Source organism: Lynx canadensis, chromosome A3, assembly GCF_007474595.2.
Source record: "Lynx canadensis isolate LIC74 chromosome A3, mLynCan4.pri.v2, whole genome shotgun sequence".
Lineage (NCBI taxonomy): Eukaryota > Metazoa > Chordata > Mammalia > Carnivora > Felidae > Lynx > Lynx canadensis.
The window spans coordinates 21,538,917-21,611,005 of NC_044305.1; the positions used below are offsets into that span (position 1 = coordinate 21,538,917).

The following is a 72,089-nucleotide window of genomic DNA, read 5'->3' on the forward strand; positions in this document are numbered from 1 at the left end:
GTTTTATTTAATATTTACCTATCCTTCTCCTCTGCTGTACAGATAAGATAACGCTTCGGAGGCTTAAAAGAACTTGTTCAAGGTCAGAGCCTGAGTCAGTGACAGTGGACCTCAATCTTCCCCACAGCATGGATCGGCAAGACTCCGGTGCACAGGCCAAGTCCAGCTCACCGCCTAGTTCTGTACAGCCCAGACTGTAAGAATGGTTGTTGACCAGCAGCAGTCACTGCTCTACAATCTTTACACTCACTGTTTCTGGTCCTTCCTTACGGGCTGCTGAGAAGGAAATCAGAGAGGCACTCGCAGGCCTGATACAGCATCAAGAATTTAATAACCTCACTCAGGGGAAGCATAAAAAACTAGTAGACCATACAGTTTTTCTTATTTCAAACACTCAAATAATACTACAAAGGTAAATAAAACGAATTTTTGAAAACGGAATCATTTTCCCCAAAAAACTCTGCAACAATTTCAGGAATGTTTTCTCCTCATTTCTTGTCGAGGTTAAAGTCACTGCTGCAGTGCACTCTGTCTCTCTGACACCCTCCTGACTGCTGGCTCCACAGCTCTGTGGGTCACTGACCACCATCTCACCCTAAAAGCAATAAAGGAACTGCTATTAAGAGGAGCCCGGTGGGGCACCGGGGGTGCTCAGCTGGTTAAGCGTCTACTCTTTGATTGCAGCTCAGGTCATCTCTCGGGTTTCGTGAGTTTTGAGCCCCCACGTAGGGTTGCTGCACTAGAAGGTGGAGCCTCCTTGGGATTCTTTCCTTCCTGTCTCTCTGCCCCTCCTCCACAATGTTCTCTCTCTCTCTCCTCTCTCTCTCTTCTCTTCCCCCTCTCTTCTTTCTCTCTCTCAAAAGTAATATACATTAACAAAAAATTGTTTTAAAGCGCTGGAAACTGACCCTTTTGGAAAGCACCTGAGTGTCACCCCATAATTGTGTAGATACTCTAAGATGTTAGATATTATTTATTAAATTTCTATTTTCATATATTGGGGTTTAACTGAGAGATACCTATAAATTTGTTTTGGCCATGACACATTTCTTTGATGTTATCAATGACTCCTGGCCTTGAGAGCCTCCACCGACTCCCACCCCATCCTGGTATCTACAGCTTAAAGAGATAGTATAACTGAAGTCCCTGCCCCGGCTCAGTCAGACTCAGAGTCTAGCTTTGCTACTTACTAGCCACATGGCGATGTCACTTTGCTGAATATAATCCTCAAACCCCTCACCAAGTCCAACTGACTCTACTTAAGTCTTTCTTGAATTCATCCATTGGTGTTCGGAATAAAATCCTAAATCCTTCACATGACCCATATAAGGAAGGTCTGGCAGGATCTGGCCCAGACAGTCTCTCCAACCCTAAACCAGGGCAAATACCCCTTTCGATGGCCCATGTCTAATTGTTCACTTCTGATTCTCCAGTGCCTGGCACAGAGCAAGCAGGCAGCAAAGATGTAAAGGAAGGAAGGAAGGAAGGAAGGAAGGAAGGAAGGAAGGAAGGAAGGACAGAAACATTACCTGTATCTTTCAAGGTCTAGAGATGACCTAAAAGATTGAGGTGGGTAAACTCTTTTACAAACTACATGAACATAAACTCTTAATGTTACTATAAGCAACAGGCACAACGTACCCAATGTATTACTAGGATTTAACTAACTGATCTAATTTCTAGGAATGGTTAATCACAGTCAAGCAACCTCAACCTCCATTTTCTTTCTTTCCAAGGGCTAACGACGTCTTGCCCGCTCTGGTAGGAAAAAAACCGGTATTAGTGTTAATACAGCTCTCAGAGGATTCCCAGAACCTTAGCCTCTCCGCGTCTGGCCTTCCCTCCTTTATTTCTCTTCAACACTGGGGGAAAACTGAATTATCAGTCTTAGTCATCGACCACAGCAGTATCTCCAATAGCTCAACGTCAGAAAGCAGAGGGAGATTCAGAAAGATGAATGCTGGTGAGGTAGCACAAAAAAGGACAATAATATTTACAAGCTCACGTGACTTCACAGGGCAAACATCACTTGCTTTTCATAAATGGGACTTTGGTGGCAGTGAGAAATAACTCCTGGACTTGGCAGTCCCTCCCTGTGTCATTTTTTACAAAGCATCTCTTTTTTCCCCGTCCCTTAACAGAAGGCTGGTCCCACATTACATTTCTGTCTCCCGGCTAGAAACCACTTACCCATGACAGCTACTATCCTAAATCCTCCAGTACCAGCCTTGCCCTACATGGGAATTATACCTGCCAATTAACTGCTGCTGCAGGGCTAACAGATTGAGCAGAACTAGTGAGGAGGGAGGAAGGAGGGAGGAAGGGAGGGAGGGAGGGAGGGAGGGAGGTGAGGGAGGGGGGAGGGGAGGATTGTTGCTACACACACTGTTTGTCTAAGCCTAGCAGGGCCGCTGCCCTCAGAGAGGAAATTCGGGCCTGTCTCCCACCACAGATTTCCAAAGTGGTCACCATCTTTTAGGGCAGACCCCCCAAATTGCACTGGTACAATAATCCCAATGAGGAGGAGAGGTTATTGGTCACAACACAAGTAAAGACCTTTCCGGAATATGAATCAATTTTTTTTTTTTTCCCTTCTCAGATTCACACTCCAGCTTCATTTTTTAAATCCAAACTTAGCATCAGGTCTTTCAGGGAACCAAAAAACAGCTGGCTCTTAAGAATCTATTTCCATAATTACATATTGAACAAAATGCCAGAGTGAAGTAAACACAAGTTAACACTTAAGATATAAAAAGACACTTAGGTAAGGTCATTTATTTTTAATCACTGATATTTTACCTCTACTCTTTTTAGCCTCATTCATTTATTCATCAATAAATACTTATTAAGGGCCTACCAAGAGCTAGGCATGGCACGAGTGCTAGAGATACAGCTGTGAAGCAAAACCAAGGCAGTCCCTGGTTTCACAGGAGGTGGGACGAGGACAACAAATGAATACAATAAACAAGCCAGGATTTCAATCAGAAGTGCTGTGAAGGCAGTGTACTGAACAAAGAAGTAGACAATGAGAGATGACTCACAGGGCTACCTCAGAGATAGGACAGGTTTCTCTGAGGAGGAAACATCTGAGCTGAGACCTGAATGAGAAGAAACCAGCCATGAAAACAAAGCATTAAGGGCAGAACATTCACAAAGGGCACAGAAGTAAAGGTCCTGAGGCAGGCATGAGTGGGCCTTTAAGGCATCCTTTGGAACAGCAAATAGAAAGGCCTTTAGGCCACCTCTTTTCTTAAACTGTATTTTTCAGTCACACCTAATCCATACCTCATCTCTTAGCTCCCCCTGGAACCTTCACCTTTGTTCTTTGTTACATGCCCTTCAACTGAAAAGCCTTTCTTCCACTTGTCTTATAAAATTCTATACCTCTTTCAAAGACTATGGACTATAGTAAAAAATCTAAGTGCCGTCAACGGGTCCCGGTCTAGGAGCCTCCCTGACCCTCCTCACTTCAAGACCAAGAGCCCCACAGTTCAGTGTTCGGGTCTCGATTGCAACACATAATCCAGATAATTTTAAAACTCTACAATGATCTTCACACTTTGAAAAATGCTTTCCCAACTCCACTATCCCACTTAACCTTCATGGCAATACTGTGCAAGAATAAGCTTAACTCCATTTTACAGGTTAAGCAGAAAAGCTCAGAGAAATTAAGTATTCAGCCCTAAAATTACACTCCGTGGATACTGTGTCAGGGCCAGCCACACCTGCCACCTTACCTCTCTTCCTCTTCCTCCTCACCTCTCTATCTATCATAATCTAAGCAGTCTTTTTTTGTCATCATCGGCTTCTTCTGCACCTCATTTCCTCTTCCCGACCGCGGCTGCGGTCTCGAGTGCCAGCTTGTCTCCGACGCATTTTCAGTTCTTCCTCTTCATCATCCCGGGACGTTTGGTGCCTCTGTTGGGCTGAAAAAGAGAAAAAGAAATACAGGATTCCAGAGCTGGAAAAGACACAGAAGGGCCTACATAGCAATATTCTGAAAGCTTTCAAGAATTCACCGATTGAGGGGCGCCTGGGTGGCTCAGTCGGTTAAGCGTCCGACTTCGGCTCAGGTCACGATCTCGTGGCTTGTGAGTTCGAGCCCCGCATCGGGCTCTGTGCTGACAGCTCGGAACCTAGCCTGCTTCAGATTCTGTCTCCCTCTCTCTCTACCCTTCCCCGCTTGCGCTCTGCCTCTCTCTCTCTCAAATATAATAACCATTAAAAAAAATTAAAAAAAAATTCACCATTTGAAAAGCACCATACAATACGATTTCTCCCACAACATGAAGTAAAGCTCTAAGCGTCATTTTTCAGACCTTTAATGTTCCATAAATACATGACTGAAATCACCTACAAGGTAGCTGGCTTTTTTCTTTTCTTTACAGAATTTTTTCTAACAGGCAAAGTTTTACCACTTTGCAAAAGTTCCTGTGTATACAGAAATCCCAGGGAACACAGCCACTTTGAGATAGGTTAGGCTCAGCTCACTAGTTATGATACAATCCCCAACACCAATCCCTTCGCACATGGTTTTAATCCATGTCTAAGAAAGACTACAGTCACTCACGAGCAGCTGAAACAGAGAATATTACACACGGAACATCCAAGGGCCTATCTACCGCACTCCGAAGTCCCCGCCTTAGCGAGTAAGGCCCAGACGCAGTATTACCCAAGGTCACAACACCAGCGGCAGCACTGAAAACAGAACTGGCACTTCCTGACTTCTGGTCCAGGGCTCTGTCCGCCGTACAGTTAGGTCCTCATTTTGCCTTTGATACTGCAGTCCCCGTTGGAGTTCTTAACAGGGACTTTATTACATTGGAATAAAATGGGGGCACTCCTGAAATGGGCTTCAGAGCCGAGGAGAAACAGCACTGCACCAGATATCAAATAGCCCACCGTCTCCCACCAGCTCAGCTTACCACTGATGCAACTCTGGGCATGTCATTTAACCTCTCTAAACCTCAGTTTTCTCTGCAAATGACAAACGGAAATGATAACCCTTTTCCCTGTGAACTTTAAAGGATGCTTTTGTGTGTGTGTTTTTAACCATTTTTCCCAGCTTCACTGAGATGTAATTGACATGTAACATTGTGTCACAGTGATTATCTGATTCGTGTGTGTGTGTGTGTGTGTATTGCAAACAATTACCACATAACATCTTCATCACCTCATATAATTACTTTTCAAAATGATTTTCTTTCTTTCTTTCTTTCATTCTTTTTCTTTCTTCTTCTTTCTTTCATTAAAATGATTTCTTTCTTTCTTTCTTCTTTCTTTCTTTTTTTCTTTCTTTTTTTCTTCTTTCTTTTCTTTGTCTCTTTCTTTCTTTCTTCTTCTTGTTCTTTCTTCTTTCTTTCTTTCTTCTTTCTTTCTTTCAGTGTGGTGAGACATTTAAGATCTACTCTCTTAGCAACTTTCAAGTATACAATACGGTATGGTTAACTGTAGTCACTCTGCTCTACACTGGATTCCCAGAACTTATCATAACCGGAAGGCTGTACCAAAAGGTGGCAAACTTTAGTGAAAGCATGCTAAACTCTAACAGTACTGAACAAATATAAGCATTATTACTATAAGGTAATCCACATGATTCTGTCGTCTGCAACACAAGACATCTGTGTTAGGCTCAATGAGCTTTTCTTTATTGTTAGGGTAACTAGCACACCAAAAGGGCGCTACGTGCGACATGGGTTATTACTACCAACAGAAGAAATGCCACATTTGCTGCCAAGCCACTAAGCTGTCTGGTGATAAGAGACAAATTTCTACTAAACACATTACACACTCACCTTGTGACTTATAATCCACACTGCTGCTGAACTCCACTATCCCAGCAGTGCAAAGTCATTCCCCTCTGTATTCACACACCCTGCTGGTTCCACATACCAGGTGTGCCAGTAAGTCTGAGCATATGACACTGCTTAGCAAACTCACGTTAGACATTTCGGTTTGTGGGTTACCACCCGCTATTTTTCACTCTGTTCCTAGCCTCCGTGAGAGAGATTATAATTTCACATGATAACATTCTATTTCCATAAATACAAAATTACAAAAATCTATTTTCATCATTACTGGTCTACACTAAGAAAATCAGCAAAGAAAGAAGAAAGAAATCAATATGCCAGTTACCAGGGAGCACAAGAAAAAGGAGGCGGTGGTTTTCAAGTGAGAAAGGAAGGAAGGTAGCTTGATCCTAAAGGAGGGCAGGCTTCAAACCAGAAATGTGTGGCTCCCCAGCAGGTAAGGAACTTCAGCCCCCTGGGAACACTAATTCTTTCAGGCTCATAACGCGAGCCCTGCTGCGATTCTGATTAGCGCGAGCCTGCCGCAGCAGTCAAATCAAAGCATGAGCTCCATAGTTCTCCACGGAAAGGAGGTTTCTGGATGGTGTATCTCTGAGGGCAGAGAGAAAAGGCAGTGGACCACAATTCAAAGGAGAAAGCTAAATACCTCCCCCACCCCGCCCCCCCAACCTCCCCGGTTAAGAAACGTAAAACTGAGAGAACACCAGCAATGTCTCTCTGGAACACACCTTCCGATCTACTTTTTTAAAACAAACATTTCAGACGTAGGGGAGGAGTTCCACTTTTACCTCTAATCATTTCCACTGAAATAGCATTCTCCTTCTGCAGAACTTAAAGCACCTATTTTAATCTCCACCACATCTCTGGGGAAGAGAAGTAGGTTAACAGTTCTATTTTATAAGCGGGGAGACGGGATGCCTGAGATCCTTCAATAAACTCTTGCAAAGACAACCTGGCCCCTTCTCAAAGTTGAACCTGATCTCTGCGAAGTTTGCTAATCTACCATGATTCCAAGACCCTAACTGAGACAGGTCTGAGGGACGTTCAGTCGAGAACATATACCCATAGATAAAGTCATGGCCACGTTAGAATAGTATTTGTTAAACCAGTCATTCAACAAATAATGTATTAAGGAACTGCAAGGTTGAAGGGCCCTCAAGTATAAGCTGGCCCAGTGGTAGTCCCAGGCTTCCATCTGGGTCATGTCTAAATGGGGACACAGGGACAGACAGGGCCAGTATGGATTCTTGAGGACAAGAACAGCTTTGTTCATCTTTAGGAATAGTTTAAGCAGAACACCCCTAAGGGGGCAAACTTCAGGTTCAATAACCGTTTCTACAATTCCCTTCCCCGTCACACAGGGCATTCAGCTCTGAGTTTCTCTTGTGACAGCTCTCCAGCAGAGCAGGGCAGAACCCATTAGGATGCTCTGACATGGCTCTTTCACCAACATTATCAGCTCCCACCTCCAAAAGATAGGCAAGCCATTCGGGGGCACCTGGGTGGCTCAGTCGGTTGGGCGTCCAACTCTAGGTTTCAGCTCAGGTCACGATCTTGCAGTTTGTGAGCTCAAGCCCCACACTGGGCTCTGCACTGGCAATACAGAACCTACTTGGGATGCTTCTCCCCCCTCTCTCTCTGCCCCTCCCCTGCTCACTCTGTCTCTCTCAAAATAAACTTAAAAAAAAAAAATTTGTTTTCTCAACTCTCAACTGTCTCTTTTTCAGACACGAACACTCCAAAGGGTGAAGTTTCTACTCATCTCTGAAATTTGACTACTCAGAAAAAAGGTTTAGATTCATTTCTTTAACAAATATTTATTAAATGCCTACTATGTATAAGGCCTGTGCTGGCAACTGGGGACTTGAGTGTGAATAAGATAAACCCTGCTTGTTGTCTAGGGGGCGTAACAGTCCAGGACGTAGCTGCCCAATCAAAATGTAATGCAAGCTATAAATGTAATTTTAAATTTTTAGGGGATGCATTTTAAAAGTAAAAAAGAAGCAGGTGGCTTTAAATTTAATGTTTTTCAACAGAATATATTAAACATATTATCATTTCAACATATAATCAATATTAAAAAATTACTAATTGATATTTACATTTTTTCATACTCAGCAAGTCTCTGGAGTTTGGGTAGACTACTTTACATTTATAGCGATGTCTCAGCACAGATCCAGCTCCATTTCATGTACCGATGAGCCAGATACAGCTAGCGGCTACCAGACTGGCTACCACAGATCTAGAGGATTTTCATCCGAGGGATTCCTATTTCCTGACAAAGCCAAAATGGAACTGTCCTTCCAGCAACACTGCATAAAATATGGACTCACAAAAAGCTGAAGTCTTGTTTGTGAAAGGTTGCCCCCCCCAAAATTATGAAGCTAACAACACGCTGACCTAGAAATAAAGATCTACATTACCAATATTCACTACCGAGAGGGGGATCAGTTACGCAAGGCAAAACAGGAATAAGTAAGTGGAGAAGAATCTCAGGGCTGTCAAACTGATTCCACTACAGAAGAGCCCAAAGGCCTCTGGATTCAGGAAGGGAATGTAACACTCCCAGCCTGTCATAGGGGTCAACAGCTCAGGTTGGAGCTCTCCTTGCAGCTTACAAAACCAATCCAAAAGGATTAAGCCATTCTTACCAGTCACCTTCGATATTAATTTGTTGTGGAATCTGAAAGGTGTTTGGGATCCTCAAGATGAAGGAATGACAAAAGAAACTATTCTTTATCAAGTCATTGCTTTGTTTCTGTTGCCCACAAGACTAGAGAAAAAAACGATTATGTGTATATATATATATATATATATATATACACACACACACACATATATATATACACACATATACATATATATAAAAGATGCTTTTACTTTCTGAAAAACCTTGAAGCCTATTATGTGTGTGCATGTGTGATGGATGACTTATATATCTATCCCCCTGGAAGCAGAAATCAAGACATCTCCATGAAGCTTTGAAAGAGTTAAAAAATTAAATAAGTAATCTGCCTAGGAATACTCCCTGCGTACCCAGACAATATCCAACCTAAGCTTTTGGTTTCATTTTTTCCCTCTCTCCCTCTCTCTCTCTCTTTTTTTTTTTTTAATTAAAAAGCAGTGAGAAGCTGTAGCTATAATGAGGAGCTGTGGGAAAATGCAGTTATATTGGCTCAAAGTAATGTACCATAGGAAGAGGCTACATCACCAGAACGAAGCCTAATTAAAACTCCACTATGAAACCAACTCCATTTCCTCTGAGCATGCAATCTATATTATCGCATTTATGGTCTTGTCTCGACCTCAATTAGACTTGGGGGTGGGGGGGGAAAGAAAGGGGACTTCTATAATAAGCAATAATGGCATCATTATGATAAATTATGAAAACACACAGTGCAATTATTAATGTGAAGAGCACATCTATACTAGGATATAACGGTGGAGATGTGTACTGTGGGGGGCGGAGGGGACGTCTAAGTGCGTTCAATATTGTAAGTTACCTCGCTTAGAAAAGGGGGGTGATTTTCATAAAAAATGTACTTTCGTGTTAATGGGAGAAAAAAATACGTTCAATTCTATTAAAAATGGAAAACGTCAAAGGAAATCTTCTATAACCTTATAATAAAGCAGGAATTTATAAACCAGGACTTTTCACCTAGCACCAAGAAACTCAGTACTTTGAAAAAGGGCCTTCTAAGTAGGGACATCAAGTACTATTTCCTAAGTAGCAAACAATGGTATAAAGACTCAGAAATTTGAGCTCAAAGGGATAATCTAGTTTATCCCTCTCTTTATAGAAATAGGGAAATCTGAGCCTAGTGACTTTAAGCAATTTGTCTGCGATGGGCAATAATACAAGGCTTCTAATTCCCAATTTAGTGCTTTTCCTATTTTGCAACACTAACTAGTCATTGTTAACCTGTTTGCATGGTGATATCCTATACAGAGAATGAGTTTTGGAGTCAAATTTTCCTAAACTCAAAGCCTAGTCCCTCTGCTTAGTTAGCAGCCCTGGAAAGTACGTGTACTCTCTCTAAGCCTGAGTCTTCTCGCTCTATAAGCTAGGAACAATGACCACTTGTCACACATTTAGGTATAAATGTATATATATGTATGTAAGTACATGAAGGCCAATGTTCTAGAGTGCCCAGCAGAGTCTGGCTCATAGAAGACACTACATGTAGCTTCCCACCGCTCTTTTACACAACTGATTTCAAAAATCAAAGAACCTCAAGGTTGGAAAGGGAGGTTACCACTAACAGCTTCTAACAGGAGGATCCTTTTTTTAATGCCAATATATGACAGGCCCCACCCCCTGCCATACCTTTTAATACCCAATGATTGAGAAAGGACACAATGACAACAAATACGTTACTATCTATTTGGTAATACTTTTCACTGAATTTGTGTTTTTTAACTCCTACATTTATGAGACAGAGAGAGAGTGAGAGATGGATTAATTTGGAGAGATTTGAGATTCACTCTACAGAAAATGCCTGTTTATACCTGTCTGGATTCACAGCCTCCTGCAGTAATTCTGAGGAGCTAGAGACACCCAGGCTTTAGGAAGCCCTGATCTAACCCAATCATCTATCTGAGATTTGAACCCCCTTTAAAACATGTCTGCTGGGCATCGGCTGGGGCTTTCCTAACACTTCCGGTGACCAGAAACTTACCTCCTCCCCAAGTCGTGCCCCTTCCATCTTTGGATCACTCAGAGAGTTTGTTAAATTGAGGAGAAACCTTTCAATTTACAATTTTCTTCCTTGGTCCCGAATCTTCCCCTCTCTTTTTTCTCCTAATCTTTCTAAAGGCAATATAAACATGATTAGTCTCACTCTCACATTAAAAAAACAATCTTCAGATTATTTCAAGACAGTAATCCTGTCTCTTTCTTTCTCTATCATTGCCTTTTCTTTTTCAGAATAAACACTTTTAATATGGGGCGGGGGGGGGGGGGGGAGTGTGCAACACAGGGGAGAAAGGTAGGTATATATACACAATTAAATTCCTTCTTGCCGTTATTCTGAGGTTTCATAATTTTAAAGCTTTCTGATACCTCTTAAGGTAATTGGACATATGGAATGTCACAAACCCAAGCTTGTGGACGGATTGGTATAACCGATTTGAAATGCTCAGAAATCATCTGTTGTTGACCTCGCCTGATTACATTTTGTCAGAATAAAAGGGAGTTTTCAAACATTCTTTTTACCAGATGGTAGTGAGTGGCCTGACCCAGAAGTTACAGATGAGCTGCAGTAATGAGTTTTCCCTTCCTTTTGCTGGCTGCACATTCACTGGTGACATTTTTACAACTAGGACTTCTGCTCAATCATATTTGCAGGCATGAAACCCTGCCAAAGTTAACATCAGGGCTCCCTTACAAATTTGCTTAAGGCAACCAGAACTGTAAAAGCTCACAATCTCTAATTCTGCAACTACCATCAGCCAAAATTCATAATCAGGGATCAAAGCCATCAGGGACAGAAAATTCTACCTACCTCAAAGGGGTCGCTGTGATGACTAAAACAGCTTATGAAAAGGTTGTATGTAAACTACAAAGTGGTATACCAACAAGGGGTTATCATATTTTTAAGAAATGTCTGAGAAATATTCCAATTATTCATATATATTAATATTATGGCTTTAAAAGATTTGAAGCTTTAAAAAAATGTAATGAGTCATGGCAATTTACTACCTTTTTTCTGGGAGAAAAAACAAGTACCAAACACTAAAATCTCAAAGCAAGTTATTGCAAATATAAAATAGAACTCTCATTACTTAATTCACACACACACACACACACACACAAATTACAGGTACTGAGAACACAATAATTATGGAGAACATGGGTTTTAACAATGCCCACAAGGAGTGGGGAAAAAACCAATGTATCAAAAATTAAAATCACCGGGGCGCCTGGGTGGCTCAGTCGGTTGAGCGGCCGACTTCAGCTCAGGTCACGATCTCGCGGTCCGAGAGTTCGAGCCCCGCGTCGGGCTCTGGGCTGATGGCTCAGAGCCTGGAGCCTGCTTCCGATTCTGTGTCTCCCTCTCTCTCTGCCCCTCCCCCGTTCATGCTCTGTCTCTCTCTGTCTCAAAAATAAATAAAACGTTAAAAAAAAAATTCAAAAAAAAAAATTAAAATCACCAACACTCTCACTTAAAATCTGTAATCTGATTGGCCGACAAGTAATATGGTTGTGATTTATGATTTAAATCACTAGTCATTTAAGACTCTACTTAATCAATTCTTCCTACCAAAAAAAGTCTTACTTCTTGTTAAAGCCTGAATGTGTATATATATATATATATATATATATATATATCCATCTCACCTCCAAAGGGTGTGTAGATTTCTTTTTTAAAAGTACAAACCATACTTTAGCATCCATGATTTACTTTGACATCTTCTCTGATTAATTCTGCAGCTGCATCAGAAAGCTGAATGTTGATTCAGTTTCTTTATTTATCAAGGCTAACAAAGGCAGATACTTGTAAAACCATTGGAAGGTAAACCACCTCCATTTTAGCAGACTTATTATGAATGTTTTTTCAGTTACACCAGAACCATCATCATTCATTCATTCACTCAGGAAGTGTTTACTAAGCCAACAGAACCTGAACATCACTCTATTAGGTGCTAGAGGGAATATTAGACATTACTCCAACAACAATAACAACATAACTGCACTGATCTAAAAGAAGTAGCATAGTACAATGCAAAGAGCAGCAAACCAATAAGCAGAAAAATCTAGGTTCTTGTGAATCACTCAAGAGTCATATGACCTTAGATAAAAATGCTCTGCCCTTACTCTGCTACCTCACAGGATTGTCTTTAGTAAGGGAGAGTAAGATTAAATAAGACAAAGATACAGCACTTTGAAAAGAAAACAGAACCTAAGATTCAATTTCTCTTAATGATTGCTAATGCAAAGTCCTACATCTACAACAGACTTTTATAATTACTTAACATCAGCTTCTGACAAAGAATAGCGTTGCAATTATGATCACAAAAGAAAAAATACTGAGGAGACCACAGGCATGTAAAAAGGGACCCAATGTCACTAGAAATCAGAAAAATCGTAAAATAGCATCAGATTGGCCAAAAATGAAAAAATTAAAATATAGCAATGTGTTGGTGAAGAGGTGAAGAACCAGGATCTGTTAAAACTTACTGACAGGAGTGTAAAAATGAGTATAGAACTACCTGATGATACTTAATAACACCGAAAATACGTATGTTCTGACTACCCCAGCAATTCTACTCCTAGGTATGTATACATTACAGGAATTTTCAGACATATGCACAAGGAGATAAAGAATGTTCACTGGAACTATTTGTAATAAGAAAAAGGAGAAGAAAATTCAGCAATTACTGGTTGTACACATAAGTAGTAATAATTTTAAAAATGTGTGGGAATAGTAATCACCAAATTGAGGATAGTGACTGCTTCTAAAAAGGGTAATAAAGAAATTGGATTAGGGAGAGGCCACAATGAAATGGAATTACATAGAGAAGGGTAAACATACAGGAGACTTCAATTGTATTTATAAAATTTTATTTCTTAAAAAAAAAAAGATCTTAAGTAAATTTGGCAAAATGGTATGGTTATGCACATGCTTAGAGGAAAAAAACGGGGACCCCTAGAAGCTAGCCGGGAATCATTCAGAACAAGTCACACCCAACTGGTTACAGTTCTCAGAGTTTACTAAGGTTAAGGGTTTACAACACATACTGGGTATTTTTATCTCAACAAGATCCTTCGCAAAGTTACTCAAGCGGGCAGATAGAGAAATGCGGGCAATTGGCAGTACAGACAGGTAGAACCATAACTGTTTGAACCAAAAGAGTATAAGCACCATGGAGTCCTTTGCTTAAATTCAAAATGGCAAATATGTAAAGTCCCTGCCAGGGGAAATGTGACTTAAAAGCAATTCATTCAGAAAAGAGCTGATGACTTCAGTAAATCTCAGGATTCAGTGAATCCACAAGATGACCAACTTTAAATTTTTTTAAGTTAATGCATATTAAGGTCACCTAATTAGAAGCATAACATCCCATGTGGCTACAGTCCCACAGCACTGAATTAGCCACCGCACTTTAAAAAGAGGCATTAAATCTAGACAATGCCTGAGCAGGATAGTACATGCTCTGGAAACCCTGCTATAGGAAAAACTAATATGGGAATCAGAGAAGATTCAGGGAGGGACCCCGGAGTCACCTCAGGCTATTCAAACCACGCCCTAGAAAGGGGTAAATACATACAGCTACGTCATGAATGGCAGATCCCGTTCCTTTCCTCCTTCATTCTAACTAGAGAAATCCTACTCAGCCTTAAGCTCCAGCTCAAAGGTCACCTTCTCTAAGAGTCTTCCAAAAACTCCAGTAAGACCTCTGGGCTTCCTCAGCAGTGTATCAAATCATACCTCTATCAGCACACAACCGTGCATTAATAAATCTCCATCTCCTCTACAATGCATATGCTAGGTCCTCAAGAGCAGGAATGCTGGGATCTGACCCTTGCCTCTCAGTGCAAACACCTCTCAGCACCCAACGTGCCCAACACCAGAGTAGGCACTTAACCCACGTACTAAATCAGCAGGAGATGAGGGGGAAAGAACAGCTAAACCAATAAACTACCCACGAATCATAACTTACTATTAGCAAATGTATATAACGTATACATATTCTCAGAGTTCCTTGGATCGTTACGGTGACTGCAGCCAGCCAGAATTCATACACACCTATATATTTGATCATTTTATGCCATTCTGGGTTATATTTATGTATCCTTTAGTAAATTCTCTAACAGTGGCACCAGGTGATATAAAGGGTAATAGTAAAATTTAGATTCAAAGAATATCAGTACAACCTCCTAATTTACAGATGAATAAACTAAGACTCAAGGACGTGACAGGACTTGAGCCTGGAGCCAAGGACAGAGGAGGATCTGAAATCTCTCACTTTTGCAGGAGCTGTACACACAACCCCCAGACCCCTTTCCTTAGTCACAACCTCAGAAACTATCATCTTAAATGTATAATTTGTATCGTCTGTCCCTGCCGTCATCTTTCAACTGACATTAAAATCCCTTCCGCGACTTTTCTGCCCATGCCTTTCACCAGGAAAGCTCTCTTCTGTAGCTGCTCCTTGCCCATTTGTAAAAGCTTAGTGCCATCTGCCTATATGGAGATTTCAGGAAGAACTTCCTCCCCCAGACCATTTGGATAACCCGCCCAGTCCTAAATAACAAATTAATATGGCAATGCTGTTTTAAATTATTTATAGTTTTAAACCAAAGCTCAGATACAATAAATTCACTTTATTATTTGGGGTGGCACAAAGGTTAGCTACTTTGTAAGTGCTTGTCGCAGAGGTTGGGGAGAGGTGGAGTATTCATTCAGCAGCCAGCAGACCCACAGAGTGGTTTTGCAAGTAATATGGCACACCTGTTATGTGTAATTATGCTGACAGAGACGATTCCAGCCAGTGGAATATTGCCTCTAGCAATGGACAATTTCATTAAGACTAAAGTGGGGCAAGGAAATCTTTAATTACTTTTTCTCTAAGCTGCCTCTGAGGTCATTGCCAAGACTCCAAACTTCATTCCTCTTCCAAACAGAAGAGTGGTTCGGGAGAAAGGATGTATACCACAGGAAGACAGATAGGAAGGAAAAGAGGAAAGTGAAGATGTTTTGAGAAAATGGGACGGGGAAGGGAGATGAATAACCTGGGACTGAATTAGTGAGAACCAGATCGTAAGTGAGAAATGAATAATTTTACTCATTTACGTAACCTAGGTCTTTCACAGTTGCTCATTAATTCCTTAACGGTTCTGACATGGTTTTGATCTTAGAAGCCTAGGACATTAACTATCATCACTTTTCTTTAAAGGTTAAAACTTATCCACATAAGTCTGTTACAGAACAGCTGACACATTTACTTCAAGGAAGACACAACTCACATGAAACTCTACCCTGAGTATCCTGTTAAAGAGAATATCTTTCAACATTATGGGTAATACTTTAAAGTCTGAAAACATAGCATCATTATAGAATATACTTTCTTTCTAGGGCCGATTTACCCCTTTCAGCTTGAATGAAGTATCTGGTGTTATGGCCTCAATACATGCCTGTTGATGAGCCCATCAAAAACAATGAAAAGAGATGGTTTCATGTCTACTCTTGTCTAAGATGCACTTTATTTTCCTCAACTCAAAGGTTTTACTATTTCTACAGGCTTTAGAAACCACTAAAGTTTGCAAAACACCTCTGTTGCCCATAAAGACAAGTACGATGAATGAGTTATTCTCAGAGTCAGAAACAGTTTCTCCACCCAGAAAACAGAACACTGACCACGTGGCCACATGGAATATGATCGAAAGGAATTCTGTGAGAGCCTGGGTAAATGCCTCTTGCCCCCTACAAATTCCTCCTACAGGCTCTATCCCCAGCTCCACAACTCTCTCTCAGGGAGGCTATAAAATGGCTTTAAAGTGATCTTAAGCTAAAAACTGTTCACTTCAAGAACATTTTAGGACACTCAATTTCCTAGCAGTAGCATCTAGTAGACAGAGCAGATAAGGCGAAACGCCTATTTTGCTGGGCAGGAAGGGACTCTACCAAAGATTAAGATAATTAATTGTCTTATACAGAAACATAAATAAAGAATAAAATAATGTGAACCATCCCTCCCCTTTTTAAAGTTTTCTTTGAAGCTTGGCAGGCTTATGGTATCAAAAATAAAAAACCCTAAGAATTGGCTGTCTTAGAAAAAGGTACCTTAAAACAGTGCAAAGGCCACTGTTTTTTGCATAGTGCAAAGACATTATTACATGTTACAGGAGCTTTACTCTCTGAGAAAGGAAAGGAAAGTGAATTTTCATAAGCAAGGTTCCTCTGTGGGTGAATCTCTAGTCAGTTCCGACCAGCTCAGAGAGAGCCATCAAGGCTAGCCATTAGCTGTCAATTTAGAACGACTCCAGAAAGCCAGTCCCCGAGCTCCACGGATACCTTCTCGACAACCTCTTAATCTTGTTTATAACACCTGTGTTAAAGCAGCCTGACATCAATCCAACTCGTCTCAGGCTGCAATTACTTAGAAACTTGAGAATCCTGGCAAACATACCAAAAAACACAGAGAAACACTGGCCGAAAAACCCTGCACATGAGGGAATTCGGCCACCTCCTTTAAACAAAGCCGTGTCAGTAAGCCGGGACGGGCCTGAATAGGCAAAGTCAGATATAAATCTCACAAATCGCTTCTTAGGAGGCACTGAGGTCAGAGAATCTTAGGGTTTAAAGAAACCATAAAGAATTCCTCTACAGCCTCCTCACCAAGTGATTATCCATGCTGTGCAATAGTCACTATGAACTGAGTGTTTATTATGTACCGGGACCTTCAACATTTCATCATCTTTTTACTCCTCATGCAGCCCTGCTAGGTAGGGAATACCCAGTCCCTGGTTTTTCAAGTGAGGAAGCCAAGGCTCAGGCGGCTTGCTTAGTGAACTGCCTAAGGTCAAACCGCTAGAAAATAGCAGTGGCGGGATTAAACAGTCTAAACCTGAAGCTCTTTCCAGTACGTCATACTTCCACCCTGTGATTGGGAAATCGTCCTGCCTTCACTGGTTTCTGTGCTTGCTACAGATGTGTTTCCCGAGGCTACTTAAACTTAAGTGAACTGTTAGCAGCTCTACTACTTTTTGTTTTAGAAACCTATGTGTGTCCCAGGCCTGTACAAAACAAAAAGCATGGAAGAAACTGATGCGAAACTAGAATCGTTAAAAGGGGAGCATAAGGAGCACCGGGGTGGCTCCGTCAGTTAAGCGTCCGACTTTGGTTCAGGTCATGATCTCGCAGTCCCTGAGTTCAAGCCCCGTGTCCAGCTCTGTGCTGACAGCTCAGAGCCCGGAGCCTGCTTTGGATTCTGTGTCTCCCTCTCTCTCTGCCCCTCCCTGGCTCACACTGTCTCTCTCTCCCTCAAAAATAAATAATAAAGCATTAAATAATTTTTTTTAAAAAAAGGGGGGAGAATAGTACAGTTAGAAGAAAATGGACTTTACTAGTAGACATCAAAGTCTGTTATTACACTGTGACCCTGAGCATATCACAGTCTCATCCCTAGAAAAAGCCCTCATACTGAGGATGTGCCTAACCCAGAAAAAGTAGTTAATAAATAAGAAAAAAAAAAAAGAAAGAAAATGGGTATACCAGGTACAATCAACATGAAATAAAAACTCATCTTGTTGTATTATCTCTTTTTGCCTAGAAGGTTGGGTAAAGAGAAAACAGCAATTATGGCCCACAGTAGACCAGCAGCAAATCTTTGGCAAATAAAGAGATCAATCCATTTCTTGCTTTGGAGTCAGAGGCAACTCCAGTCTTAAAAAAAAAAAAAAAAAAAAAAAAAGCCAGTCAACTCTCAGGCTACACTGTAAGAATCAGGCTTTTTTTTTTAAGTTCATTTATTTATTTGTTTTGAGAGGGTAGGGAAGTGGCAGAGAAAGAGGAGAGGGACAAAATCCCAAGCAAGCTGTGTTGTCAGTGCAGAGCTTGATGTGGGGCTCATACCCACAAACTGTGAAGTCATGACCTAAGCCGATATCAATAGCCAGACACTTAACTGACTGAGCCACCCAGGCGCCCCAAGAATCGGGCTTTTATGAAGATCATCTACTGTTTTTAAGGCAATGATAGGGCCACTGTCATCCACAGACAAAGCTTAATCCACTCTCCACCGATAAAGAAGAGACAAGAAAGAGAAGGCAACTGTGGAGGTGCTAAGTCTCAACATAAAAAGACACCTAGAAGAGAACCAAATTCAGCCACCAATCATTGATTCACTACTTCATTCATTCATTCATCTCTCATTCTTTCCTTTATTCAAAGTCGAGAGACATTTATTGGGCATTTACTACACAGCATGCCCTGATCTGGTCACTGTCCTTGAGGAGCCCAAAGTCCAATGGGAAGAAAGACATATAACCAAGTAATGTCAATACAGAATTGCTGGGAAAGGCAGTCTCCTGCACGCAGTATTTCCAGCCCCACTCAGCTGTGTAAGAATGGCCTCAGGCCTGGAACACTTCCTTACCTAGAGATAAGGAGCCCATACAGCTCGTGCCAGGCTCATCACCTTGTGTGGCAATATCATTCTCTGTTTCATGCTCGACGAGAGTTCCTACGCTCTGCTTAAGCATGTACGTCAGTGCCCCTCAGGCACACCACTAGCTTTCGGGTCGGGGTCCTTCTGTTGCAGGAGAGGGCTGCATGTAGGCCAAGTGCCCTGCACCAGCTTCAGAGGAAGGGGGAGGGCCCCACTAGCCACAAGGGACAGACATACATTCCAGGGGCTGATCTTGCTTTGTCTCTTCTCTGTGTGAGTAAAGCATCAGTCCATCCGGTAGTTAACTGTGTGCTGCTTTCACTGGCAACTCCAAAACCAAGATGCAATGGGCAGAAGTGTCTGGAGTCTTCCCCTGGATTGGTAACCCATACAGTGTTCCACTCTCCTGGGTTTGATAACCAGTGTATGGTGTTCTGTTGGGTGTAGACTCAAGGCAGGTACGAGATTGGGGGATGGATGGTAGCATTCTGCTACATTCTATTTTCTCGGGATTTCTTGGTTTTCAGCTACCTTCATCCCCCAGAGCCCTCTGTTAGGAAAAAGATTCTGCCATCTACTTCCTCGTGTCTTTGGGCAAGTTACTAAACTTCTGTGAACTTCCTTTCTTCATCAATAAAATGGGAATAAGAATACTGATTTCCCAGGGTTGCTTTTAGGATGAAATGGAATGACACATATAAATCAAATAGCACAATGCCGAGCTCTTAGTGGGCCGGCAGTTCCTTGCCCTTTGGTCTTTTTCTTTTGGTGTGGTGGCATAGGGAGGAGAAAACAAATATTCTTATATTTCACTAGAAGTATGACAATTTCTAAAAGCTCCTTTATGAGTCGCTTTTCATTTACTTCAAATCAGGACCATACCATCCCTGTAAGTAACCCTTTTCCCCCATAAACACAATCTTTCAAGTGACGGCAAATCTGCCATTAACGCAGAGGCAACACTTCAAGCCCAGCTGCGCCCTCCTCCCGATAGTATCCTGTTAGGCTCGGTGTCACGCTCCTGAGAAAAGCTCTACTCACCGGACTCAGCAATCGAAAAGTTCACATGGTCAGAAGTGCCTCTGCCTCACACAAGGTGAACCATGGTCAACACTGCTTTTCTTTTTTTTTTTTTTTTTTAATTTTTTTTTCAACGTTTTTTATTTATTTTTGGGACATGGAGAGACAGAGCATGAACAGGGGAGGAGCAGAGAGAGAGGGAGACACAGAATCGGAAACAGGCTCCAGGCTCTGAGCCATCAGCCCAGAGCCTGACGCGGGGCTCGAACTCACGGACCGCGAGATCGTGACCTGGCTGAAGTCGGACGCTTAACCGACTGTGCCACCCAGGCGCCCCTCAACACTGCTTTTCTAATTGAAGTAAGACTTCCTCAACCTCTTGCTGACGATCACAAACTAGCACGTGGGGCCCGGTATCAGACAACCAGACTCCATCTTGCTCTAATGATGATTTTAAGCACACACAGGAGGTAGGGGAAAATTACTAATTTAAACAAAATGTTTAATCTTCTAATTATGGGATAGGCTCCAAGAAGACGGAAAGTGATTTGCAATCTTCATTATGGAACCCGCACGCAACCACTGGCACAAGGCATGTCAGCCAGAAGGCAGATACCATTTCTTCTCCCACTGAGCCTTCTGTGTCCTTGTAGGTTCTGTGCGGATAAAAGAAGAAATCTTTGGCCAAAAGGGGGGGGGGGGGGGGGGGAGAGGGAGAGAGAGAGAGATCACAATTTGTCTCCCCAAGTTCATTATGCTAAATGAGGTATCAGGGTCCCCAGTAAGAAGCCAAGGAGATAATATTCAGTGACTTCACATTGGCAGATTGAGCAGCCTGAGGGCCTTTGAAACTCAAAAGTCTTATAAAAACTGCCCAGCTCAGGTGGTGCTTAAGCAATTCTTTTTATTTGCTGAAAAGTCCTGTCATCGGTGGTAAGAGATGCAGTGCGAATTAGGGTGGTGCCCACCAACGGCACCTTTGGTCAGAAGGAAATCTGTTCCTCTGCAGATATGCTTGTACCATTGCTAATTTGTGTTATCTCTGCCCATTCAGATCTCTGTGCTAACTCAGGAGAAAAAGTCCCTGCCAACCAAGTCTGACAAGTCTGATGGCAGAACCCCCACTGGAGAATCAGCAGAGAAAGCAAAGGCAATTATTCCCTTTCATTAGAAAGAGTTCTTTTTAAGTTTGGTTGGTTTGGGGGGGCTTGTTTTTGTTTTTGTTTTTTAATTCTGAAAACAAAAAGCAGCCATTCATAGCCACTGCTCACTGCAGTCACTTACACAACTGGCAGAAACTGAAATTTCCCCTTAAGCCAACCAGAAAGAGCTGTGCCCCTTTAATTACCCGCTGTAATGTAAAACCAGACATGGAGAGGACAGCCACAGTAGATCTGGGCAAAACAGCACTGATACTGCACCATCAGTCCAGACCATCTGCAACTGTTTTGCAGAAGCACATAAAGTTTATGGATTCCAAAGCTTCCTACAAGTTACCAGGTGCTGAAGGTCAGCTGCATTGTCCTCAGGTCCACGGGGGCTCCTTTCTTCATTCTCTCCAGGCCAGGGTGCTCAACAAAAGACACCATGCCCACATTTTCTGTGCCAAGCCTGGCACGAGGAAAGCGTTGCTTCTTGATTAAGCCACAACACAGATTAAATGTTTAGAACTGGGAGATTCTGAAAAACACCTAGGTGGGAAAGCAATTATCCTAGGAAGAGCACAGCTTCAGCTATGGCCCTCTGCAGCACAAAGGTGAGTTCTGCCCACTTTGCACATCTAAGCTGGCCAGACTGCTCCCCTCCAATGTAGTTTACATTCGGGGGACACAGTGATCTTTTCAAACGTAAACCAAATTGTGCCACACCACAGCTTAAAACCCCTAATGACTTCCCATTGTACTGACAATAAAATCTACACATTTTAGAGTTCCCCCACTTCCCCACAGCTGACCTCTGTCTACCCTTATCTCCGTGTCTCTTTCTCGTTCACCATGCTCTAGCCACCTTCCTCAAGCATGACAAGCTTGTTCCCACCTTAGGGCTTTCGTACTGGTTTTCCCTGGGCCTATGTCGCTATTCCAGCAGCTCCATGTAGCCAAATCGTTCCCATCAATCAGTTCTCAATTCAAATGTTATCTCCTCAGAGAGGCCTTCTAGAACCTCCTGATGCTCCCCCATCACTCTATCAGCCCATTTCCCCTCTCCATATCCATATCTGAAATTATCTTGGTTTTGTGTGTGTAGTATTTGTTTGCTTGTGTGAGTGTTCTTATTCATTTGCATTTGTTTTTCTCGTTTATTGTCGGCCTTGCCTCCCTGGATATAAGTTCCATAAAGCCAAGGGACTGCAAATGTCTTGTGCATCTCTATTCCCAGTATCTAGCATAGCAACTTCCATTTAGTAGGCAGTTAATAAGTATCTGTTGAGTAATTAAAGAAAGGTTCAAAGAAAAAAAAAAGAAAAGAAAGGTTCAATATGGATCACTAATCTAAATGAAATTTACTAAGCCTCAAAAATCTACACTGGCTCGCAGCCTGACTGTCAGCATGTGTCACAATGCCCTAGAAACACTGGTTTGTTCTTCATCAACTCCAGCTGAGTGATCAGGAGACAATGGCAAAGACAAGACTAAGATGAACTTGCAGACTCTCAAAGTTGCAGAACTTGAAAATCTGCAAGCCTCTCAGGTAGAGTCTTCCCCAAGTTGTCCTTTCCGAGGAGGATCAGATGGGCTAGCAACGGTGATTACCAATGGGCTGAGGCCAAAGGCTGGGTCTTAAAGGTCCAGTAAAGGCAGGGTGTAGCATATGAGGCAGCCCGAGTCCCAACCAGCCAGAGTCCTTCTGGATGAAGCAACAGTTGGGAGCCAGAGAGCAGATGTACACACCCAGGAGGGGTGGGGAAGGGGAACAGAAGAAATGAGAGATAAAGCCAGAGAGATAAAGAGAGATAGCCTTCAAGATGGTAGGCAAAGAGATCTAGAAGAAATGCTGGATGAAAAATGAAGACAAGTGACACTGATATGGTTAGTATTAGTTACAGACTTCAGTAACTAAGAGTCCTAAAATTTTACAGTTCATCCAAAGATGACCAAGAATACTAACACTTCATTCATCAAACCACCTCAACTTTTCAGGACACCATGAAAAGAAAGCAAAAAGGGCCTCAGAGGTTAGATTTTATCCTATTTTATCCCATCAAACAACACCACTAAGGAGTGAGAGCTGACACCAAAGAGAAGCAAGAAAAACTGTAAACAATAGGCACAAGAACTCAAAATCTCTCTGTAACACTCTGAAGTGTTTTAATACAGGAGTAAAAACTTCCCACACCTCAAAAGACCGTAAGAGAAATCTGGGCACAATTAACATGTGTTCATAATCATGACCCTAAGAAAACAGTCTGACCGATTGAGAATGGCAAGAATGTTTATGTTTCAGAAAGAACTCCACACAAAATGAAAATTCAAGTTTTAAATACAGAAAAAGCACCGTTCTGAACTCCATTTTATCAATCAAGTACGTGGGATCCTGAGGCAAGTCGCTTTCCCTCCCTATGCCATGCCTGCCCCACCTGGAAAAAGAGAAAGTTCTTATTCTAGCACTCCCGCTCCACTTAGAAGTTTCTGCTATCTGGAAAATCTATTTATGAGGAACACCACATTTTCCAAAGACACCAGACAAAAGAGGAGTTAGTGCAACTCAATATAACTCATACCACCTTTTAAATTTTTTTAAATGTTTATTTACAGAGAGAGAGAGAGAGAGAGAGAGAGAGAGAGAGAGAGAGAGAGAGAGAGAAGCTCAAGCAGGCTCCATGCTGTCAGTGCAGAGCCCCATGAGGGGCTTCATCTCACAACCTGTGAGATCATGACCTGAGCCGAAATCAAGAGCCAGATGCTTAACCGACTGAGCCACCCAGGCTGAGGTTCCTTTTTTAAAACGGTGATATGAAGGGCACCTGGTGGCTCAGTCGGATGAGTGTCCAATTCTTTTCTTTGGCCAAGGTCATGATCTCATGGGCCGTGAGATCAACCCTCACTGGGCATGGAGCTCGTTTAAGATTCTCTCTCTTCCTCTCCCTCGCCCTTCTGCACTCATTCTCGCTCTCTCTCTCTCAAAAATAAGAAAATAAATAAAATAAAAAGAAACCTCAACGTGGGTTTCTTCCCATGGCAACCCCCAATTCATCAATGGTGATGTTGTTTCTTATCCTCCTTTCTTGCTGAGTGTTAGCATTCTGTTGATTTTCTGGCATTTCTACCTTCCTCTGCCCAACAGCTACTCCTGGCCAGAGTTCCCATTCCATGTTTCAGCTTCTCTGTCAATAATTACATAGCCTTGAAATGCTCAGATTTCCCTTATCATTAATATGAGATGCTATTAGCTGTTCCCATGGAAGTATTAATGTTTGAAGAGGCCAGTAAAAGATAACAGGACAAACTCTAGCTACAATTCTTTTATTTTTATCCAAAGCTGCAAAGAAAATAGCATTCCAACATGATAGATACACTAGAAGACTGATGTACTGTTAATGTTTACGTTTATTAAAAATCCCAAAAATAATTTTAACTCCGATGCTTTTAACTGGAGAGAGGTGGGTCAAATAAAAAATGTAATCAATCCTCAAGTTTATGTGTTAACAAAACAAGCACATAAATAATGCCAAACAAACTGTTCAATAACCAAGCATATGTGCCTCTGGAATACAGTCAGACACATTCAGAGAGAAGCATCATAACACTCTCTGCTTGATTTCAAATCCTTCTCAGTTCAGTCAATGGCTTTGGACATTGCTGGGGAGCTGACAGGAAGGCTAAGGAGCCCAAGTAGATAATCTGCTCACAGGCAACTGATAATCTAAAACGAGTTAAGAGATGAAAATGCACTGTGGTAGTCTCACTAGATCTTTCACTGAACTCAGGATGAAGATAATCTAGTTTCTATTTACCAACCCACCATGGAGATGGGGTTTTAAAGTTTAGGCCAACATACTTTCAGATCAGTCACTCCTAGAACACTGCAGAAAAGAAAATGGCTTTGAATCATTCAGCTGAAATACTAAAACCAAATGGCTGACTCCGGAGAAAATTAAGAGAATCTCAGCTATACCTTCTCCTAACTCCAATTTCTCTATGCTATATAAGACTCAGACCAAAACAACCACTTCCTTCAGGAACCTTGCGGGGGTGGAGAGAGAAAGAAAGAAAGAAAAAGAAAGGAGTAATTTGTAAATGAGATTTCTGGCACTAGAAAAGGGGAACAGTGAGATATCTCAGCAATATTAAAGAGACCTGGGGAAAAGAATTACTGTGTTGATGACATAATTCTTGATATCAATGACTGCTAACTGTGGCAGAGTAGGGTTGTGCTTTAATCTATTGAGAACAGTTCTATACTGTGGCATGTGTGGGTGACAAACTGTTCTCATTTCCTTTTATAGCACTCTAAACCTTAATCTCCAAGGGACCAATGACCTTGGGAATACTGAGGCAGCTTTGCAGAATTCAAAAATACATTTTTTCTTTTGCTACAGCATGTGTGTTGTTTGTAATTATATCAATAATTAAAAATCAAAAGCTAACATTTACTGGGCACTTATGTGTCAGGCACTACACTACTTAGCACTACCCACTCTTATTTAATCCTGTATTTTAAAAAGGATGTAAAATGGAGTTTTGTTCTGTTTTGTTTTTCTACTGGCGGGCAGAGATACACTATTATAAAATCTCCATTTTAAAGATGGAGACCTGAGGCTTGAAGAGGTTAATAACTGACCCAAGGTCACACAGCTGGCAAACAGCAGAGGTGGGATTCAAACATGGGCAGTCTGACCCCCAAGTGAGTGTTCATTCATTCACCACACTAACACCTAGTGAGCACACGCTTTGAATTATTTTCTCCAATAGAGCTGACAAGCTTCTCTGAGCCATCTACATTCTCCAATGTAGTCATTTTTACATTTGTAAACTTCTCCATTGGGGTAAGCTTTATAAATTGAATTTATCAATCCCCCAATTTATGTACTTATTTAAGTAAGCTCTCACCCAACACGGGGCTCAAACTCACAACCCTGAGATCAACAGTCGCATGCCCCGCTGACTGAGCTTGCCAGTGTCCTGCAATCCCCCAATTTAAACGACACCTAGTGAGAGACTGCAGAAAGTTATGGCTGTCTTCTTCAAGTCCACTGCCAAAATCAGGCATCTCAATAACACCCACCTCCAAGGAAGCTGAAATAGGTAGGACTGAAGTCTATGACCAGAGAAAACAGTTCTGTTGGCCTATAAAGAAAATAAACCCACATTCACCATGCCGCTACAAGATCCACAAAAACAAAAAAGTAAGACCAACTGGAAACTACTTATTTGACAAAGTCCCAATGGTCTAAACAACAATGGTGGCAGCTGAAATAGAAAGGAAGGAATAGAGAGAAGACTGAAGAAGCAACACTTTCTCTGCAAAGCTTTCCCGACAGCCGAGATGCTCCTGCCCGTGCCATCCGATTTTGTTCATTCTTCTATAACGCCAACGACGCTGTGGACTGGATCATCTGTTTTCAAATCCGTCGGATGCCCCCCGCCCCTTAGACTGCAAGCTATGTGAGCAAGAGCTATGTGTGGCTTAAACATTTTCAGAGCTCAATACCCTCCTGACTCCTGAGAAAGGAGCTAGACCTCTTTGTTCACAAGATCTTATGATCCATGGGGAAAAGAACCTCGTCTTTCATCTTTGAGAAGTATCTCCAAAGCTTCTTTAAAATCTGCTGAACAGAGACACCCCTGACTAAAATGCAAAATCAGGCGTAGGTGGTGGGGCAAGAGTAGAGATACAGAAAATCATGTGATACCAGAACATCTGGTCAGAATGTTCAAAAGACACATGAAACTAGACTAGGGCTAGTGAGCTAACAGTTGTCTACACCTAGGTGATGAAAGATTGAAGAATGGATGAGTTCATCTAGGATGAGGAAAAGGATTATAGAATCAAATTCCAATGAAAAATCAAGAGTAATGAGGCTCAAGAAAATCTTTGGCAGAGGGTATTGTCAACCTTCAAGAATGTAGGTTTTGGACATTCTAGAAAACAACTGACCAGTACTCTTCAAAAATGTCAAGATCATACAAGACAACAAAAATGACAATTAAATGCAATGCGGGATCCTGGATAGGATCCTGGAACAGGAAAAGGGCATTAGTGGAAAAAACTAATGACATCTGAATTAAGTCTGTAATTCAGTTACTGGCATATGAATGTCAATTTCCTGATTTTGATCATTGTACTGTGCTTACAGAAGATGTTAACTTTAGGAGACGCTGGGTGAGGAGTAAATGGAAACTCAAACTCTCTTTACTATTTTTGTAATTTCCTGTAAATTCAACATTACTTCAAAATAAAACTTTTAGGGGCACCTGGGTGGCTCAGTTGGTAGAGCATCTGACTCTTGGTTTCAGCTCAGTTCATAATCTCACAGTTTTGTGAGTTTGAGCCCCACACTGGGCTCTGCACGGGCAGGGTGGAGCCCGCTTGAGATTCTCTCTCTTTCCCTTTCCCTCTGCCCCTCTCCTGCTTGCACGCTGTGTCTGTCTCCCTCAAAATAAGTGAATAAACTTTGAAAATTAAAAATAAATAAAAATAAAACTTTTAAAAATGTAGGTTTTGCGGCAAGAGTAGCAAGAGATGATATGCAAGAGGACAATTCAGAAGCTGAAGTAACATATTTGAGTCAAATATTCTTGAAGTCTAACACGAAAGCAAAGACATACGAGTCAGCAAGCAAACGAGATAAGAGGGAAACAACCAGAGCATATCTGAAGGTACGTCCTGGTTCACTCACCCAATCATTAAACAACCATTCTTTAAGCATCAGTTATAGGTGAGACAGCCTGCTAGGTGCTGGTCTAAGTTAACGGCCTAATGTGCAAGGAGGCACATAAGTAGGTGTTTTGTGAGTATGAAGAGAATGCACCAGGAAGAAAGAGGATGAGGAAGCTGCAAAGAGAGGAAACGAACTTAAGAAAAATACCACTCAGGAGATGAAACAGAAAACACTCTGAAATGGGAATATCAATGAAAATAGCTCTTTATCTGTTGTTTATAGTCCCGCTACGAACAAAAAACAACTGCGAAAGCCCTAAACTGTCATGCAAGAAAAGCCTATTTCACGATACTGTAAAACAACATCACGATTAGGATAATATTCTCAGGACTGTAGGTAAAATGGGGCGCCACAGAATGAGCACAGGTGTTCAGGCTTCCAAAATGCTTCTTACATCCACACCATCAACAAAAACGACAACAGGAAAACTCAATTACAAACTACAACACTACCTTGTGGAGAAAGAGGCAGATGATAAGAAACACAAATGATAAACACAGGGAAAAAAATGCCTATTACAGCAAACCTGAACTAACACTTTCTATACTTACTAGATTAATGAGAAAAAATCAAATTGTGACAACTAGTAGTATCGAGATTGTGGTAGGACCGGAACATGCACGCTGTTAGCACCGTAAACTGACAAAGGATTAATTCCATAGGAGCACTATGGGTTTCTTAATGTATTTGCAGTCGAGGGACACCATCATCTGCCACTCCCCTCCACTGACTCAATGCTCGGAACATCTCACTCCCATGCTTCTGCTCTCACTAATCCTAGTCAAGAATGACTCTCCTCAGCCCCCTTCATTGGCCACGGAACTCCTATTCATTCATCGCGGCTGAGATTCCAACATCTCCCTTTTCTTCAGTGACCACGTCAAATTCATCCCATGAATACACCCCTTCTCCGGGCATTATCCAATCATTCCTTCCATGATGCTCCCATAATCCTTTATTCACACCGTTTGTTGTTGAAATATCTGTCTCATTCCTTAGGTTATGAATTCTTTAAAGTCCAGGACCATGTCTTAATAAGTTTTGTACATGCAATACTTAGCACAGGAGATGGCATATGGTAATTTCTAACGGTAGGTGGGAGGGGGAGAATGCCACACAAATAAAGAAGTTCACTGCAAGAGTATCTCCAAGAACGAAAACCTGGAAACCAAATAATTATAAAATAATTACAGATAATTCTTCTAATTACAGAGGAACAATTTAAGGGAAAATAGTCTATCGCTTTAGCAAAAGGTACGAAAACATTAAAAATAACACGAAGACTATGCAGAAACACAGAAAATATTTCTGGCAGTGTTAAAAAGATAGAATACATGGGGCGCTTGGGTGGCTCAGTAGGTTAAGCGTCCGACTTCGGCTCAGGTCAGGATCTGGCTCAGGTCATGATCTTGCGGTTCATGAGTTCCAGCCCCGCATCGGGCTCCGTGCTGACAGCTCGGAGCCTGGAGCCTGCTTCAGATTCTGTGTCTCCCTCTCTCTCTGGCCCTTCCCCTCTCGAGCTCTGTCTTCTCTCTTACCCTCTCTCTCAAAAATAAATAAACATTTAAAAAAAAAAAAGATAGAATACAAAACAGTATATACACAATGATTATAGCTCTCCAGCATATAAGAACTGTGGGAATATAAAAACATTCGTTAGATTAGGGTACTTTTCCTTCTCTCAAACACTTTCTTTTTAATACTATTCCTGTCAGTTTACTGTCATTAAAATGTTTTCACTTCAAAGGGGAAAGGAGCAAGATTATAAATTCCTGTAAGCTCCTGCAATCCAAGGAGATGCTACGATATCACTGATAGCTAACAAGAGGAGTGGGCATCTGCAGTATTGCTAAAACCAAGGGTCCCTGACCCCAATCTGCCTCACAGAGCACACTTCTCATGTCACAAAGCAAGTCATTCCCACTGAGCCCAGCTGCACTAAATGTGAATTCTTTATTGCAAAACTTGGAAGGTAAGAACTTTTCCCAGACATCTGTGGAATTAGTATTAATGAGAATGCCCTGAAGTTCATATACACGCCTATGCAGCAGACACTTCTCAGCCAAGGAACTGCTGGGCACACTTCTTGATGAGATGTCTAAGCCTGAAGGCATCAAAAAAGTACATTTCCATATTGGGAACATAACTGGCTTCCTCTTTAAGACTTTTTCCACCACCTCCTGTCCACACTGTAATTCTCCTGTCTTCTTAAATGAATAGTTAACATATGTCAAGGATATAAGGCATATACTGAGGCACTCACTGCCTAACTCTATTACCAGCAGAACCAATCACAGCATTAAATTGGAATCTTCCCACCAAGCTGCCCCAAAAATGAAATTCAGGAAGCACCCCAAAAATATGAAAATACTTTTAATAAACATTTTTCTTGACATTACGTATTTTCCTTGCTTACCTTAATCTCTTAATTCCAGGAAAAGAAACAACCAGAATTCTTATGGCTCAAGTCCTTCATTTTACAGGTGATTAAAAAAAAAATGATATACAGAGAGGGGAAGTGACTTGTCCTGAGTCACCCAGATAAGTGATGATAAAGGGAGGATTAAAACTCAAATCTCTCAGATTTTCAGCCCCGATTCATTCTCCTACATCAAGCTTTTTTTATCCCTTGAAATCTCTAGAGCTCTTGGCCTAAATAATTAGTATCACAGAATTTAAAGTTAGAAGGGAGCTCAGAGAGACTTACTTAATCCCTTCATTAGGCATATGAGGAAACTGAGGCCCAGAAAGATTAAGTGATTTGCTCTCCATATCTTGGATGGCAGGGAATAAGTATAACTTAAGCTCAAAAAACTGCAAACTAATGGCTATGAGAAGGGAGGAGAATCTCAGCTGAGAAAAATTTTAAAAGGAATGTAGATCATTCTAGACCAGGGACCGGTTTCAAAATGTAATCCCCGGACCCTCTGCTTCAGCATCACCTGGGGTCTTGTTAGAAATGCAAATTCTGGGGTGCCTGGGTGGTTCAGTCAGTTGGGTGTCTGACTTAGGCTCAGGTCACGATCTCATGATTTATGGGTTCAAGCCCCACGTCAGGCTCTGCATTGACAGCTCAGAGTCTACAGCCTACTTCGGATTCTGCATCTTCCTCTTTCTCTCCGCTCATGTTCTCTCTCTCAAAAATAGATAAACATTAAAAAAAATTAAAAAAAAAAAAGAAATGCAAATTCTAAGGTCCCACAGGAGGCACTGAATCAAACTCTAGGGGTGGGGATGTTCAAATCAAACAACATGTCCTGAGAAACAAACTTCAGTGGTCACATTGAGTCCGCTTTGTAAATCGTAACTATCATCAACGGCATTTAAATTTTTCTATACTACATTCTTCTATGTGTATACCATACTTCAATTTTTAAAGTTTTTAAAACTCTGAAGACAAAATGGAAAACTAGATTTGGGTATTCATTTGGTTCTAGTTCTGGCTTTGCTTCTTACCGACTGTCTCTGAGCAGGTAACTGACCTCCCTCGCTTGAGTTTTCTTTTCTATAAAATAGGCATACCACCCCCCTCAAAAGGCATGTTGAGAATTAAATGTAAGAACTCATCGGGAAGCACTTTAGTTCAGCATCAGGCACAGAGTCGGCAGCAGTCCAGCACAGTCATTAAGAGCTTCAGCTATGAGGTAGGTGCTTTTTTGCGCCTCAGTTCCCTCGTCTGTACAACCAAGGTTAAAAACAATACCTTCTTCGTAGGGTTGTTATAAAGACTTTGAGAGATCACACAGGTAAGTAATGCATCTTGCATATCTATAAAATGTTACTGTTTTTGAAGAGCTTTTGCATCCATTAATTCAAATGATCCTCACGCATTGCCACAAGAGGATGGGTGCATTTGATTGATTATGGACTAGATTCCAGACTGTACCATCTTTTAGGAACAGGAGGAGTGCACATCAATCTTACAGAAAGGAAACGGCACGCATGAATAGTGCACGTGGGGAACGAACAGGGTTGAAAATAAGATCAGGATTCTGGTTTCAACTCTGCCACCCCCTTAGCCCACAACCTCAGGGAAGTGCTTTACCAGAATGGGGTTCGCTTTCTATATGTAAACAAGTGGGGTGCATTAGGTTATTTATAACATGTCTCCAAATAAAATTCCAACTCCTTGTCATGGCCTATAGGAAGGCCTACATAGTCTGTCGTCTGCCTACATCTCTTATCCATCACCTGCCATTCTCCTGTTCACCCATGTTCCAGCTACATCGGTCCTCTTCCTGGTCTTCTAACAGGCAACACCAGCTTCTACCTTATAGTCCCCATACCTGCCCTTCCTTCTGCCTTGATCATTCTGTCCTTTTCCATGATTGGCTCCCTCTCAACCTTCAGTCCTTTTAACATCCATTCCTCAAGGTCCTTCCCAGACCATATTACCAAAGGTAACAGGTCCTGTCTCTTACTGCCAGGGGCTATTTTCTTTAGCAGCACTGTCTAATAAAAATATACTGAAAGCCACAAATGAGCCACATATATAACTTTAAATTTTCTAGTAGTCACATTTAAAAAGTTTTCAAAAGGTAACATTAATTTTAATAATATATTTTCTTTAAGCCTATATATCTAAAGTATTATATCTCAATATGGAATCAATATAAAAAGTATTAATATATATTAATTTTTTCATACTAAATCTTGGAAATCCAATGTGTACTTTACATATACAGCAGATCTCAATTCCAACTTTACACGTACAGATCTCAATTCCAACACATTTCAAGTGTTCAGTAGTCACAGGTGCCCCATGACAGATGACCACACCAAACAGCACAGTTCTACCACATACCCTGCTTACCCTTCAAAGCACCTATCACAATCTGAATGTTTATTGACCCATTATCTTGCTACTTCCCTACCAGACTACAGGCTCCACAAAAGCAAGAACCTTGTCTGTTTCCTTTAATGCCTTATAGTCAGAGGATTTGGTGCATTATACAGTAGGCATTCAATACATGTTTCTTGAGCAAATGAATGAACCTCTTCTAGCTTTAATATTCTGAGTCAATGGACTAGCCATTCTACAACTCTCAAACAGACAACCCTCCCATTTCCTTTCTTCTTTCTGGTTCAATAACTGTCTTAAAGAGATAAATCTCTTGGCTATTTATCTCCCACTGCTTATGAGCTCTTTTCTACGACGTCTACGGTCTTCAAGGTCCATTCTTTGTATATTGGCTGAGGGAGTGGCGTGAATATGATGGCTAACATTTACTGAAACTTCACACTTTGACAAGCATTGGCCTAAGCACTTTGCAACAAGCTTATGTGGTAGGTACCATCTTTGCCCCCATTTACAAATAAGGAAAACAAGGCATAGGGAGATTAAGTATTTTGTTCAAGGTTACAGCAGCCAGTTAGTAGCAAAACAGACTCCAAGAGACATGCGGCTCCAGACTCATGGCTCTTAATCACCTGTTCTCTACTACAGAGCTGTCCGATGGGAATAAAGACCAGTTATATATGTAAATTTTAATTTTAAAAGGCTAGTAGCTACATTAAAAAAATCAACAGAAACAGGTAAAATTTATCTTAAATACAATTTTATGTCACCTATTAGGCATAATATGATTAATCAACATAATCAATAATCAAGGTAATTAATTTGATCAATAAGATCATAGAATCGGTTTAAAAATGTTATTTCTCATATGAATCTTCAAAATTCAGTGTGACTTTACACCTAGAGTACTTTTCAATTCATACTAGCTCCGTTTCAAGTGTTTAATAGCCATATGAACAACTACACGGGACCTCTTTAGAAAGTCAAAGAGGGGGAAACCTTTGAACCGGGAGCCAGGAGACCTTAGCTCTAATACCAGCTCTTACGTGTTGAGTGACTCTGGGTAAGTCCTTTCTGCCCTCTGGGCCACCGTCTCCCACTAAGTCGCCTGAGCAGGGAAAACAAGATCCCTAGAGTCCCATCCCATGCTAGAACTCCAAACATCTCCCAACAACAGCAGTTAACACAGGTACAGCTTTTACACTTTAAAACCAGCTTTCACACCCAATAGTTAATATAGTCCTCAAACAACCCTACTAGGAAGTTATTACTGTCTCCGTTTTATATATACAAAAACTAACGCTCCAAGAGGGCAAAGCGACTTGTCCAAAACCCACAGGGCCAGTCAGTGGAGAAGCCGGGGCTCAAATGCAGGAAAGACCAGGGCCCTCCCACCACCACCAACAACTCAAAGACGGGGGACAAGAGAGAGTTGAAGGAAGATGGTTGTGAAGATGGTCCGGGGCCTTCAGAAGAGTTGAAGGGAGCCAGGCCCCGGAGCAGGGGAGGGTGAGAAGAGGCCCAGACTGGAGTTGAGAGGGAGGGGCCTGGGCTCTAAGAAGGAATGAACTGAAAGCGCCCAGGAAAGTCTCGGGGGAGTAAAGTGAAAAGAGTAGCCGGTGGCATGAGAAGTGAGGGGACTCGGGCCGGGGACAGAGGTGAGAGGAGGTGAGATAAAGGGGCTCTGGTTCCCCGACCACGCGACCGCTTCCCGGGTGAGGGGACGGCCCGCCGGCCCTCCTCGTCCCACATACCTGGTAGCTCAGAAGTTCGCCCACGTCCATGGTTTCAGGCCCCGCCAACACCTGCTACTCGGGTTCCCTCCACTCACGCCCAAAACGCGGCCCCCTCCGCAGGGGCTCCAGCCACACTGCCGTAAAGCGCCGAGAGCGGGCCGCAGAGCCAATGAGCTGAAAGTTCTTGTGGCACGCAACCTGGCCACACTGCGGGAAAAGGCAACGCCACCGTAAAGCGCGCTGCGTTTGCGACGGTGCCGCTTCCGCCCGGAGCCTGGAGGGGGCGGGGAAAGGAGGCGGAGACTTGAAGGGGTGGGGCGGTGAGGGAAAAGACGGAAAGGAGCCAAGATTTATTGGGCGCCGCCTATGTGCAGGGCGGAGTGCTGAGTGTTTCACAGGTGCTCTCCTTCCAGTGACCTAGCCAATTTTATCCCCGTTTCACAGATAAGGAAACTGAGGCATAGAACTGCACTATCCAGTTCTATACCCGCTAACCACATGTGGCTACCGAGGGCTTGAAATACACTAGTCTGAATTGAAATGTGCCATAAATGTAAATAAAATACACACTGGATTTCTAAGACATATTGGTTACATGTTGAAATTATATTTTGAATATATTGGGTCAAATAAAATATAAAATTAATTTACCCGTTTCTTTTCACTTCTTAACCGTGGTTAGTAGAAAATGTAAATTACCTACGTGGCTCTTTTTTTGGCTCCCTTTGTATTTTTTAGGACAGTGCTGGCTCAAAGTGTATTGCCCAATGCCTCCAACTATTACTGACAAAGAAACTGTTGGTGATCACATCTCCCTCTCCGGGCTTCTTCTTCATCTATGCAAGGTTTTCTGGGAACTGGATGACCTTGTTTCTACCTGAGAGATGTAGAAAGGTTTTCTGTGGGAGGAACATGGCCATGATTGGAAGAGAATCTTCAAAGAGTGCATCTGAGCTCCTGGGATTTAAATAAGGCTCTATCTTCAAAGGGTGTTAAACTTCCCTCTTAGTCTTCTTAGCCATTTAGCCCCTGATCTTCACATCCGTGGTATTTGTCTTAGTCCATTCAGGCTGCTGTGAGAAAAATAGCATACACTGGGTGGCTTACAAACAACAGAAATTTATTTCTTCACAGTTCTGGGGCTGGGAAATCCAAGATCAATAAACCAACAGATTCGTTGTCTGGTGAGGCTACAATGTGGTTCATAGACGGTGCTTTCTCATTATGTCCTCACATGGAGGAAAGGGGTGAGGAAGCTTTCTCCCGCCTCTTTTATAAAAGCACTAATCTCGTGCATGAAGGCTCCACCCTTGTGATCTAATCACCTCCTGAAATCCTCACTTCCTAATACCGTCACCTCGAAGGTTAGGATTTCAATTTATGGATTTGGGTGGGATACAAACATTCAGACCACAGCAATACTCTTAACCATCCTCCCCATCCCATCTCCGCTTGTCTCCAATTATACAAAAGTTATTTTAATGTAACTTTTCAGAGCTCCAAATCGTCTCCTCTTCTGCCTGGCCACCAGCCCCATACCTCATCCAAATCTTCCTCATCCTTCAGGTCTCAAAGAGCACTTTCTTAGAGTAGCCTTCCTCAACTCACGTCCAGTCCAAGGAGGCAGTCCCTTCTCATTCCTCATTATTCTGTTTTCTAGCACCTCCTGTATGGCACATATATCTCCATCTGTAATTTTCTACTTAATGGTTGATTGCTTATTTATTGGCAGCCTTATTTGCTGGACACAGGCTCCATGAGAGCAGGAATTGTGTCTGTCGTGTTCACCATTATACCCTTGTACAAAAAGCCTCATACAGTGCCTGACACAGGAGGAGGTTTCGTGGGCCATGGTAAGGAGACTGAGTTTTACGCTAAGAGCATTAGAATCAATTGAAAAGCTTTAAGCAGGAAAGTTTTGTGATTGGGTTTTTGTGTGTGTGCTTTTGTTTTTTAAGAATCACCTATGCAACCTGCTTTGAACTGAATTATTTAGGTGTCTCTCCCCGCCTCCCTCCACTTAGCTGTATGGACTTGGCCTTATTCAAGGAGGGAAGGTGAGTAATGGTGGAATGTACCCTTTGGAACTGTGTACCCTTTGGAATTATGTCCCAGCATTTGGTGTGCTGGAGTCAGCTCATATAAACAGGACAACAAGAGCCTATAGTTAAATTGTCAGGAAATTTTCGAGTTGATTGATATCAGGTTGGTTGCTTGAGATTGGTCACAGTGGGAGTATTTACACCATGGAAATCAACAAATGCTACAAACAAATGCTACAGGGTTACTGATGTTTCAGAGAGCTGGTTGTTACACATTCACCGACACACCACTGATTGTGGTTCTCCTCAAAGTTCCACCACATCTACCTGTGTGCTCTGCCTGTGAGTTACTTTCTCTCTCTAAATTGTGCTCTCTTCCTCTGTAAGGTGACTCATTTGTTCATTCATCAAGTATTTGCTGAGTGCCTACTCAATGCCCGACACAATTCCAGGCTCTGAGGATATAGAAGTTTGTACGAAAAAAAGTTCCTGCCCTCTTGGAACCCACATGCTAATTGGAGAAAACCTAATGAGGAATGTAACATTATGATCCTCATTTCACAGCTGTGGAAACATCATCAGCCGGCTGACTTCACCTCTGTGTGCCTGATCCCCTTGCCTGCAAAGTGGAGATTCAGTCGAATTTACCTTGTAAGATTATGGGGAATTTACATAAGATGCTGCATGCAAAGAGCACTTAGCAGGTGCCTGGCACAGAAAAGTACTCCATCAATGTTTGGTGTTAATATTATGTGGAGTTAAATGGGAATTGGAGGGGCAGAGAGGCAGGAAAAATGAGATCATTCCTATACCCTTTCTTTTGCAGACATCCCATCTTGTCTGTGTGTTTTTGGAGACCCGGTCTTAAAACATAGAGTCATAAGGCAAAACCCTATGAGAACCAGATTTGGTGAGCACACTGCAATGGGTTTCCCAGAGAAGGTGCCATTTAGATTGGGGTTTAAAGGATGAGAGGAGTTAACCAAGAAGATATGATGGGAGACTGGTGACCCAGGCAGAGGAGGCAGCATGAGCAAAGACATAGAAGTTGAAACATTTCTTATAGACAAAGCATAGGATGTACGGAGGGAAAAAATGGGAAGTAAGTCAGGAGAGGGTGTCTGGGGAAGATCTTGGATAAGGTTGCCAAATTTAGTGTATACAAATATAAGACACTCAGTTAAATTTGCATTTCAGCCAAACAATGAAATTTTTTAGTATGAATATGTTCCATGCAATATTTAGCAACATACTAAAAAGTTTTTGTTGCTTCTCTGAAATTAAAATTTAACTGGGCATCCTTTATCTTGATGTGAAGGTCCATTAATAGTTTCTTGGGAATCTCCAGGGGATGGGGCTTGGGAGACTCACCCTTCAGGTCTCAGCTTAATGTCACTGCATCAGAGGAGTCTCCTCTGACTTACGAGATCTAAGACAGTCACTCAGATTCTCTATCAGCCTTCCTCGCCATTATCTTCAGGACACTTCTGATTGGTGTTTCTATATTTATTTGCTTTTCCTTCATTTGCAGTCTGTTTTCTCTTCCATATTCTAAGTTCCAGAAGGCCAGAGATTACTATATTATTCACCACAATAACGTCAGAACCTTACACAATTCCTAGCGTTTAATTGGCACTCGCTAACTAGTGGTTGGTTTAATAAATGAGCCAATCAACCCACAGATTGACTCATTCCCAGCAACAATACTAACAAATACCTTCAAATCTCTACCCCCCAATCCTAATGCTACGGTCTCCCAATTTTCAAGATGTAAAATGGAAGTTCAGAAGAACTATGTGAAATCAGTCAAACAGAAAAAGATAAATATGATGTCACTTATATGTGGAATCTAAAAAACAAAACAAAAGACAACAACAAAATAGGCTCATGGATATAGAGAACAGATTGGTAGTTGCCTGAAGTGGGGGAGTGGGGGGGGGGGTCAGAGAAATGGATAAAGAGTGACCTCTTCCAGGTTTATAATTTCTGGTTATAAAACGAATGTCGTGGGGATGTAACATATAGCATGGTGACTGTTGTTAATACTGTACTGCATATTTGCAAATAACCAGGAGAGTGGATCTTGAAAGTTTTCATCACAAGAAAAAAAAATGTTATCACTATGTGTGATGACGGCTGTCAACTATACTTAATGTGGTGATCATTTTGCAATATATACAAATATAAAATCATTACATAGTATCCTTGAAACTAATGTAATGTTATGTCAAGTATACCTTAGAAAAAAACCAAAGGGGCTACGGGCTATGCACCAAGCAGTCCAAAAGCATGTGGTGGTGATGATGATGATGATGGTGATTTCAGAGTGGCATCCACAGAGACGGGTGGGGGAAGGGCACCACCCAAGAGACCAGCTGCTGAGCTGTAATCTTTTTAAAAAATTTAACTTGGAAGAATGATCCCTTCCAGAAAGATTTTAAATAGCTGTGGGCTGCCTAGCTTCCTTAAACTTCAAGCTTTAGGTATTCCAAGAAGTAATCAGAGTCGCTTCCTCCATTTCATTGCCTCAGTAAATTATTTATTGGAACAGCCTTTAAGAAAATATCCTCAAAAAACACTCATAAAGTATATTTATCACCAATATGGAGCTCCTACCATGCAATTGTGGGCTGATTGGAAACATATAACAGTGCCTGACTCCTCTATTTAGGCACTGAATGAGTGGGAAAGAGTTACAGGGTAGGCGGTGGAAAGGGGGTTGTGCTTTCTGGGGAGCTGAATACACTTGCTGGGGTTCAGGAGAAATCCCTGTTCTCTCTGCCTCTCATTCCCCAAATCCAGGTCCCTGGATCCTTTCCACTCTACTATTGTTAAATAGTTTTAGAAACGGAAACGTAGAGAGTTTAGTTGCTTGCCCACAGTGATAGAGTTATTAACTGGCAATACTCCAAACCAAGCTTGTCTGACTATGCATTTCACAGGAGGGATTTGGGCTCAGTTAACCTTTCAAATGGTACTGACACTTATGATCCAGACACAGATGATTACTGAATGCTAAAGAGTAATTATCTCTCCCAGCAGATCTTGGTCTCGATTAGACACAAGAATTTATATCCTTCCATATACTGTAAGCCAAGTAAGAACTCAATAGTTATGGATATGCAATGAAAAGGAATTATTTCAGGGTTTTTTGAGGTGTGATGATAAAATTGGATTATGTTGTTGAAAGAGTCCTAGTCTTTTAAAGATCCAGGCTAAAATCTATACATGAAATAATATGATTAACTAGAATTTGCTTCAAAATAATCCAAGGTGGGGGCCAGCATGGGTGTGGATGGAGCAGAGATGAGAGGGTTACTGGTAAGCTGATAATTATAGAAGCTGGGTGGGTGATGGATACATTGGAGCTCATTTTATTATTCTCCTGCCAACAGGATGGCAGCAGCAGTCTTAGGCACAATAACATCATGAAGAATAAGAGAGATCATCTTTTTCTAAGGCTTTCTCTTAGGAATAAGCGAGAAGGAAGAAAGGATGCGGGTACAGACCAACTATGTCCATTGCACAAAGAAAGGATTCTGCAGCCAAATATGTACAATTGGAAAAGCTATGCAAACCAGCACTCACAATGGCTCATAAGAATGTGATGAGTTTCATAAACCCCTAATTCTGAGCCCCCCCCATCAGTGCCCCACACCAATGATCCTCATGAGTCAGACCATCCAGAGATGCTTTCATAATAAGAGATGGAGAGAATTATTGATGCAATCACTTTGGCGTCAGTGAAAGGGCACTGGTTAAGACCACGTCTGGCTTGGGAAATAAGCGATCCCCTTAACCAGTGGAGCTGAAGCAGCTGTTTATTACCCAGACCTAGCACTAAGGATGTGTATTAGTTATCAGTTGCAGCGTAACAAGTTATCCCAAAACACAGTGGCTTAAAATGACAACGAACATTTATTATTTCACACAGTTTCTGTGGATCAGGTATTTGGAAGCAGCTTAGCAGGGTATTTCTGGATAAAGATCTCTCCTGAGATTGTAGTCAAGATGCCAGTCACTTCCAAGATAGCTTGCACAAAGGTTGGTGCTGGTTCTTGGCCAGAGACCTCACTTCCCTGCCACATGGACTTCTCTATCTGGCCGCTCTCGTAACATGGTGGCTGGCTTCCCCAAGAGCAAGTGATCCAAGAAAGACCAAGACCAGGGGGAAGCCAGAGCGTCTTTTGTGACCTCAGAAGCCACAGTCCATCATTTCCGCAATATTCTATAGGGTACACAGGCCAGACTTTTCATTGTGGGAAGGGACTACACGGGGCATGAACACCAGGAAGAAAGATTCATTGGGTCTAACTTACAAGTGAAGTCTCCAATTCGGGTTAAGCTTTCAGATGACTGCATCCCCAGAGGACATCTTCACTGCCACCTCATGAGACATGGGAGACAGAAGCCCCTATCCAGAATGTTCCTAACCTCCTAATCCACAGAAACAGTGAGATAATAAAGGCTTTGGTATTTTAAACTCCTCAGCTTTTAGGTACTTTGGCAGGGAGCAATAGATACACGAGATCAAAGCAGTTTAGGTACCGAAGAGTGACATCCCCATCGTTGGCAGCCACTGTGACCTATTGATAAACTGAGCGTTTGATTAGTCTCCATTAGACTCCATGAACCTTTGCCAGCAGACATCAATAAGGCAGAGAATGGCCCTGCACCCCAGATCGGCTAGAGGGGCAGCTGCTAAATTTACACCTTCCCAGAGAGGATCGCAAGGCACCACAATACAGTGAAAGCTCCCAGCAGTCTCGCAGGGGGAAACCTGTTTAACCTTGTTCCACCCAATGGTTTCCAAGCCCATGTGAACACAGAAGGCATTTTTCACATAACACCTGTTAGTATCCTGCGGAAATAATGCCATGAGAAACACATGTTAAGAAAACCTGATCTGCGTCGGTCTCAGAAGTTTCAGAAAATCCTCTACTCAGATTGAAATCTCAAATTTCTGCTTAGAAAAAAATCTGTACAGGGCATTGCTTTCCGGCGCTCCAGGAGCTGCGGGCCCCTGGAGGTGTCATGGTCTCCTGATTGTGTCCTCACAGCAGGAGAGTCAGTGTCTTCCACGGGTATGGGTTCTAGGCGTTTCTCTTCAGCGCTGGGTGGCACTTGTCTGGGCCCCAAGGCAGTTCAGCTCATACCCCACATCTCACCTCTGTCTGCAGCGCCTCTCCCAAGGAGGGTCAGACTTCATCCCTGAGTCAGACTAGGCAATAGGCACTACCTTGGCATCCCAACTACATGTCCACTCCCGGAGATGCCCACGCACAAGATTCCTTCCGTTTCTGTTGCTCCCCCCTTCTTTCCCTCCTCTTCTTTTCTCTCCTCCTCCTCCTTCTCTTCCTCTCCCCCATCACCTGGCTGCGGAGGTAGGGGGAGCATTAGTCCATCAGACTGTAAGCCCTATTAGATCTGCTGGGACCCCCCCCCTCTGAATCTTTCACAAAGAAAACGCAAAGGTGGTGATGCTCTCCGAGGCGTGGGCTCTCAGTGGCTTTAATTTTCTTCCTTCCCTTTATTTGTGTTTTCTCAATTTATATCCTGAAGAACTATTACAGAAGTAGATAATAAATGTATAAAATACATATATATCTATATGTAATAAAATAAAACTAATTTTTTAATCTTCATGCGATTAATTAAAGTTATTTACAATGCCATACCTTAGGCTTCATATAATTACATAAATCTGCCCCCTTTGGATGCACAACGCCCCCCCGCCCCCCAGCATACCTCTAATCATCTTCTTTCCATGATAAACAACCACGGTTGGTATTTTAGAAATAGGTTTTTATAGAGCTTGTTACATTTTATACTTAGGTTACATGTTTTTATTTATACCACCACCTTCTTCCAGAAAAGATTTAAGGTGGCTTACAAAGATACATAAAACACAGCAAGGTAGCATAAATTAAAAGCAGGTGTAAGAAAAAGAAAAACATGGAGAAGAGCATAAAACAGATAGAAAGGAAGCTAATACAAAAATGCTTTTAGAGTCCCGTTGGTTTCCTCTGGGGAGGCCGCCAGTTGGTTTTAAGCGGGTAACTAGCAAACATGAAAACAGAAAATGTATCCATCAATAAATTGGTCCCTCCTACTCTAACCAACTCATCTAGTGGCTTTCAAATCATACTCCTGCAGGACACTTCTATGAACTGGACCCACCTGTTCTAAAATTCAGCTGCGGAGGTGTGGCCGTTGTAGGCCAATTCATGGAGGGAAGGGTTAAGGCGAAGAATTGCCTTTATTTGTAATTATTCTCCAGTGCATTTCCCCCAACTTTAGTACCTGCTTCTACTTTTCATGTCAGAACCTAGCACAAAATGGTACATGGTTTTAGCACAAAATTATATAAAATTTACGCCTTTTAAAATTAATCTGTCACTGCTTTATGGTATTCTGCAAGAAGGACAGTGATTTCAAGGTATTTCTCCACCGTCTGAAAAAGTTGGGGGAACAATCAGGTTATGCCACCTGTGAGAATTCAGTTGAGCAGGCAAGTTTGAGCACCCGCAAAGTACCAAGCACTGTGCCAGTGAGTACAATAACGAGTACAATAAAGCACATGCCTTCCAGAAACTTACATTACAGGGGAGGAGATCCACACATCTCAATTTTTCTTTCTTTCTTTCTTTCTTTCTTTCTTTCTTTCTTTCTTTCTTTCTTTCTTTCTTTCTTTCTTTCTTTCTTTCTTTCTTGGTCATTCTGCAATTTATCTTTGAGCTACTTTCCCCCTAGGTTCTTAACATTTAAGCTAGGGAATGAAGACTCTTTTTTTTTTTTTTTTTCATTTACAAAAGGTAGGCTATGTTTATTTAGAGTCACAAGCAGTTAACTGACTCAATGCGACTCAAACCACAAGGAAACCATTCTACAACACTCCATTCTGAGCCCTGGGGTAGCCCGGATTGGCAGGAGTGCTGCTTGGGGCCCATAGGGAATTAAGACTCTTAATTGCATCCATTCAACAAGTATTTATTGAAAGCCTACTAAGAGGAAAGCAGCCATCAGTTACATTTTAAACATGTTCTGGACTCGGAATCCCAGCCCTGCAGCGTCTGGCTGTACAACCCTGGGCAAGTCATTTGATCTTTCTGAGCCTCTTTTCCATCATCTTCAAAATGTGGGTAAAAATAGTGGAATAATCGAAGCAGTCTAATTTCTGCAATAAACAACAAAATGGATGTTTATTTCTTGTGGATAAAATAGTCCAAAGTGGGTATTTGCCACATGGCCTTTCACATCACCTAGATAATTCCTACATATCCTTCAGATCTCCGGGCATCCCAATACCATCTCCCAGGCTGGCCATGTTCCCTCTGTTCTCCACTGAGATAACTGGTTTCCTTCTCCTCTGAGTCTATAGTTGTGCGATTATGCAATTAATGCCTGTCCTTCCTACCAGACTCTGGATTCCAGAGTCCGGAAGACTGCCTGGTGAGTAGCAAGAACTTGATAAAGATTTTGTTGACCGAATGAATGGCTGCATGAGGATTTCATGGAGCCCTTTCTTGTGCCAGTCGGAATACCAAGAACAGAGATGAATTGACTCAGGCATCTAGTTGCTTTCCACTTTGTGGCTTTGCCAGCCCCTAGGGCCTGGAAGAACTTAGCCTCCAGTCAGCGGGGGAAAAAGAGAAGGTGGAGATTCATGAGAGATGTACGTAGGAGTCTACCTGGAAACGGTGTGTTTCACTTCTGCCCTAGTCCACTGTCCAGAAAGTAATCACATGGACACTACCAAGTACAAGAAAATTAGGAAATGTGGTCTCTCCGTGAGCTCAAGAAGAAGGAGTAAGATTCAGTGAACCCTTAGACGTCTTCCTCAAACACTTAGCCTCGCAGTGTTGCTACAGACTTGAGAAGAATGGGGGCGCCTGGGTGGCTCAGTCAGTTAAGCGTCCAACTTTGGCTCAGGTCATGATCTCACAGTTTGTAAGTTCAAGTCCCGTGTTGGGCTCTGTGCTGACAGCTCAGAGCCTGGAGCCTGCTTTGGATTCTGTGTCTCCCTCTCTGCTCCTCCCTTGTTCTCACTCTGTCTCTAAGTAAACATTTAAAAAAAAAAAAAAAAGGACTTGAGAAGAATGAATATGCCCGGCACAGAGTAGGTGCTCAGTTAATGTTGGTATATGAAGTCATGTGCTATGTTTGGGCCACAATAGCATTATTTATCAAACATCCAAACTGTGTATCAGGCACTGGGCTTCCGTTTGGTCCCTGAGCCTCCCAACAACCACACAAGGCCAGATGACCCTTTCTTTACCGATGAGAAAAACCAATACTCAGAGAGGCTAAGCGATCTGTCCAAGGCCACACAGCTAGAAAGAACCGAGCCAGGATCTAAGCCCAAGTTTAGTGTGTCTCAAAAGTGATCTTTTTACCAAATCATGATGTTGATAGAACACACAGAATACACAGGTGTGGACCACAGAGGAAGTGAACTGTCTTGGGCCAGTCTTTATAAAACGTGACATATACAAGAGAACCCATACATACAAAAAAAAAAAAAAAAAACAAGCAGACCTTGAAAAGTTCCTGGTGAAACAGCACAGGGCCATTATTGAATAGCAAGAATGGAAATGTCCTAACAATCCTCCTCACCCATGTCTAGCCCCACTGACTAGAGTGCACACCACCTGCCCAATCTTTCTTCTCTTATCCTTCCCTCTGGAATCTTAGTCTGCTTCTCTCTTGCCTCCTCTCCCTAGCTATGGCCTTCCTATATGAATCAGCTTAGACTCTTAATTTCTTTTGAATTCTTCTCTGTTCCCAGTATTCTGACTGGCACAGGAAAGGGCTCCATGAAATCCTCATGCAGCCATTCATTCGGTCAACAAAATCTTTATCAAGTTCTTGCTACACACCAGGCAGTCTTCCGGGCTCTGGAATCCAGAGTCTGGTAGGAAGGACAGGCATTAATTGCATAATCGCACAACTATAGACTCAGAGGAGAAGGAAACCAGTTATCTCAGTGGAGAACAGAGGGAACATGGCCAGCCTGGGAGATGGTATTGGGATGCCCGGAGATCTGAAGGATATGTAGGAATTATCTAGGTGATGCAAAAGGACCAGACAGTGGAATCAGCACATACAAAGGTCCTGTGGTGGAGAAAGCACATGTGAGGAACAGAGAACAGGCCAGGAAGGCTGGAGCCCAGAGAGAGAGGGAGAGCTGTGTTGAAGCAGCAGAGATGGGCAGGGGCCAGCCCACTGAAACCTTGTAGAACGTAGGAAAGCATTTGGGCCTTTACCCCCAGGAGCAAAGGGAAGCCATCAGGGAGCTTTAAGTTAAGGGACGTGCCTCTATGGAAGACATGTTGTCAGCATCTCCTACCCATAGGCCCTTGCCTTTCCTTACATTTCATTGGTCACTGGGCAGACTTCCAGTTCCAAACGCCAGCACTTGTGTTTTTGGTTGTTTATTTTTTTAACCTGAGGACTTTCTCTGACCACTGGAATCTGCTTTCCTGCCTGTGGCACAGGTCCGTGATGCCAGAGAATTAACATCCCTCCCCATCCTCCGGAACAGTGCTCAGCCTGATAAACTTCGTAGATAAATACCCAGCTCCCTCACTCCTGAAGTGGGACAACTCTGAATGTTGCTCACTGGCTCCCAGAAATGTGCAGTGGGGATGCAGCCCAGGTATCCGGGTAACCCTTGCTTTGCGCAGTGGGATCGAGCCCAGGTAACCCTTGCCTGGCTGCCTTCCTTTCCCTGTCCTCCTTTCCCACTTGCCTGCCAGGGCTTCCTGGGATCACTCTCCAAATAAACTCTGTACGTCTGCATCCCTATATTTCAGGAGATCCCAAATAAGATCATCTGTCATAGGGACACTGGTTTGAGGGCAACAGGGGAGGATGGGGTAGACCAGTTGTCGAGGCAGGAGACGCTCGGGGTTTGGACTGAGTGGCATTGGGCACAGGGCAAAGAGGAGGTAAACTCAGCAGGATTCTGATGTATGCTGGATGAGAAGCGAAATGTAGAGGAGGGCAAAGCTGCCTCCTGGGCTTTGTCCTCCCTAGAAGGGAGGGCAAGTGAAAAGGTCAAGAATACATATGTTAATATTTTTGTGCGTGTCACTGAACAGCTTGTAACCACCAGATTTTCTGGAACTCTCTGCTGTCTTCTCGCCCTGCCTTGACTCATCAGACTCTAGAACAACCTAGCTGCCATCGTTCGGGGAAGCCTGCGTTTTCTCCTGCAGGGCAGGATCCAATAACAGTGTTCTCATCCAATAAAGGAGTCTGGCGCACAGGGACAAAATATTGAATTAAAAACAATACCAGAGCCGCTGAGCTCGCACCACCCCTGAACTGCCTGTGCGCGGCTTTGCTCTGCAAATTGGTAATGGGAGCCCCAGGGAAATACTGTCCTGGAGAGCAGGGAGGAGAGAAGGTGGGGGGAGGGGGAGAAGCAATGTCAACTCTCAGCCACACTGGGCTGAGCCAGCACCCAGGAGCGAAGATGCAGCTGCCGGAACCCCAGCCCCGAGCCGTAGGCCCTAGTCTTGGTCTTGTCTCCGTGAAACTACGTTCAGGGAGGGATTCGGAGATCCTCTGAGATCACGCGTTCTCGGGTTTGCAGCCTGCCTCCCCCATCCTGGTTGACTCTGTGGCCTTGGGTGAGTCCTTAGATACTCTGAACTTCAATTTTTTTGTTGTCGATGTTGTGCCAAGGCCCGGCACATGCCAGCACTTACTTAACCCTAACACCTACTCTAGTCTATGGACGATGGAACCAAGTCTCAGAGGAGTTAGGTAACTAGCCCAGGGTCACACAGCCAGGTACAGCCAGATTTCAGACAAGGCAGTGTAAACCTTGCTCATGCTCTGCTAACTATTACCTGCTACTTTCCTTCTGATAAGAGATCCCCCCATTTTCAAAGTGTTGAGCGATCCCCATGCTACTGGAGCGGGGGGTGGCTCTCTCTCTTGACCTTTCCTTAACATAACATCAAGTCTCACACCTCGCTATGTTGACTCCACCCCCCTCCACCCCACTAGTTCTTCACCCCTGCCCCTGAGCTCTTCACTTCTTTCCCCCCAAATTGCAAATCCCTCCTCCATACCCGAGGTGAGCAGCTTCCCACCTCACCACCTTTCAGCCACTTGATACCTTAGTGCTTGCTCACTTCCAGGCCCTAAGGGCTTTACCTGCTCCCCAGGAGGCTTATCAAGGTATCCCCTCCACCCAAATAGTTGTTTTCAGGAAGAACCCTGATACCCACTGTGAAGGTGACCAACATGTCTCCACCATGTTTGAAAAACCCGGAGCTCAGATGGGGTCCAGAATGGAGCTAGGGGTTTGGAAGTTTTAAGTTATAAGGAGGTTGTGGAGGCTGAGCCACAGAAGCGAATGAGGTCATCCAGGGAGAGCGAGTGGGGTAAGAAGGGCAGAAGGCATGCCAGGGCCTCAGGAGCCGGTTTGGACTCCTGGCCAAGGTTGGAAATGGAAAAGGGCTGAGACTCTGAAATGGGAAGGCCAAGCCAGGCTCTGGGGCAGTGCAGGGACTTGGGAGGGTGTCAGTCAGAGTGCTTGTCGCTGGGACAGAAGTTCCACTTGAACTAGTCAAGGAAAAAGGACAATGTATTGGTACGTAAGAAAGATCGACTACTCCTGGCTGAGGTCGGGCACTGGTCCCTTTTGGGACTCGGGAAACCAGATACCATGGGCTCAGAGGGTGCCGGGACCATATTCCCACCATTTGTTTCTGTTCTCCTCATCCTCTCGCGTTGCATTCTGACCCCTTCCATATAGTGGGAGGCATGACTTCCTGTAGCCCCCAGATTTAAATCCCACGGCTTCTACCTTAGGGATTGGCTCTGCCCTTAGGTTTGAAAATCCAATGGAAGTTTTCTGATCGGCTTAGCTCTGGTCAGGTGCCCACCTCTGGCCCAATTAACTATGACCAGAGGGGCGGAGCCAAAGAAAACCATGCCTGCTTCTTTGGGAGCCAAATGGATGAGGCGGGTATGGCAGGATGAAAGTAGGCCCAGTACAACAATGGACATCCTCCACACTTGGAAAGACCGACTTCAGAATTAAGTCCAAGGGTGTGCCTCTCAGAAATGAAAACCACCACCACCGATGGTGGGGAACGAAACAGAGAGTCAGACAGAATAAGTGGGGAGAGCGAAGGCTTGATCCAAGTTAAAGAGGCTCAGAGAGTGTGAGGTAGGCCTAGGGCTTAGCTTTATTGTCTGCTGGGCACAACGGGGTCTGTTGTTAAGGCCCCGGTTGGGGTGGACATGCTGCTCTATCTGCCCGGTAAACACTTCTTTACTGACACCTGCTTCTCACTACTATCAAGGACTTTGAGACGCAGACTAACTTAGCTGCTTGGGATGTGAAAGGTCCAAGCAGCGTTGGCCAAGGGGAAAGGCCCTTATGTAGGTCCATCTGGGGCCGACCTGTGGCCACAGAACCTTAACCCTACCTATGATAACCCTAGCCGTGACCTGACTCCAGCTCCTCCCTTCTCCTCCTCCAGCTTAGAATATAGTTCTAAGACCTCAAAACCTACACAATCACAGTACTAAGGGGAATTGAATTTGGGCGAGTGCGGATGAGCCAACTCTAGTGTTAGGGTGAGTATGAGTTAGGCAAGTGTATGAGGCGAGTATAAAGGTTTCCACGGGGGCCCAAAAAGTCAATAATGACAGTAAGGACAGCTGCCATCAGGATGATATAATGAGCACTTATTATGCACCCTGTCCTGTACTAAGCAGCCCTTTTTGTGCATTTCCTTATTTTATCATCAGAGCCCTATGATGTATTATTCTCATCCCCAGGAATTGAATCTCAAGGACATTAAGTGACATGCCTAAGGTCACACAAGTAGGAAGTGGCCAAGCTGGGACTTGAAGCCAACTCTAACTGCAAAGCCTATACCTTTAACCCTCACAGCTTTATCTCTTCTCCAAGCCTGAGCTGTGGAAGCAACAAGGTGTCTTGGCATCCTCTTTAGCTCTTGAATCAGTCAGAACCTTCAGCCTGCAAAAATTTGAAGCCACCAACTCAGCTGATCAACAGTGAGAAACGTGTATCCACTAAGGATTAAGTTCCAAGGTTTGATAGCTACAGGAACCATTAATTCAGCAGCCCAGTAATGTCCTTTCCATCTTCCCACTGAGCCAGCATCAGGGTGTCAGTTTCTCCGCCCGGTCACAAGATGGCTGCCACACCTCCAGGCGCCAAGTACAGACAGGAGTACATCCTGCAAAAGAAGAAGGCCTTTCCCTTTCTGAGAGCAAGAAAACCCTTCCCCAGACTTCCCAGGAGTCCTTGAGAGAACATTCCCTACATCTCATTGGCCAGAATTGTTCCCATTCCTGTTTCCAAACCAATCACTCACAAGGCAAATGGAAACTTCACAAAATGGCTTAATAATGCCTCTGGCCATTGTAGCAGGATGGTTCTGGAAGCAGGGGGAAAGAGGGCAGTGACTGCTTTGGGGCAAGTAAACGAAAGTGGATGCTACTCCTCTCTTTTCCCTTCCCAATCCCCAATATCCTCTTTCTGTACCCGTTAACATTTTATTCATCCTTTAAGAATCAAGCCAAATATCTTCTCTTCCAGGAAGACTTCCCCGACTTTTTTTCCCATCAGATTAATTGCTCTCTTCACTGTGCTTCCAAAGACTTTAGCACATGCTACATACATGGTCTTTATCACATCGTTATGCAGGGAGATCAGGGTTTGGAGGAATTCGACCCAGGTTCAAATCCTGCCACCTCCTTCCCAGGCAATTTAGGATATTATACTTTCTCTCCTCAAGCCTCAGCTTCCTCGTCTATAAAAGTACACATTCCTTTTTAGGCAGTTTTAAAGATTAAGGCAGGTGATGTGTCTGAGATTATTATCAATAGTCTCCTTGGAAGGAAGGGAGGGAGAAAGGAAGAAAAGACACTATCAGGCTGGACTAGGCAAAAGTCAATTCTCAGGGAGGAAAGCAAAAGTTGCTCCAAGGTGCCAACCACATGGCCCCCTTCCCTGAAGTTCCCCTCCCCCGATTCTCCCAAGAAAGTCATTTTTCATCCCCAAAGTCATTTGGCTTAGAGAGAAAGGGGAGGTGCAGTGGCAGGGTCTGTATTGTGCCTGCCCCTGCACCATCCATCACCCGGCCGACAGGAACTCACCTCCCACAAATAAAGTTATGACAAGCGTCCCCAACCCATTCTTTCAGCCATCGCCTCCCTGTTTCCATCATCTCTGACATTATAAGCCATCAGCCAAGCTGTTTGTCACGCCTCTGACAGGGCCTTGGCATCACGGGCAGGACAGCTGTGCTGAAGTATGGCTGAACTCGAGGCTGAGTGTCCTGCCCCCACCCACCACTGGTGATCTTGAGCTATTTCACCCGTGTTCCCAGCGAAGGGTTACTCCCCCAAGGGGCAGAGGTCCATATGGAGCAGAACTGGAGGGGAACCGAACATTCACTCATTTATTCACGCAGCAAACATTAGTGAATAGCCCCGCTGTGCCTGAACCTGTGTCAGGTTCACAGCCACAAAGAGGAATCGGGTGCAGTCCTTGCCTGTGAGCAGTGCCCAGTCCGGCGGGAGAGTGAAAAGCAAGCCATGTTAACAGACAGTGCCAGCACAACTGTGGCAGAGGCAGGTCAGGGGACTGTGGAATCACAGAGAAGGGTAGGAACATGGGGAAGTCTTCCTGGAGGAGGTGGTGTCTGAGCTGAAACCTCTAGGTCAAGGAGGAAAGACGGGAGGAGGCAGCGTGAGTGATTCCTCGAAAGGTCCCCTTTCTTCTGTGCAGGTTTATTTACTTCTAAACCTCAAAGGGCAGAGTGGAGTGCAGGTTTGGGGAAGGGAAGAGGGTTATATTACAGGCCAATGACATGGCATGTGCAAAGGTCCTGTCCAATTTCCTGGGGCTGTCATAATAAGTTACTGCAAACTCCGTAATCCAAAACAACAGAAATTTATTCTCTCACAGTTTAGGCCAGAAGTCTAAAATCAAGGGGACGGTGGGGCTGGTAGTTTCTGGAGCTCAGAAAGAAAATCTGTTTCATGTGTTTCCTAGCTTCTGGTGGTGGGAGGCAAGCCCTGGTATTCTTTGACTTATAGATGCGTCACTCTAATCTCCGCCACTGCATTCTGTCTTCACACGCCCTCCGCTCTCTCTGACTCACATCCCCTTCTCCTAAGAGCACCTGTCATTACAATTTAGAGCCCACCCCGAATGGGTGAGATGAGATCCGGGATGATCTCATCTCAAGATCCTCAACTTAATTACATTTTCAAAGATCCTATTTCCAAATAAGCTCACATTTGCAGGTACTTGGAGTTAGAACTTGGCTTTTTTTAGGCAAGGGGACACTCTTGAACCCAGGAAAGATCTGGAGGCAAGAGAGTAGGGCATATCCAGGAGACAGAGAGTGGCTAAATGTGGCTGGAGTATTGACACTGGACCGAGGTCAACTCCCATCTCTGTCACTAACGAGCCAGATGTCCTAGGCCAAATCCCTTAACCTCTCAGAGCCTCAGTTTGCTCACCTGCAATGTTATTGCCCTGTGGACCCCTTAGGACTCTGATGAGCGTGAAATGTAGTCATCCCATTAAAGGACCAGCTCCTCCTTGTGCGCCTGGGTGGCTCAGTCAGTTAAGCATCTGACTTCGACTCAGGTCACGATCTCACGGTTTCTGGGTTCGAATCCCACAATGGGTGGGTTCAAGCCCCGCTTCTCTCTCCCTATCTCTCTCTGCCCTTCACTCACTTGTACCCTCTCTCTCTCTAAAAAAAATTATAAATAAATAGATGGCCGACCCCTCGATGACAGCACATCCGTCAGGGATGCTGTGATCGCACTAGACCGAAACCAACCCATATGGGCCTAGGCACTAAAAAACAAAAACAAAAAAACATTGATGAGCTTTACGTAGGTAAAAAAGCCCAAGAATAGAGCTGCTTCAGGCTTCGCGGGATTCAGAAGCCCCGATGACATATCCAGTGTCTTTCCACTTCGCCTCTTGGGCTTGTGCTGGGCTACTACTGCTGTCCCAGAGGAACCATCCCTTGTTGAATTCCCCGGACAACTGTTGCCACCTTTGCAAATAGCCCCTTTATTAGAGTCTCCCGAATTAAAGGTTTGAGTGCATCTGTCTCTTTCAAGGACCCTGCCCGATACACCCCGCGGCTCAGGGCTCTCCTTGACCTTCCTTCCCGGGCAGGAGGCAAGCCCCACGTGGTAGACTGCTACATTGGTGGCCTATGACCAACCATGCTTCCCCATATTCATGCCCTTGAGGGTCCCCTCCTACATTTAATGCAGGGCTTGACCACGTGATGCGCTTTGGCTGATGTCACAGGAGCGAACGTGATGCAAGGAGAGGCCTTAGAAGCACTTGGGCGACTGTGCTTGACTTCTTGGAGCGCTCCCTCTGGGAGTCCCGTTGCCACACTGTGAGGCAGAGGCTGTCGTGCTGAAGAGAGAGACCATGTTCAGGAGTCGTGAAGATGGCACGCCACATGGGAATAAAGTCTTCACAGAGGAGATCTGAGGCGTCCCAGCTAGCAATCATCACAAAGATTCCAGACTCTGAGAGAGCCCTTTGTACTAAGGGGGGGGGGGGGGAGGGTGGAGGTCTGCCTTCGTGGGAGTATTCAGCACTGACATTGTTTGGGATCTCCAGCATGCTGATGATAAAAAGCAGATTGACTTTCAGGGTTATCATTTTCTTAATTTCCTTCCTTCTGCTAACTTTGGGCATAATTTGTTCCCTTTTCTTTCGTTTTAATGTTTTTTAGGGTTTTTTTTCTTTTTTTAATTTTCTTTTTTCTTTTTTCAAATCTACATCCAAGTTAGTTAGCCTATAGCGCAACAATGATTTCGGGAGTAGCTTCCTTAGTGCCCCTTCCCCATTTAGCCCATCCCCCCTCCCACAACCCCTTCCGTAACCCTGTTTGTTCTCCATATTTATGACTCTCTTCTGTTTTGTCCCCCTCCCTGTTTTTCTATTATTTTTGTTTCCGTTTTCTTATGTTCATCTGTCTTGTCTCTTAAAGTCCTCATATGAGTGAAGTCATATGATATTTGTCTTTCTCTAATTTCGCTTAGCATAATACCCTTTAGTTCCACCCACATAGTTGTAAATGGCAAGATTTCATTCTTTTTGATTGCCGAGTAATACTCCATTGTGTATATATATACACCACATCTTCTTTATCCATTCATCCATCAATGGACATTTGGGCTCTTTCCATCCTTTGGCAACTGTTGATAGTGCTGCTATAAACATGGGGGTGCATGTGTCCCTTTGAAACAGCACACCTGTATCCCGTGGATAAATGCCTAGTAGTGCAATTGCTGGGTCGTAGGGTAGTTCTATTTTGAGTTTTTTGAGGAACCTCCAAACTGTTTTCCAGAGTGGCTGCACCAGCTTGCATTCCCAGTGTTATTATCATTTTTAGGCTCAGCAAAAAAAATGCTCCTTTTTACTAGCAGCACCTGGGGCTAATCACTCCTACCTCCCTATCCATTACCCCCCACCCCAACCCCCACTCCATTGCTTCTTGGCCCTTCCAGTCCAGCCACAGCTGAATGCGGCCACACGGGTGACCCCAGCCAACACGTCTGGATGGGACAAAAGCACCACTGTCACGCTCCAGAATCATAAGAAATAAGTTGTTGTTGCTGTAAACCACTAACTTTTGGGGTGGCTTGTGATACAGGGATTAAAAACCGAAACAGACCAACAGCAACCATTCTACACTGTGGGAGGTTCAAGTACACCTAGAAGGGGCAAGACTTTTCTGGCAGTTACTGCAAAAGTCCTGGAATTCACTCTGATTGGGTCCCCCCCTGTCATGTGACAGGTGTGAACCAACTGCCCAGCTAAGGGAATGCTCTGCTCTGATTGGCGTAGCCTGGTCACATGCCTTGTCCTGGAGCAGGAGCTGGAGACCCACGTGGACCCTGCACATAGAGGACAGGGAGGAAGAGGGCGCTAAAGGTAGACGAGGGGAGAGGGAAAAGACAAGGGAAGAGGGATGCTAAGATTGCTTCGTGGGGGTGCAGCTGGGGGGCGGGGGGAATTATCCTTCGCGCTCCCCATCCCGCCAACCGTTTGCACCTGCAAGCAACGTATGAAAATGAATCCCCCGCGCAAAGCACAGCTATCCTAGGGCGAGGAGACCATAAAACCCTGGCCATGGACAGACCCGGCTTCCGACTCTCCCTTCCTTTCTGGAAGCTGGTTTGGGCAAGTTGCTGAACCTCTGTGAATCCTCTGTAAAATAAGTTTGTTAATTCCTGCACAGATGGGTTGTGGCGCGGGTTCGGTCGGATCACGGATGTTCGGTGGACAAAAAGAGGGACTCTGCCCAGACACCCCTTCCGGGAAGGGCCTGCTGCCCGGCGCGGGGACTGCGGCTGGCGACAGGCCGCCGCCTTCGGCTCTTTCGGGTCTGCCTCAGCTGCAGAGAGCCTGTGGCCTGAGGTCACACCCTTCCCAGGGCAGCCTGCATCTGGTGACCGAGCCTTGGGGTTTAAAGGGTTGGCCATTTCGGCTGATGCAGAACGGTCCTGCCAGGCGGCAGGGCTGGCTGAGGCTTTGCAGAGCCGGGATCAGTTGACTTCACTTGTCTCATCCTGTTTCCTCCCTTCCCTTTCATAGGTGTTAATCCCCAATAAATATCTTGCCCTTCATGCTCTGCTTACAGAGGTCCCAATCCGTGAGAGGTGTTTCAAACGCTTAACCTAGCACTTGGCCCTTAATAGGCAGTTGGTAAAGGTTTGCCGAGCGAAAACTGGCTCCTTGCTCGGGAGGAGAAAAGGAAACAGTAAGGATGGGCGAGGGAGGCCGGTGCGGGGATTGCAGGCGGGAGGTAAGCGGCTGTTGTCGGGGAAGGGGCCTGCGGGCTGACAGAGGCGGCTCCTTCCTTGGAGGGAACGTGAGGGTCTCTCCAGGGCACCCTCTCCGCGCCCGCGCGTCCGCAGGCCCCTGCTCGCCAAACACCTGGACCAGTTATGAATGAGGCCTCAACGTGTCACAGCAGGCCTGAAGACAGGGGCACTTCAGGCTGTCCTCCAGGCTGGTCCATGCCCCCAGTGGCCTATCTGGGGTCCCGGTGGCCCTTGGTAAGGTGGCCGAGACCACTCAAGTCCTACAGCCGAAACCCGCTCCCGCTGAAAAGTTCTAGAACCTTGGAAGGGGAGAGTCAGCATTCTGGGGCCATCGTCACAAAACTGCAAACAGATTCTAGAGTCTTAGAATAAGGGAATGTCTGGTTTAAAGGGTCCCAGCGTCTTTAATCTGGAAGGGGACAGGCAGTCTCTTCATTTGAGCTTTCCTCCCTCCAGGGAAGGGAGGAAGGAAAAAAAGAAGGGCCATGGAGGTTGGGCACCCAGGCAGGAGAGCGTCAGGGGCAGCAGAGGGGGGAAGACGCTTTGGGTGCCCCGTGCCATGCCCCATGTTCGCTTTTCAGCTGCAGCCGTGGCACACAGTGTCCAGGTGACCTGGCAGCGTCCTCCCTCAGGTACCCAGCCAGTCTCTTAATTTTTCCACCCCAAAGCTTTTCTGGAGGCCCTGGTCCTTGCTCAGCCCACCCGTAGGCCCAGCCCAGAGGTGTGAGGGAATTAATGCCCGCTGGGGCAAAGCTCAACCCCGAGAGGCATGGGGGTTGGTGGGTAAGTGCCCCAGGCTCCCGCCCTTTGAGTGAACGATTCTGCACAGTAAAGCAGAGGGTCCCCCAGGATTGGGCCTCAGTTATCCTTAGCGGCAACCAGCTCCTTCTCGATCTCCCTCACTCCTGCTTCCTGTGATTACCTCCCAAATAAATTACTTGTACCCACATCCTTGTCTCAGGCTCTGCTTTAGGGGAACCCAATCGAAGACAGGCTGGGTCACTCCCTAAAGTCTCTGAAATCCCCTCTCATTCATCCTCCAAACTGAATCCCAAATTTCACCTGCCCTGCTATTCCCAGGTGACTTCGAGAGAAATGCCCCCCACCCCACCCCACCCCACCCCCACAGTCTCCTCCCTTTGTCAGGCAGACAGACTGGTAGGCCTTGACCACCTTCCAACCTGGCCCTAGTTCTGAGAAATTTTAATGAAGGGATTTGGCTGGGCACCTAGGGGTCCAGGTGCTTTGGAGGCAGCAAGGAAGGGAAGGGACTTCCCTTAATGAGCCTATAATGATTAAATCATCCACTGTCCCCTGTGCACCTCCCCGCCTTTTGTTCTTTGGCTGAGACGTTGCCTCCAATCCATCATGTTCCCTTTCTTCTCTCAGCTTCTCCAGCCTGCAAGCCACCTCGGCAGGAGTGCTGAGCTGGGCTGAAATGGTAGGAAAGCCCAATGCGGGTACAGAACTTTACAGTTCTTTGCATTTCTGCAAAGAAATGTACAGTCTCGGAACTATGTACAAAGCCGTTTCTTTTTACAGAGTAGTTCGTTAGTGTCATTATTGTTATTGTTTTAGGCCAAACATTTATTAATCTCCGGGAGCGATTCTTTCTCCTTATGCCCTCCCTTATGAAGCAAGAGGAGAGCCTGGCTAGAAAAGTCAGTTTTCATTCATTCACTCATTCATTCACCTCTCGGGAGCTTCTCTGGGTCCAGGCCATGGGGGTACAAGATGGAGCCCTTTCCACCAGGAGCTGGTAGCCGAATAGGGAAGTGTACTGGTCAGTGTCTAACCAGGAAATACGTGAATATTCATAAATTAAGAACTTTAAGAAGTGGAAGGTGGTGGAAGAGGTGAGAAGCAAGCCAACTCAGCGAAGCAGCTCAAAGTGTAGTAATGGCAGGAGGCTGCCACCATCCCCAGACCTAAGACAGAGGCAGGGGTGGCGTTGAGCAGGGAGGAGCAGGGGCACTTGGTGGAATGTGAAACCACAATGGAGCTACAGGGGAGCTAGAGGCATGGAGGAGATAAGCCGCTGCTGGATTTGCTGCCCACGGCCGAGAGGGAGACATACCCCGGCTTCTCCCTTCCTCCCTCCCACCCTCCCACCCTCCAGTCTCCCAGCAATGCCTCCCAAGGGGCCAAACCCAGCCGGAAGCCAGTCATCCCAGAAGCCTGGAAAACGCAGCCTACAGCGATCAGCCCCCAGCAACACGGAGCAGAGTTAACCCTTCAGGGCTCCACCACAATCAGAAATAACAGCAACATTAACCGAAGCGTTGCATGACTGAGCACTTATCACGTGTCGGGTACTGGGGTCAACATTTTCATTTACGACGAAAGCCTCCGAGTCTCCTTACAGTGAAGTCCCCGAATCCTCACAGCAATGCTGCAAGGGGGACATTCTTATCTTCACTCTGCAAAGCAAGGAAACAGAGACCCAAGACTCAGTCAGTCAACAAGTCGGCAAGTATCTGTGAGGCACCTCCTCTGCGCTGGGCCCTGCTAGATGCTCACACCACAGGGACGGCCAGGACAGCCGGGGGACCTGCGCCCCCCAGAGCTGGCAGTCTACTGGGAGAAACACATCCCGGTTGTAAGAGAAGGTAACCTAGTCGAGGGGGCTAGAGAAAGCTTCCTGGGGGTAACAGTTAAGCTGAGGGTAAAAGATGAGCAGGCCTTATTTAGATCTCGTGTCACAAACTCTTAACCTCTGTGGGGTCCCGTGATCGAGTGTTTGGCCACGTTGCGTGTTCAGCTAGGGCCACCCCCCAGGAAGGCCCCACCTCTGGCCAGCTACCGTGGACACGCCGTTGGTTGGGACGGTGTCCTGGCCCACCGCTGAGCCTGGCAAGACCTCCTAGGCCACCACCGATGGGAGATTCCTGCCGAGGCCGGAGCACCTGGAATGCATTCAATCCCAGCACGAGCCAGTGCCTCCAGGAACAGCCTGACAGGCACTGAGGCTTGTCCTCTAAGCCCTGCTGGCCGCCTGGAGCCTTGGCAGACAGTCAGGAGGAGGCGGCTGGGAGGGAAAGACAAAGAAAATTTGATTTCCATTTTGCTCCTGGTTCCCTGCTTCCAGTCCAGATGCCTCCAGATCTAATTCCGAATAAATAATTGTACTGAGTAACCCGGGTCCCTTGGTGATTAAGTAAACACGCCGAGGCGGTGGAAATTGAATTAGTGCGGTGTGCTCAGCCATTATTACCCGCCCCTTCTCATGAATATTAATAAGGGGTTATTAAGAAATGTAAATGCTGCCTCAGGGGGTGGGAAGATGGGGAGGGGGGTCAGGGTGAGAGGATGCAGTGTTCAGAAGGCGGTGTGATTGAAGGCATTTAAAAAATTATGTCAGATCTTTCTCCTCCGTGCCGTGGCAATGTTTCTGGATGCTTCATTTTTATGAAAACGAGGGTAAGGGAACAAATTTTAATTCGAGGGTAAAATTAGCATTTTCCAAACAGCCTTGGCGGCCGCAAGGACATATTTTGCCAGAAAACGGACATTCGGGGCGGGGCGGTGCAGGGTTGGGGGAGCCGTGGCTGATGGACGATTAGTTCTCTCAGTTCATCTCCAGGCAAGGGAGTAAACAAATTAATCTCGGCACAGGGAGCAGCCTGGAAGATGACGGAGACCTGGAGGCGTCCTCAAGGCCTAGGATCATCTTTACTGCCGGTTCAGAGAGGTTAGGCACTGTCTGAGGTCTCACAGCAAGGTAGGGCACTGTGCCTGGGTTCTGTGGGCCAGATAAGAGCCGAGATGTAGCCCCTCCTTCCCTACCCTCTGGTTGTCTCAGGTCTGTGGCTCCAGCTTCTTTCCCGATCTGTGCTGCCAGCTTCCTTTCCACTTTCACTACGTCCTGTTTCTGCTTTGCAACTCTCAGTGGCTCCCTATTGCCCTTAGACTGACGATCAAGCTCCTTCTCCTGCCATTCAAGTCCCTCTAGTATCTGACCCCAATCCAATTTTCCAACTTAAGCTCCCGCTGCCCCTTCGCAGCTACAATCAGATGCATCTAGAAAGGTAAGAAGTGGAGATGAAAGGAAGATGGGAAGACAGGAAAGAAGAGAGGAAGGAAGGAAGGAAGGAAGGAAGGAAGGAAGGAAGGGAGATGGAGCTAATGTTAAGTATCAAAATATTCCAGATTTGCTACAAACTTCACATGATAATAATGATGACGGCAGTGATTCTAGTAATTTCTGCCGTCTACTGAGCATTCACTCTACACCAGCCACCGGTTCAAAACCACCTCATCCTCCTAGTGTTCCTGTGAGTATTGTTATCTCTCCACTTTACGGAAGAGGAGACGGGCATCACACACATCGTAAATGACAGAACCAGGCTGCAGGACATCAAAACCTGCACTTTCCACTACTGCACCTCCTATCTCATGCGCAAGTCACTATTATCCCCGTTTTATAGATGAAGAAAAGGAGGCTCACCGAGGCTAAGTGATTTCTCCTACAGGTACAGAGAGAAACAAGAGGAATTCAAGTTCCCCAGGCCAGCTTTGGTCTACCTTCATAAACGCTGCTCCTGGAGAATACAGGTAAATGTACTGCACAGGCTGGTCCCTACTTCCTGCAGACAGCCCAAGAGGAAACTCACAGGCCCTCAGGGACCCAGCCGAGCCATGCCGCTGACAATGTTCACCAGGCAAAGCTGCAGATTGGTCTGGCGGGTTCCCACAGGCGTCCTCGCTTAGGACCACGAGCCCCAGGCCTGCGGAATGCAGCCCAGATGCGGGGCCCAGAGACTCCGTCCCCTGCACTCAGGACCCGAAAGAGTGAATATGATCAAACTCATGCATTTTAACAACGTCTGCAGCACGCCTCGCTCTACGCACTCGCAGGAATAAAGGCTGACAGGTGCAGCTGAGTTAATCAGAGTAGATAATAGAGGAAAAGACGGGAACCACTGGCCAAATTGCAGCAGAGAACAATGGGGCAAAATCATGAAACGCAAGTCAAAAGTGTCCAGTTAAATGCGATGGTGTTTAAAGGGCGAGAACCACATTCTCAACCCCTTGGAAGTTCTAATGCGACACCTACCATGGGGGTGCATGGGTCAGGGGTACCTAAGATAATTTCTGGCTATATGCAAATGGACTTTTCTCATTTGAATAGGTATGTTCAGTATATATTAGGAAAAAATATAACTAGCCCGTGAAACCTATGATTTTACGTGTATCATTGCCTAGAATGAATCCAAATTTTGCCTAGAGAAGCTATTTGATTGCTAGTCAATTAAGAGAAAACAATTTCTCATAGTATAGAGGGAAGAAGAATATGGAAAAAAAATATGAAGTTGGTACTCACGTGACCGAAGTTTGGGAAACAATATTCTGGTTCCTGAATTACTCAAAGTGGAGTCCGTGGATAAGCAACCTCAGAGTCACCAAAGAGCTGGTAAGAAGACCCTCCCTAGATCGGGGCGCCTGGGTGGCGCAGTCGGTTAGGCGTCCGACTTCAGCCAGGTCACGATCTCGCGGTGCGTGAGTTCGAGCCCCGCGTCGGGCTCTGGGCTGATGGCTCAGAGCCTGGAGCCTGTTTCCGATGCTGTGTCTCCCTCTCTCTCTGCCCCTCCCCCGTTCATGCTCTGTCTCTCTCTGTCCCAAAAATAAATAAACGTTGAAAAAAAAAAATTTAAAAGAAGACCCTCCCTAGACCCACAGAATCAGCATCTGCATTTTAACGAGACTCCTTGGTGATTCATGTACATGTTTATATATGCTTTGTTTTTAAACACTGACCTATTTTATTTATCAGTGGGGACAATGAAGACCTTTTCAGACTTGGTCCCAGGGGAAGAGCACAGGCCTGGAAGTACATTCCAGCCATGGACTCTATGACCCTGAAGAGTTTACAACCTTGTAATTACGGAACAGGAGACTGAGGTCCGCAGAGGGCAAGTTCAAGATTACAGTGTGTGATTGTGTCAACACTGGAGCCAATCCGGATCTGCCAACATCTAGACTCGTGCAGGAGGGAATTTCTGACAACACAATTGCTGTCAACACTGTGATGTGGCTTTCTAAGAGGTGATTGTTAAAGATATCACAAGGAAAGAAAACTATAGACCAGTATCGTTTAGGAACACACATATGAAAGTCCTCAACAAAATAGTAGCAAAGCAAATTGAACGACATATAAAAAGGACTACATGCTATGATCAAGTGGGGTTATCCTAGGAATACAAGGTTGGTTTAATACAGGAAAACAATATAATCCACCATACCAATAGAATGAAAGACAAAAACCACATGATCATCTCAGTAGATACAGAAAAACATGGAATAAAATACAACACCCTTTCATGATAAAAACATTCAATAAACTTGGAATAGAAAAGAATTTCCTCAAAAAAAAAAAGAAAAGAAAAAGAAGAAAAGAATTTCCTCCATCTGCTAAAGGCCATCTACAAAAAATCCACACCTGACATACTTAATGTGACCAGATGTATCTCCCCCCTGAGATCAGGAACAACACATGGATGTCTGCTCTCACCACTTCTCTTTAAGACTATACTGGAGATCCTAGCCATGGAAATTAGGCAAGAAAAAGAAATAAAAGGCATTCAGACTGGAAAGGAAGAAGTAAAACTCTCTATATTTGCAAATGATATGAACTTGTATATAGTAAATTCCAAGGAATCCATGTTAAAAAGAAATATTCTAACTCATAAATAAATTTAGCAAAGTCACAGGATCCAAGATCAAGTTTAAAAAATTCATTGTATTTCTATACACAAGCAATGAACAATCCAAAAATGAAATTAAGAAAAGAATCCCATTTACAATAGGAGCAAAAAGATTAAATCCTTAGGAATAACCTTAACAAAAGCATGAAAAACTGGTAGTCTAAACAGTATGAAACGTTGTTGAAAGAAATTTAAAGACCTAAATAAATAGAAAAACAACCCATGTTTATTCCATGGTGTTTTTCTTTTTTTAATGTTTATTTTTGAGAGAGAGACAGAGTGTGAACAGATGAGGGGCAGAGAGAGAGGAAGACACAGAACTCAAAGGGGGCTCCAGGCTCTGAAATGTCAGCACAGAGCCCAACACGGGGCTCAAACTCACAAACCACAAGATCATGATCTGAGTCGAAGTCAGACACTTAACTGACTGAGCCACCTACCTGCCCCTATTCCATGTTCTTAAGAAGGCTTAATGTTATTAAGATGGAAATTTTCCCAAACTGAAATACAGATTTAATGCAATTCCTATCAGAATTCCAGCTAGGAATTTTTCCCCAGAAAATGACAAGATATTCCTAAAATTAAAAAAAAAATTTTTTTTTCAAGATGCCTCAAATAGTCAAAACAATCTTGAAAAAGAAGAACCAAATCAGAGGAGTCACAATTCTTGATTTCAAAACTTACTAGAAAGCGACATTAATCAAGACAGTGTGGTACTGAATAGACATACAGATCAGAAGAACAGAACTGAGAGTCTGGGAATAAACCCTGACATTTCTGGTAAATTGGTGTTCAACAAATGTGTCAGTGGGAAAAGATTGTCTTTTCAACAAATGGTGCTGGAACAACTGGATATGCACCCCCAAAATACTGAAGTTGGACCCCTGCCTCACACCATATACAAAAATTAACTCAAAATGCAACATTGTCCTAAGTGTATGAACTAAAACTATAAAACCCTTAGAAGAAATTATAGGAGCGAATCTTCATCACTTTGGGTAAGAGCCTAGTCTCTTAGATACAATACCAAAAGCAAAAATAACAACAACAACAACAACAACAAACAGATAAATTTAACTTTATCAAAACTAAAAACATTTTACTGTAAATGATACCATCAAGAAAGTGAAAAGACGATGCATAGAATGGGAGGAAATATTTGCAAATCATACATCTGATAAAGGACTTGGGTCCAGAATGTATAAGAACTTTTACAGTTCAATAATAAAATAACTAACTCAATTTTTAAAACGAGAAAAGTATCGGCATAAGCATCTCTCCAAAGATATATAAATGGCTTAAAAGCACACGAAAAGATAATCTGTATCATTAGCCATTAGGGAAATGCAAATAAACCCCAGGAGATACTACTTTATGCTTACTAAGACAGCTCTAATTAAGGTCGCCTGAGTGGCTCAGTTGGTTACGTGTCTGACTTTTGGTTTTGGCTCAGGTCACGATCTCACAGTTCATGGGGTTGAGCCCCACATCAGGCTCTGCACTGGCCTTGTGGAGCCTGTTTGGGATTCTCTCTCTGCCCGTCCCTGCCCCTCCCCCAAAATAAACAAGTAAACTTAAAAAAATTTTTTTAAAGATAGATAATAACAAGTGTCGGTGAAGATATGGCAAAATTGCAATCCTCAGACATTGCTGGTGGGAATGTAAAATGGTGCAGCTGCTTTGGAAAACAATCTGATAATTCCTCAACATGCTAAACACAGAGTCACCCTAGGACCCAGTAATTCTAATCCAACGTGTATATCTAAGAGAAATGAAAACATATGCTTGCAGAAAAACTTGCTCACAAATGTTTATAGGAAGATTATTCATAGTAGTCAAAAAGTGGAAACAACCCATATGTCCACCAACCGAATGGAGCAATAAAACATGGTATATGTATGTAATGGAATATTATTAGGCAGTAAAAAGGAAGAAAATGTTGATACATGCTATAGTATTATGAGTGAAAGACGCCAGTCACGAAGGACCGCATATTGGATGATTCCATTTATATGAAGTGTTCAGAACAGGCAAATCTATAGAGGCAGAAAGTAGTTGCCCAGGTCAGGGTCGGGGAAGGGCTTGTGTGGCATTGGGAAGAAATGGGAGTGACTGCTAATAGGTACAGTTTTTCTTTCTGGAGTGCTGAAAATGTTCTAAAACTGCTTTTGGTGTTGGTTTCAACAACTATGTGAATAAACTCAAAACCATTGAGTGGTACGCTTTAAATAATGAATTGTACGGTGCGATGGGCAGAGTAACGGCTCCTCAAAGGTGTCTGTTCCTAATTCCAGACCCTGTGACTATGTTAGGTTACATGGCAGAGATGAGTTAAGATTGCAGGTAAAATTAAGACTGTTGATCAGCTGACTTTATAACAGGGGAGGTCGGGGGCACCTGGGTGGCTCAGTCGGTTACGTGTCCGACTGCAGCTCAGGTCATGATCTCATGGTTCGTGAGTTTGAGCCCCGCGTCGGGCTCTGTGCTGACAGCTCAGAACCTGGAGCCTGTTTTGGATTCTGTGTCTGCCTCTCTCTCTGCCCCTCCCCTGCTCATACTCTGTCTCTCTCTCTCAAAAATAAATAAGCATTTAAAAAAAAATAAAGGAGGTCCATTGGGCACAATGTAATCACTAGAAACCTTAAAAATTAGAAGAGCGATCTGAGGAGAGAACAAAAAAGCTGACGTTGTAAGAAGGACTTGTCCCAGGGTTGCTCGCTTTGAAGATGGAAGAAAGGAGCCCATGAGCCAAGGAACGCAGGCAGGCTCCAGAAGCTGGAAAAGGTAAAGAAGTAGATTCTCCCCTGGAACTTCCAGAAAGGAACACAGCCCTGCTAACATCTTCATTTTAGCCCAGTGAGATCCGTGTCAGACTTCTGATCTACAGAAGTGTAGGATGATGATACATCTGTGTTATTTTAAGCCACTAAATGTGTGGCAATTTGTTGCAGTAGTGGTAGAAAACTAATACATATGGCATGAGAGTTAAAGCTCAATAAAGCTATTTTTAAAATAATTTTTGTCTTAGGCTGCATAAATAGAAGTATGGTGTCTAGAAGGAGGGAGGTGATAGTCTCCTTGCAACCTAAGTCTGGAGCTTGGGTCTCAATTTCACACTATAACAGAAGTGTAGAAAAACCAGGGTGGGTCCAAAGAAAGCTCGATGTGATGGTGAAAAGGCCTGAGATGATTTGGGGTGAGGAATCGTCAAAAGACTTGGGGGAGGTCAGCTGGAAAAAGAAAAGCCTGAAGATCCACAGCTGCCTGTCCCTAGAGGCTGTTGTGGGACACTGAGGCGGGATTCCATTCCGTGGGGCATGAGAAGGCCGAGGTAGGGACAATGGAATGTGTTACCTACAGACAGGGTTCAGCTGGGAGTGAATTTCTTCTTCTTTCTTTTAAAAAACGTTTTATTTCACCCACAATTCGTGCTTGCTTCAAAAAATTAGAAAATGCAGACAAGCAAGAAGAAGGAAGACCAAATAATCACTTAACCTGCTGTTGCCGAGTCGTTAATGCTCCCAGCTCCTCAGTTCTGGGAAGGTAAAAACCATGTCTGTCTTTTCCATTGTTGGAGTCCCAGAGTCTCGCTCCAGGCAGACGATCGTGGAATTCTTGTTGCACGAATCCATAACGCACACACACATTTTTAATTTACAAAACTGGAATCCTACTGTACAGATTGCTTTCTAGCCTTCTTTTCCCCCATTTCCGATATATTATGAGCTTCTTTCCGGTTCAATACATATACATTTGCACTAAGGGGCGTAATAGATACGACCAAACTACGAATAGAATTCACGGGGGTCCACGGATTTGAATGGGAAAAAAAAAAAAAATCCATTCTTATTTTCCCTAACCTCTAACTGAAATTTCAAATTTTCTCCGACTTGACTGTCAGCAACGAGACACGGTGGTGTCAGCAGTGCCTGTGACTTCACCATCGGTAGCGATGACCGATGTTTTCGTATCAAATGGTAATTATTGCAGATACCTCGAAATCTGTTCACGCTCGTCGCTACTTTGAAGTTACAATGGTTATCCCACTGACTCAAGATCCTGTTCCTGAATGTGTTAATAAAGGGGTATGTGTATTATTCTATCGGAAACTTTAAGATATTTCGGTAACCTGTATTTGAAGATGGCTTTCTCGGAAGGCTTAAACATTTTATTTTGTGGGTTTAAATCCATTGTTCAGAGAAAGTGTCCGTGGGTCTTACCTAAAAAGTCTGTGGCACAGCAAAGGTTAAGAAGCTCAGATCGTGGGGCGCCTGGGTGGCTCAGTCGGTTGAGCGTCCGACTTCGGCTCAGGTCACGATCTCGCGGTCCGTGAGCTCGAGCCCCGAGTCGGGCTCTGGGCTGACGGCTCGGAGCCTGGAGCCTGCTTCCGATTCTGTGTCTCCCTCTCTCTCTGTCCCTCCCCCGTTCATGCTCTGTCTCTCTCTGTCAAAAAAATAAATAAATGTTAAAAAAAAAAAAAAAAAAAGAAGCTCAGATCGACACTATCATCTTTTCTGCTAATTTTTATTCTGAAATATGTTTAAATGTATAGAAACGCTGCAGAAAGATAGTACATTTTATTCCTCAGCCAGCTTCCCCTGATGTCAACATGTTATGTAATTATAGAATAATTATTGAAGGCCAGAAATGATCACTGGTGCCTTGAACAACATGAGGGAGGGAATGTTTAGGGATGCCAAACCCCTTGCACAGTCAAAAATCCTTATATAATTTTGACTCGCCCAAAACTTAAGTACTAATAGCCTTCTGTTGACTGGAAACCTTACTAATAATATAAACAGTCGATTAATACATATTTTGTATGTTATATGTATTATATACAGTATTCTTGCAATAAAGAAAGCTAAAGCAAAGAAAACGTTTTTAAGAAAATCATTTACAGGGGCGCCTGGGTGGCTTAGTTGGTTGAGCGTCTGACTTCGGCTCAGGTCATGATCTCACGGTGCACGAGTTCGAGCCCCGCGTCGGGCTCTGTGCTGACAGCTCGGAGGCAGGAGCCTGCCTCGGATTCTGTGTCTCCCTCTCTCTCTGCCCCTCCCCTGTTCGCGCTCTGTCAATCTCCCTCCCTCATTACAAACATTACAAATATTTTAAAAAGAAAAGAAAATCATTTACAGTACTGTGCTGTATTTATTGAAAAAAACCTGCCCGTATAAGCGGACCCACGCAGTTCACACCGATGTTGTTCAAGAGTCGACCGTAATCTTCAGATCGAATTCAAATTTTGCCTGTTTTCCACTATGTGATGTCCTTTTGCTGTTCCAGGATCCTCCATTGAATCGATTTGTGATGTCTCCTTGGTCTCCTTCATTCTGTGATAACTTCCCAGTCTTACCTCGTCTTTCACGTCCTTGACACTTGAAAATCACCGGTCAGCTAATTTGTAGATTGTCCATCAATTTGGGTTTGTCCGATACCTCCTCATGACTAGACTGAGGGTATGAGTTTTTGGCAAGAGTAACACAACAGTGATGTCGTGCCTTTCTCGGGGCGTCTCCTCAGGGTTCCACGATGCCAGTGCGCCTTATTCCCGAACGCAATGGCTGCAGAGTATCCATTATATATTCAATTAGCTGTGACATAATTTACTTAGTCCTTCCAATGGACTTTTTTTTTTAAGTTTATTGACTTATTTTGAGAGAGCGTGAGCGAGTGGGGGAGGGGCAGAGGGGGGGGAGAGAGAGAGAGAGAGAGAGAGAGAGAGAGAATCCCAAGCAGGCTCTGCACTGACCGTGTGGAACTGTGAGTTGGAACTCATGAACCGTGAGATCATGACCTGAGCTGAAGCCGGAAATTTAACCGACTGAGCCACCCAGGCGCCCCTTGGACTTCTAACTTATTTTCAATTTAGGGCTGTTACAAATAGCACTACGCTGAACGAAGAAGCACCATGTAGCGGGGGAGAGGCAAGCAGCAGCCACGAGTGGTGACGAGCCTTCTGCAACAGCGGAATGGCATCAGATGTTGCTCTCATTTCCCCACCGAAGAGGGTCTGGTGACCCAGGACACTAACAAAATGCACAGGGGCAGCCATAATAATGAATGTTCCCTCACCTGGACCCCCACACAGTTACCCCATATGCCAGGCAGGGCCTCAGCCTAGGTGGATGGCAGAATACGCCCCCCAGAATACACCAGGGCTGGTTAGTATTCTGAGCTCCCTGCTCCACTGACGGCTAATTGCCCCTAAGAGCTGAGATCATTGGAGGGGAAAATGCAAGGCGGCCTAACCTTTGCCGGGCTCAGTGAGCCGGCCGGCCTCCCAACAGAAAGGTCTGCACAGCCGCTCAATTTGACCCCCCTCTCCCTGCAGTGACTGCTAATGGAGCAGGGTGGCTCAGGGTCCCAGTGCCCGGCAGAGGAGTAGCTCTGAGACTAACCGGAGATTATCCAATTTCAGGGAGGCCGGAAGCTGCTAGGTTCCTAAAATGTGCAAGGCACAACCATTCCGGAAAACTATCTGTCGGCATCTAGGAGAGCCGACCACATGCCTACACGGCGACCGAGCCATTCTGTGGGGCAAAATGAATGCTTACATCTCCCAGAGGCGTGTTCCTAGAAGCTTGATTCACAATCGCCAAAACCTGGAAACAATACAAGTGCTTATCAACAGAATGGGTCAACAAATCGTGATATACTCATACGATGGAATACTATATGGCGATGAAAAGAGCAGGCTCCTGCTGTGGCCAGCAACGTGGACGGATCTCCTCCACTGTGTGGAGAGAAGTCAGACACGAGGGCGCATTCTGAGCAGTCCATTTACGTGACGCTCAAAAGCAGCCCAACCGTGGTCACAGAAACGAGAAGGTAGCCATGAGGAGGGATCCATCATGGGGGTTTTAAGATGCTGGAACGTCCTACATCTCAGTCAGGGGGCGGGGCGGGTCAGTGTACACCTAACGAAAAACTCATCCTACTGCGCACTTTGGTTTTAAGGTGCTTAATTTATGCTTCAGAGCAACAACAACTAGAAGAAGATGGTTGAGATGCAGAGGCAGGCTTAGCTGACCCGGGGAGGTGGGAAAGGGCACAAAAAAGGTGGTGACGGGTCTCAGCTCTGTCGGGACTTGCCATGTGACGCGGGCAATCAGATCCATCCTCCAAGTTCTTCAGCTGGAGGGCTCGCCGCTGAGCCTACGGTCCTTGCCAAGTTAGCCCGAGGGGTGCCCGAGGACATGTGTGAGAGCCCGACTTCTAAACCGGAAACCGAGGTTCGGGTACTGACTCAGCAAGCGTGTATTAACTCCCTGTATGCGCCAAGCACTGGACTGGGCCCCTGGGACGTGCCCGCAGGTCAGGCCCCGTCTCTTCCCCGACAGGAAGTCTCAGACTAAGCAGGGATCAAGGACCAGCCCCCAAACAAACCATTACAAAGCACGCAGGAGGGTTATAGAGAGCCCCCACCTCCACCCTGGGCACAGAGATGGTAAATAATCGAGGGGTGGGCGTTTGGGGAGGGCCTCTCACAAGAGGTGACATAAAAGCAGAGGCTCAAAGGACAGGATGGAGCCAGGCCTGCAGAAGGACGTCCCAGGCAGAGGAGTCCTCAAGGGCAGAGACCGCACGGCCGGAAAGAGCCACATCTGCTCACAGAACTGGAAGGAGGCTTGTGTGGGTGGAGGGGGCAAGCAGGGAGTGGGGTTCACGGTGGGGACCCACACTGCACAGCCTGTTGGGCAGAGTAAGGCTTTGGGGTTTGATCGAAAGCTCATTGGAAAGACAATGGAGAGCTCTTTTTAAAAAACTTTGTAATGTTTGTTTATTTTTGAGAGAGAGAGAGGGAGAGCGTGAGCAGGGGAGGGGCAGAGAGAGAGAGGGAGACACAGAATCCGAAGCAGACTCCGGGCTCCGAGCGGTCAGCACAGAGCCCGTCGTGGGGCTTGAACCCATGAACTGCAAGATCATGACCTGAGCCGAAGTCTGGCACTTAACCAACCGACTGAGCCACCCAGGCGCCCCTTGGCTAACACTTTTAACCGGTCCATTGAGGTATAATTTCCACGCAATAAAATCTCTCCTTTTAAAGTGTGCAGTCGGATGACTTTTGACAGACATGTACAACCATCGCCACAATCAAGATATAGAACATTTTCATCACCCCGGAAAGTTGCCTTGTGCCCCTTCACAACAGATCCCCTCCTCCAATCCTAGGCTCCTGGTTTGATTTCTGTGCCTACAGCTTGGCCGTTTCCAGACTGTCATGAAAAGGAATCATTTGGTATTTAACCTTTTGAGATTAAGAAGATTCTGCGTCTTTCACATAGCAGAATGCTTTTGAGACTCGTCTATGCTGTTGTGACTATCAATAGTTTGTTTCTTTTCTTTTTTTTTTTTTTACGCCAAGTAGTATTCCAATGTATGGATGAAGCACTATTTATGTGTCCATTCACCAGTCGATGAACCTTTAGGTTGTGTCCAGTTCAGGGCAATGACGAGTAGAGCCATTATAAACATTTGCATACAGGTCTTTGGCGGACATAAGCTTTCATTTCTCTTTTTCTTTCTTTTAATTTTTTTTTTAATGTTTATTTATTTTTGAGACAGAGAGAGACTGAGCATGAACGGGGGAGGGTCAGAGAGAGAGGGAGACACAGAATCGGAAACAGGCTCCAGGCTCTGAGCTAGCAGCACAGAGCCCGACGCGGGGCTCGAACTCACGGACCGCGAGATCGTGACCTGAGCCGAAGTCGGACGCTCAACTGACTGAGCCACCCAGGCACCCCGCTTTCATTTCTCTTTAAAAAAATTTTTTTTAATGTTTATTTTTGAGAGAGACAGAGAGACAGAGTGTGAGCAGGGGAGGGGCAGAGAGAGAGGGAGACAGAATCCGAAGCAGGCTCCGGGCTTCAAGCTGTCAGCACAGAGCCTGAGGCGGGGCTCGAACCCACAAACTGCGAGGTCCTGACCTGAGCCAAAGTCCGACGCTTAACCGACTGGGCCACCCAGGCGCCCCAGCTTTCATTTCTCTTGAATACATATGTTAGCACGGGGTTGTTGCAATACAAAAGGGTGCGTTTGACATTATGAGAAACCGCCACAGCTTTTTTCAGAGTGGTTGCCAGGTACTAAATATATTATCTCATTTTATTTTCAGAGTAGGTGAGGAGAATGAGGCTTAGAGAGGCTAAGCCATTTGCCCAAGGCCCCACAGTAAGTAGGTGACAGTGCGGGGGCCCCAGAACCCCACGGGCACAGCCCCACTCTTAAGCCCCCCCCCCCCCCCCGAGTGGCTGCTCCCATGAGCAAGGCCAGTAGGTGAGTACTGCTTTGCTCAAAGCCAGGCAGAGAAGAGTCCCGGACTAAAAATTAGGACCGTGACAGAGAAGACAGCGTCACCCTCCAAAAAATAATGAGAGGAAGAAGAAGAGCCAGGTGACGTGAAATCGGAGAAAATTGCCAGCCACAAGCCAAGTATTAATTCATTTGAAGTCAGTCGTTTCCTTCGGCTCCCGATGTCCCTCGGTCCCCTGGAAAGTTTTCAAATTAAAGTGCTGAGGCTCCACCTCTCTCCCCTGACCCCCTCGGGCAAGGGCTGACAGGGCTGGGGGCTGTGGCCAGGGTATTGTTGGGGACCGGCACACCAGAGCCCCCACCCCCACCCCGGACAGACCTGCCCGCCCCCCCTCCTGCCCCCCACTTGCTGGGAGGTGGCTTCCCCCAGCCTGAGGCGGGCCTGACCCCCGCAGGGCCACTAGGGGATGGAGGTTAATGAGATTTTGATGAACCTGCAGAGTTTCCATTTTGTGAGGGAAAAGGCTCAGAGCCTCGCTAATTAAAGGGAACTGACCTGTAAAATGAGTCTGGGGATGGATGACAGGGCAGGGAGGCCAGCTGAGGGAGGAAGGGAAGAGAGGTGGGACCCCAGCAGCTTTGTCAACACATTCTAGTTGGAAAGGCAGAGCAGGCCCAGACACAGGAAGGTATTTGCCTGAGGACACACAGCAAATCAGACTAGACCTGGGTCCTAACAGAAGTAGGGAGAATGGAGGGGGAAACACGAAACACAGGGAGATGGTTAAGAGACAGACTGGAAGAGAGTAAAGAGAATTCCACTGATTGCATCTTGGACAGGGATGTCCAG

At 44.5% G+C, this 72,089-nt stretch overlaps 1 long non-coding RNA gene across 1 annotated transcript; it reads right to left on the bottom strand.

Moving 5' to 3' along the window:
• Nucleotides 1-3,781: 3,781 nt before the first annotated feature.
• On the bottom strand, nucleotides 3,782-34,517 carry LOC115510121. The gene is made up of 2 exons (XR_003967625.1): nucleotides 34,378-34,517; nucleotides 3,782-3,926 (listed from the first exon to the last, which is right to left on the bottom strand). It is a non-coding gene; the product is annotated as an uncharacterized LOC115510121 (long non-coding RNA).
• Between the last annotated feature and the right edge of the window lie 37,572 nt (nucleotides 34,518-72,089).